The following is a 72,089-nucleotide window of genomic DNA, read 5'->3' as shown; positions in this document are numbered from 1 at the left end:
CTGATTTCGCGCACCTCATACGCGCTCATGGAGTTACGCAAGTTCTGGGTTTAGGCATGCGAAACCCGGAACTTGCAATCTGTCAAAAATTCTCATGACAGATCACACACCTTTAAAACTAAAGGGCAACTCCTGACCAGTGAATGTCCTTCAAATTCTTACGACTGATAAAAGCTGATTATTTTAAAAAATAATTTAAACAGTTCAATTCTATTAGATAAAGTAAGTTTATTTTTAGACCCTTTAAAATATGTAAATTTATTTTTCAAAAAATAAAATGTTTGTTTTAAATAATTAATTAAATTCCATTTTGAAAATGTTTTAATATGTGACGTTTTTTTTAATTTTCATTAAGTGCTTGTGTGTTTTGGGGGGTATTCCCATTCATACTTATGGTGATACTTAAAGGGTTGACGGTGGATAGTCAATGGCAGACATTTACTGATCACATGGATGAACTTCAACAATTGTACATCCCTGTCTGGCGTAAAAATAAAACGGGGAAGGTGGCTCAACCGTGGATAACAAGGGAAATTAGGGATAGTGTTAAATCCAAGGGAGAGGCATATAAATTGCTCAAAAAAAGCAGCAAACCTGAGGACTGCGAGAAATTTAGAATTCAGCAGAGGAGGACAAAGGGTTTAATTAGGAGGGGGAAAATAGAATATAAGAGTAAGCTTGCAGGGAACATAAAAACTTACTGCAAAAGCTTCTACAGATACGTGAAGAGAAAAAGATTAGTGAAGACAAATGTAGATCCCTTACAGTCAGAATCAGGTGAATTTATAATGGGGAACATAGAAATGGCAAACCAATTGAACAAATACTTTGGTTCTGTCTTCACTAAGGAAGACACAAATAACCTTCCAGAAACATTAGGGGACCGAGGGTCTAGCGAGAAGGAGGAACTAAAGAAAATCCTTATTAGTCAGCAAATTGTGTTAGGGAAATTGATGGGATTGAAGGCCGATAAATCCCCACGGCCTGATAGTCTGCATCCCAGAGTACTTAAGGAAGTGGTCCTAGAAATAGTGGATGCATTGGTGGTCATTTCCCAACATTCTATAAACTCTGGATCAGTTCCTGTGGCTAATGTAACCCCACTTTTTCAAAAAGGAGGGAGAGAGAAAACAGGGAATTATAGACCAGTCACCCTGACATCGGTGGTGGGGAAAATGTTGGAATCAATTATTAAAGATGTAATGGCAACGCATTTGGAAAGCAGTGACAGGATCAGTCCAAGTCAGCATGAATTTATGAAAGGGAAATCATGCTTGACAAATTTTCTAGAATTTTTTGAGGCTGTAACTATTAGAGTGGACAAGGGGGAGTTAGTGGATGTGGTGTATTTGGACTTTCAAAAGGCTTTTGACAAGGTCCCACACAAGAGATTCGTGTGCAAGATTAAAGCACATGGTATTGGGGGTAATGTACTGACGTGGATAGAGAACTAATTAGCAGACAGGAAGCAAAGAGTAGGAATAAACAGGTCCTTTTCAGAATGGCAGGCAGTGACTAGTGGGGTACCGCAAGGTTCAGTGCTGGGACCCCAGCTATTTACAATATACATCAATGATTTAGATGAAGGAGTTGAATGTAATATCTCCAAGTTTGCAGATGACACTAAGCTTGATGGCAGTGTGAGCTGTGAGGAGGATGCTAAGAGGCTGCAGGGTGACTTGGACAGGTTAGGTGAGTGGGCAAATACATGGTAGATGCAGTATAATGTAGATAAATGTGAGGTTATCCACTTCGGTGGTAAAAAGAGGAAGACAGATTATTATCTGAATGGTGACAGATTAGTAAAAGGGGAGGTGCAACGAGACCTGGGTGTCATGATACACCAGTCATTGAAAGTTGGCATGCAGGTACAGCAGGCGGTGAAGGCGGCAAATGGTATGTTGGCCTTCATAGCTAAGGGATTTGAGTATAAGAGCAGGGAGGTCTTACTGCAGTTGTACAGAGCCTTGGTGAGGCCATACCTTGAATATTATATACAGTTTTGGTCTCCTAATCTGAGGAAGGACATTTTTGCTATTGAGGGAGTGCAGCGAAGGTTCACCAGACTGATTCCCGGGATGACACAACTGACATATGAAGAAAGACTGGATCAACTAGGCTTATATTCAATGGAATTTAGAAGAATGAGAGGGGATCTCAAAGAAACATATAAAATTCTGACGGGATTGGACAGGTTAGATGCAGGAAGAATGTTCCCAATGTCGGGGAAGTCCAGAACCAGGGGTCACAGTCTAAGGATAAGAGGTAAGCCATTTAGGACTGAGATGAGGAGAAACTTCTTCACTCAGAGAGCTGTGAGCATGTGGAATTCTCTACCACAGAAAGTTGTTGAGGCCAGTTCATTAGATATATTCAAAAGGGAGTTAGATGTGGCCCTTATGGCTAAAGGGATCAAGGAGTATGGAGAGAAAGCAGGAATGGGGTACTGAAGTGCATGATCAGCCATGATCATGTTGAATGGTGGTTCAGGCTCGAAGGGCCGAATGGCCTACTCCTGCACCTATTTTCTATGTTTCTATGAATGGGAATACCCCTATTCTTATAGGTTGGGCCGGCCTACGTGATCCCAGTGATGCGTATGAAGTGCTTACGCTGTTTGGGCCTACGTGGGCCTCTACGTAGGCCTTCGCATAGAGGACCAGAAGTCTCTGAAACCCCAGGAACAACAGGTGCTTTTGTAGAAGTTTTTGCGGCCAGAGGCATCCACCCACGGGAAGTCTCCAACCTCAAATTCTGGGTCACATGTTGTTTCCGTGGTGGATGTTGGCTGAAGATCTTCAACTGGTAACTGGCATATCTCCCAATAGCCTCCAGGAAGAGCTCAGACATCTGAGGTGGTGACCAACAGAGTAAGGTCTATCAGCAGTTAGGGAACTGACATTTTCTATGGTCCCTCACTTTAGGAAGCTTCCAAAGTAGCCCATTCCATCTATTCATCCTCCTCCTCTTGATAACATAGGAATAGTGGGATTCTCATTAAGACATCTATGTTCCCAATGCAAAACTGTACTTTATGCAGGGCTGACGAAACAGGGCCATAAAAGTCCTGGCAAACCCGCCAGTGCATCAAACATCAAAAATCAATATACAGGCAAAGTGGAAGTGAACAATAGGGTCTACACAATGAAGTTTCTACCTCAGGCATACTACTCTGTGGCTCATACCATAATTTATATAGTAGTGGTAATAATTTGGGTTGGGTTGGGTTTGGAGTGGTAGTTGGGGGAAATGGAGTGGCAGAAGTTAGCCACACCTATTTGACCACATTTAAATGTGGTGGGCACAGTAGGGGAATGGCATAATTTCTGAAGTTTTTAACCAACATAATTGAGACAAGGAGAGGCAGGAATACAAATATGTGAATGTGATTGAGGAGATGTAGCAGCAAGGAAGTGTCAGGTGGTTAGTGGAGGCAAGGCATTTCCCCACACGATGAGAGGAAAAATAGATCATCAGATGAGATAAGCTGAGCCATTTTCACACACTTCCTAAGATGTGATTATAAAATGGCTTTGGTAGAGAACTGGGACCTTTCTGGGTTGGTACCACATGATGTGATGCATTTCCAAATACCAGCAAACGTGGCTAACTTGAGTTTCTGGTGATACCCATTAATTGGGCTATGCTGAGTCTTAAACATGGGCACTGGAAATCCCTGACATGGCTGTCATATATGAAAGATTTTTCATACAGTAAAAAAAAACAAGTGCGGCTTTGAATTACATATATTCAGTACTCAGACACTCTAGTGATTTAATAAGTCTTTTCTTGGTTAAACACCAATATGTAATGAGGGACGTTCACTGGGAATATCCTGCAGACATTTTCTAATTAGGGCTCAGTCCTCTACAGGGCAGTAACACATTCCAAGTTGTCGCTACAGTGCTTTGTTTTCCCTACGCAGCAGTAACTGTAGTTTCGGTAGTTAAAAAGTAATTAGCTGAGGATTCTGCAAATATCAGTCACAGATTGGAAATTGTATTAACTCTCTGAGGACTGCAGTAACATTCTTGCACAGTCAGAGGAAACATTCTAATGATTCTGAACTCGAGCGATGTTTTAAGTTAACTCACTCGATGGTTGAATGCATCGTGTTGTATGGTGCTGATCCTCACAGAGAAGAAAGGTCCCAAGTTCGATCCATAGTGGATTAGTCATGGCTCAGTGGTAGCACTCTCACCTCCTGATTTTGAAGGTCATGAGTTCAAGTTCCACACCAGAGATCACAAAATCTAAGATGACACTTCGGCACAGTACTGAGGGAGTGTTGCGCTGTTGGAGGTGCCACCTTTTGGATGAGACGTTAAACCTAGGTACCACCTGCCCTCTCAGGTGGACACGAAAGATCCCATGGCACTATTTTGTAGAAAAGCAGGGAAGTTTTCCTCGGTGTCCTAGTCAATATTTATCCCTCAGCCAACATCATTATGACAGATTATCTGGACATTGTCACAATGCTGTTTGTGATACCTCATTGTGTGTAAATTGGTTGACGCGCTTCCTATATTACAACACATCAAAAGTACTTCATTGGCTGTAAAGCACTTTGGGTTGTCTCCTGAGGTCAATATATAAATGCAAGTTATTTTTATTTCTATTAGCTGATCTCTTCTGGTAAGATCATAACAATTCCCATATATGGTATTAAGTGCGGGTAGGGCTTTGCTGTGGTGCCACATAGCAATATAGCCCATCAATATTCCCTGTCAAGGATAGCACTTGGGTGAAGCAGTGCGCTTTTCAAGAACCTGTGGCACAGTCCCCCACCAAGAATATGACAGGGACAGGGTACCCCTTTGTACACTCTCCCACCCCTCCTCCCTCCCCATCCTCAGTGGCATGGTAACTTTGTGATAGGAAAGACTTTGAGTGTATGAGACAGAATGATTTGAGGAGGACAGTTCGGGTGGTTCCCCACAGGATTAGAAGAAAAATGTTTGTCAGGTGAGATAAGCTGAGCCATTTTGCATATTTCCTCTTACTTGGAAATAAAATGATACTCGTAGAGATCTTGAACAAGTCATTAGCCCATCTGGGACTGTTGATGCTCAGGGTGAGGTCCGACAGCAAGTACTTTGGCGGGTAAGATCATACAGGAATATACGTTAGGGATGAGGGACTATCAATGGTTAGGGTCAGGTGTGACTAAGCATCGGAGGTCAGGGACGATTGAAGTGGAAATAGGGAAGTTTATAGGGATTAGGGACTGTCCATGATGGGGTGTAGATAGGAAGTGTACAGAGGGACTGCCCATAGTATTACATTTCCCTTACGTTGCTCTGACAATTAACTGCCTAAACAAGCATTGAAACACGATCCTGTCAAGGCAATCCAAACTGAGCAAAAAATGGAAAGCTAAATGTGGACCATTTGGGACTGATATTTATTAAAGGCTGTCATACCAAGCATATGTTTTTCCATATTGTGTATTTTTTTATCCCATAGTGGGAGATGCACACTGGGAAGAATCACAAGTACAAATGTCTTTGCAGTTGCTATTATGGAGCATTACAGTTTCCCCAAGGTTTAATACATATTCGAAATATACTGCATTTAACAAGTGATGGTTAATTTAGAAATTAAAGTTCTCCACACAAGAGAAAGATTCTGGGACAGTATCCTGAGAGGGAAGCTTCGAGCCAATGTTGGTGAGAAGGCTGAAACAGCAGTCTAGATCAAAGCTTAAATAATCCATTGGTGGATGGCTGGACTGCTAATCCAAGACATTGGAAAGTCCATTGGCTGAAGCCTGAAAGATCTCATCAGTAGGGGCATTGTTAACTCACACCAAGTCCTTCTCACCCATCACCCCTGTGCTCGCTGACCTACATTGGCTTCCGGTTAAGCAACGCCTTGATTTCAAAATTCTCATCCTTATTTTCAAATCATTCCAAGGCCTCGCCCCTCCCTATCTCTGTAATCTCCTTCAGCCCCACAAGCCCTCGAGATCTCTGCGCTCCTTTAATTCTGTCCTCTTGAGCATCCATGATTGTAATCACTCAGTCATTAGTGGCTGTGTCTTCGGTTGCCTAGGCTCCAAGTTCAGGAACTCCCTGCCTAAATAAACCTCTCCGCCTAGCTACCTCTCTTTCTTCCTTCAAGAAACTCCTTAAAACCTAAATCTTTGACCAAGCTTTTGGTCACCAACGCTAATTTCTACTTAAGCAGCACGGAGTCAAATTTTTAATCTCATAATACTCCTGTGAAGTGCCTTGGGATGTTTTACTACGTTCGAGGTGCTATATAAATACAAGTTGTTGTTGTTGTATTTTAGATTACGTGTGTGTCGGGGTGGGAACAGAATGCATGAGAAGTCAACGTTAGTCCTGGTTTGATAGTCACTGAACACAATGCACACCACAGAAGAGCCACAGCTTCAGTTGTGCTATCAAATCATAACGGTGCTGAAATTCCAGAACGCGTTCTGTCGATCTCCCACCGTAATTCTGGCAGGAAACTGGCCGAACCCGCCGGAAATGGTTCACTGGGCATTCCCCAATTCTAGGAGTTTCTTAATTGTCTTGCAAGTGGTGGAACTGCTGTCTGCCTCTTACAAGGCAAATGACAAGCAGAATGTGTTTCCACTCCTGCCCCACAGATGGGACCTACTGTTTGTGTGGTAGCCATTACGCTGAGCAAGTGAAGGCATGCCATTATTCACAAGGTTTTTGTGCCCTCCATCAGTCGGGTAAAGACCAGGCAAACAGAAAAAGGGAATTTTTTTTAATGAAAATTTCTGCTCAGAGGGCCAAGGAGACAATTAGGTTTGTAGGAGTGAGGGGGGAGGGAAAATAATGGGTGACCGGGACAAACTTCCCCCAAATGTCCTGCTACGCTCAAGACAAATGCATTTCAGGAATGGGTCTTATTGCTGTTATGTATTTAACCTTTTGTAACTTGCATGACATCTGACCACCAGAGGGCCCACCTGTTGGAGTCCCAAAGAGTCCCAGCATCCCTTGGGAACACAGTATATAAGCATGCCACCCACGAGGGAGCTGCACTCTGGAATCTTATTAAAGGAGCTAAGATCACACTTGCTCATTACACACAGTACTCAGTCTCACCCTTTATTATGAATGTAATAATTGGCGATGAGGTAACGAACAACCGCGTAAAAATGCAAAGAAAAGTCGGCATCCTGGAGAAGTTCTCAGAAGGGGATGATTGGAAGGCCTTCGTGGAGAGACTCGACCAATACGAGTTGGAAGGAGACAAGAACACTACCAAACGAAGGACGATCCTCCTAACTGTCTGTGGGGCAACAACTTATGGCCACATGAAGAATCTCCTGGCCCCATAAAAACCAACAGAGAAATCCAAAAAGAATTGTGTACGCTGGTCTAGGAGCACCTAAATCCTAAGGAAAGCGTTTTGATGGCGAGATATCGGTTCTACACATGTCAACGATCGGAGGGCCAGGAAGTGGTGAGCTATGTCGCCGAACTAAGGCGCCTCGCAGGATATTGTGAGTTTGAGGGATTCCTAGAACAAATCCTGAGAGACTTTTTTGTACTGGGCATTGGATATGAGACTATCCTTTGCAAACTGTTGACTGTAGAAACTCCGAATCTAAGTAAAGCCATAACGATAGCCCAGGTATTTATGTCCACCAGCGACAACACCAAGCAGATTTTGCAGAACAAAGAAGTTTCGGCCAGTACTGTGCATAACGATTCATCAGTTTTGAGCAGAAATGTACATGGCAGAATGTACACGCCGGCTGCTGTGGCCCGACCTCAATTGACCCAGAGTCCGCCATCAACTGTTAAAGCGAGGCAGTTAACACCCTGGTTGGCACTGTGGAGGTGATCATCGGCCCCATCAATGCCGCTTTAAGCACTATGCGTGCAATGGTGGCAGAACAATGGGACACCTACAACGAATGTGCAGGCGAGCTGCAAACCCTGCAAACCCTGCAAACCACCACGTTGCAGAGGAAGATCGATCTACAGTGGATCAGGTTGAATTGGAGACTCGTACTGAGGAGGCAGAAGTGTACAGGGTACACATGTTCACTATGAAATGTCCACCAATAATGTTGAAAGTTGAACTGAACGGCATTCCAGTATCTATGGAGAGAGACACGGGTACGAGTCAGTCCATAATGAATAAAAAGGCCTTTGACAGGCTGTGATAAATGAGGCACTCAGGCCCAAGCTCAGCCCCATTCACACCAAACTAAGGACTTATACCAAGGAACTAATCCCTGTAATTGGCAGTGCAGAAGTCAAAGTCTCCTACGATGGAGCAGTACACGAACTCCCGCTGTGGATTGTACCAGGGGATGGCCCCACATTGTTTGGCAGAAGCTGGCTGGAACAAATCCGCTGGAACTGGGACGACATCCGAGCACTTTCGTCCGTCGACGACGCCTCATGTATCCAGGTTCTGAGCAGTTCCCATCTTTGCTCGAGCCAGGCATTGGAAGCTTCTCGGGGGTGAAAGTGCAGATCCATTTGGTTCCTAGTACGCGACCCATCCACCACAACGCTCGGGCGGTACCGTACATGATACGTGAAAAAGTGGAAATTGAGCTGGACAGGCTGCAACATGAAGACATCATTGCGTCGTGGAATTCAACAACTGCGCCAATCCGATTGTCCCGGTACTCAAGGAGGACAGCATGGTTAGAATTTGTGTATAAAGTAACGATTAACTGTTTTTCGCTGCAGGACCAGTACCCGCTACCAAAGGCAGATAACCTATTTGCGACCCTGGCTGGAGGGAAGACGTTCACCAACTTGGACCTGACCTCGGCCTGCATGACACAGGAGCTGGAGGAGTCTTCGAAAGGCCTCACCTGCATCAACACGCACAAAGGTCTGTTTATCTACAACCGGTGTCCGTTCGGGATTCGGTCGGCCGTGGCGATCTTCCAGCGGAACATGGAGAGCCTGCTAAAGTTGGTTCCTTGTACAATGGACTTCCAGGATGAAATATTGGTTACAGGTCGGGACACCATGGAGCACTTGAAGAATCTGGAGGAGGTTCTTAGTTGGTTGGATCGCGTGGGGCTCGGGTTGAAACGCTCGAAGTGTGTTTTCCTGGCACAGGACATCAAGTTCTTGGGAAGGAGATTTGCAGCAGATGGCATCAGACCCACCGACGCCAAGACGGAGGTCATCAAGAATGCACCGCGACCACAGAACGTGACGGAACTGTGGTCATTCCTGGGACTCCTGAACTATTTCGGTAATTCCCTACCTGGGTTAAGCACCCTGCTAGAACCTCTACATACGCTACTGCACAAGGGAGATGACTGGGTATGGGGGAATTCACAAGAGGCTGCCTTTAAGAAAGCCAGAAATCTGTTGTGTTCTAACAAACTGCTTGTCCTGTATAACCCTTGTAAACGATTAGTGCTAGCTTGCGATGCGTCGTCATATGGGGTCGGGTGTATGTTACAACAGACTAATGAATCGGGGATTTTGCAACCGGTCGCCTATGCATCCAGGAGTTTGTCCAAGGCCGAAAGGGCCTACAGCATGGTTGAAAAAGAGGCTCTGGCGGTGTTTACAGGGTAAAAAAAATGCACCAGTACTTATTTAGCCTTAAGTTTGAGCTTGAAACTGAGTACAAGCCACTCATATCGCCATTCTCAGAGAGCAAAGGGATTAATACCAATGCCTCTGCCCGCATCCAAAGATGGGCGGTCACACTGTCGGCATACAACTATGTAATCCGCCACAGACCGGGCACAGAGAACTGCGCAGATGCTCTCAGTCGGCTGCAATTGCCCACCACGGGGGTGGAAATGGCACAGCCAGCGGACTTGCTCATGGTCATGGAGGCATTTGAGAACGAGAAGTCCCCCATTATGGCCCACCAGATCAGGACCTGGACCAACCAGGGTCCTTTACTGTCGTGGGTAAAAAACCGTGTCCTCCATGGGAGCTGGTCCATTGTCCCAGTGGAGATGCAGGAGGCGATTAAGCCGTTCCACAGATACAAAGACGAGTTGTCCCTGCAAGCAGACTGTCTATTGTGGGGCAATCACATGGGCTTGCCCAAGAAAGGCAGAGACACATTCAATGTGAACTACACAGCACCCACCCAAGCATCGTAATGATGAAAGCCATAACTAGATCCCATGTGTGGTGGCCTGGCATTGACTCAGATTTAGAGTCATGCAAGCACCAGTGCAACACATGCTCTCAGCTGAGCAATGCACACAGAGAGGCATCGCTTAATTTGTGGTCGTGGCCCTCCAAACCGTGGTCGAGGATCCATGTAGACTATGTGGGCCCATTTCTAGGCAAAATGTTTTTGGTTGTCGTGGACGCTTATTCAAAATGGATTGAATGTGCAATAATGTCTGCCATTGAAAGCCTACGAGCCATGTGTGCCACACCAGCTTGCCTGATGCCCTAGTCAGCGACAATGGGCCGTGCTTCACGAGTGCTGAATTCAAGGAATTCATGACCCACAACAGGATCAAACACGTCACATCTGCCCCGTTCAAGCCCGCATCCAACGGCCTGGCAGAATGGGCAGTTCAGACCATCAAGCAAAGCTTGAAACATGTGTCAGAAGGCTCCCTGCAGACCCTATTGTCCCAAGTGCTGTTCAGCTACCACACTAGACCCCACTCACTTACCGGGGTTCCTCCAATCGAGTTGCTCATGAAAAGGGCGCTTAAAACAAGGCTCTCTCTTGTCCACCCTGATCTCCATGATCACGTGGAGGGCAAGCAGCATCAACAAAGTGTGTACCATGACCGTGCAAATTAGTCACGTGATATTGAGATCAATAATCCTGTGTTTGTGCTCAATTATGGACATGGTCCCAAATGACTTGCTGGCATGGTCACATGTTTCAGGTCAAATTGGCCAATGGACAAACGCACAGAAAACATTTGGACCCAATCAAATTGTGGTTCACCAACAGCTACGAACAACCCGAAGAGGACACCACCAACTTTGACCCTCCAACACACACACAAGTAGCAACTGATGTCATGGTTGACCACGAAACCGAACTCATCACCCCCAGCAGCCCGGCAAGGCCGGCGTACCCAACAGCCCATGAAGAACGAACCAACTCACCCACACCTGCATTTGTGCCGAGACGATCGACAAGGGAGCGTAAAGCCCCAGAATGTCTCACCCTGTAAATAAGTGTACTGTTAACTTCACGGGGGAGTGATGTTATGTATTTAACCCCTTGTAACCTGCATGACACCTGACCACCAGAGGGCCCATCTGTTGGAGCCCCAAGGGATCCCAGCATCCCTTGGGAGCACAATATATAAGCAGGCCACCCTCGAGGTACCTGCACTCTGGAATCTTATTAAAGGAGCTAAGGTCACACTTGCTCATTACACACAGTACTCAGTCTCACCCTTTATTATGAGTGTAATAATTGCCATATTCAAAGGACCTAATGCCTGGTTTAGGCTGATGCCAGAGACTTGTTTCCGATGCTCTTCGATATATGGGAGGTTCACCCTCTAAATTTGACCTCTGTTTCCCCGTTTTCTGCTCAGCTCCTGCCTGCTGTCATATTTTCCTACCAAAACAAGAGTGAATGCACTGTCAAAGCACTTCATTAGCTGCAAAGCACTTTCAGATTTCTTGAGGATCTAAAAAGTGCTATATAAATGCAAGTGCCTTCTTTCTTGTTTACATAATATTGCATAGAATCTGCTCACAGACACACCTATTCCTGAAATTTGTTTGTCTTGAGCGTAGCAGGATATTTGGGGGAAGGTTGTCCAGTGAAGATCGGCCCAACAGATCCATGCTGTTGCTTATACACCACACAAGCCTCCTACAATTCTAATTACCTCTTACCAACTTCCCCTCCCCACCTGTATCCCTCTATTCCCTTCTACCTTGTCTATGCATCAATGCTATCTGATACCTGTGCCATCAAATTTTATTTTAGAATTTTGATAGCTTGCATCATTCTTGTTATTGGCTTCTATGCTCCCTTGAATGCAAGAGGAAGGTTCCGATCACAGGGGGATGCAGATGATGGTCAGGGGGCTTCCAGTCACGGGGTGGGGGTGGAAGTCAGCAGGAGCGGATGGTGATTGGTGGATCAGATGTTGCTTGGTGGAGCAGGTGATTGTTGGGGGTGGGTCTGATGATGGTCTTGGGGATTTCGATGGTCGGGGGGAATAGCAGAGAGATCGGTGTGTGGGGGTATTAACTGGATAGCTTGTTGGGCCTGGAGAAAACACTTCTGCTCCTTCAGGCCCACAAACAGTGCTGTAAAGACAGTTAGCACATGAATTCAACCCTTCAAGTCTCCTTTCACATGCCAGATTTCCCGAGGCCTAGGAAACCCAGCCGCTTGTAGTTAAAAATAGAATTACTGCCAAAATGAAGGCATGCAGCCACATTAAAATATTTAAATGACCAACCCACTTCCTGCAAGCGAATTAGTTGCCAACCCCTGGTCCCATCTCTGTTAAATCAGTAGTGGATGAGTTAGAGGAGGGTTGGCTTCCTGATCCAGATTTTTTGAATTTTAACCTCTGACCTGACCCTAACCTATCCATTTTTGTGAGTTAAGATTCAGTCCTATGATCCTATAATAAGGTCCCCAGGGATGTTCCTTCTTTCCACCTATATTACTGCCACTTCCTGAGGTCACCCAGGGAAAGGTGATGGCCGGCCCTGAAAAATGGCAGTAACAACAGTGAGTTTGCCAATGGAGGGAGAGGGTCTTACAGTGGCCTGCTCTCCCTTCATTCCCTCCCTAATGGCTTACTTGTTGAAGTCCCCGGCCTTTGCTGAGGCCTTCAGTGAGTCTTTGTTATTGATCTTTGGTACATTTTTTCCCTTTTAAGGATCCATCACCTGACCTTCTGGTGTTGCTATGGAAACTGAGCCCCAAGCCAGGAAAATGGGTGGGGGCTGGGGCAAATATGGAGAGCCAGCAAAAATACCATACCACCGGAACTCTTGCCCAAAATACCAATCTCCTCTAATATCTCCGCTCTGCTGGCCTCCCAACTTTCCACATGCCCCACACTAAGTCCCGCTTGTCTATCACTCCTGTCGGCACTGAACGACAATGGCTCCTTGTCCTACAAAATATTATATTAAAATCCTCATCCAATCTTTAAATCGCTACATATCCTCACCAATGTTCCCCCTAACTTTTTTTGTGAGTGCACCAACCCTTTAACAGTCTGCGCGGGCCGTTCACAGTAAACTTAACAATGGAAAAGCTGCCTCCGGCCTGCGTGGGACTGGCACAGAGCACAGCTTAGAGGGAATGTTGGTCTTCACTTCATCCTATTAGTGCCTTACATCCCATCTCATTTCATTCACCCCTCTAATTCTGGCCTTTTGTAGACGAATCTTTCCCATGATTGGTAGCAAAGCCTCCAGAAGCCTTGACCCGACTCTTTAAATCCTTCAGCCTCTCCATGCCTATCTCCACATAGTGAGAGAAGAAGTATTAAGGGGTTAAGCAGCTTTGAAAGTGGATGAATTCCCAGGCCTGGATGAAATGTATCCCAGGTTGTTAAGTGAAGCAAAAGAGAAAATAGCAGAGGCCCTGAACATCATTTTCCAGTCCTCTCTGGCTACAGGTGTGATGAAGGAGGACTGGATGACTGCTAATGTGGTATCTCTGTTTAAAAAGGGAGAAAGGGATAGACCGAGTAATTATAGGCCAGTCAGCCTAACCTCAGCGTTGGGAAAATTATTGGAGAAAATTAGGAGGGACAGGATAAATCTTCATTTAGAAAGAAGTGGATTAATCAAGGACAGTCAGCATGGATTTAGAAAGGGAAGGTCGTGTATGACTAACTTGATTGAATTTTTTGAGGAGGTAACAAAAAGGGTAGTGCCTTTGATGTGGTGTATATGGATTTTAGCAAGGCTTTTGATAAGGTCCCACATGGCAGACTGGTTATGAAAGTAAAAACCCATGCGATCCAGGACAAGTGACAAGTTGGATCCAAAATTGGCTCAGAGGCAGGAAACAAAGGGTAATGGTTGATGGGTGTTTTTGTGACTGGAAGGCTGCTTCCAGTGGGATTTCGCAGGGCTCAGTACTCAGTCCCTTGCTTTTTGTGGTATATATCAATGATTTAGACTTGAATGTAGAGGGTATGATTAAGAAGTTTGCAGATAATACTAAAATTGTCTGTGTGGTGGATAATGAAGAAGAAAGTGTAAATTGCAGGAAGATAATCAATGAACTGATCAGGTGGGCAGAACAGTGGCAAGTGGAATTCAATCTGGAGAAGTGTGAGGTAATGTAATTGGGGAGGGCTAACAAGGCAAGGGAATACACATTAAATGGTAGGACACTGAAAAGTGTAGAGGAATAAAGCGACCTTGGAGTGCATGTCCACAGATCCCTGAAGGTAGCAGCCCAGGTAGATAAATTGGTAAGAAGACATACAGAATACTTGCCTTTATTAGCCGAGGCATAGAATACAAGAGCAGGGAGATTAAGCTTGAACTGGATAAAACACTTGTTAGGCCACAGCTAGAGTACTGCGTGCAGTTCTGGTCACCACTTTACAGGAAAGATGTGATTGCACTAGAGAGGCTACAGAGGAGATTTATGAGGATGTTGCCTGGACTGGATAATTTTAGCTATGAGGAAAGATTGGATAGGCTGGATTTGTTTTCTTTGGAACAGAGGGGACTGAGAGGAGACCTTATTGAGGTGTTTAAAGTAAGAGCGGCTTAGCTAGAGTGGATAGGACAGACCTGTTCCCTTAGCAGAAGGGTCAACAACCAAGGGGCACAGATTTAAAGTAATTGGCAGAAGGAATTTTAGGGGAAATTTCTTCATCCAGAGGGTGGTGGGAATCTGGAACTCACTGCCTGAAAGAGTGGTAGAGACAGAAAGCCTCACCACATTTAAAAAGTTCTTGGATGTGCACTTGAAGTGGGTAACCTGCAGGGCTACAGACCTAGAGCTGGAAAGTGGAATTAGGCTGGATAGCTTTTTGTTGGCCAGCGCAGACATAATGGATCGAAATGGCTTCCTTCCATGCTGTAAATTTCTATGATTCTATGATTGCACCTTTAAAAACCTTTTCAAAAAACCTTATTGTTTGACCAAGCTTTCAGTCACCTCTCTTAACTCTTGTACCGTGGCTCAGTACCTTCTCCTTTATGCCCTTTATCTTCTTTTTTCTTCTCCCTCTCTGTAAAGCACCTTGGCTATTTTCTATGTTGAAGGCACTATATAGATGTTGTTATTGACATCCGTACTGGAGAATACAAAGCCGGCTGGACTGGAACAGATTGGTCAATTTAAATCTGTCGCTAATTAAAAACATTTCTTAAATGCTTCTTCCCTGATGCAAAGTCAAAGCAATAATCTAACCGCACAGAGAGGGAAAAGAAAGAGATCACAACAGTAATATTGACAGTCATTATCTTTAGTTTCGTAAAAGCATTAAAGCAGGTGCATTATTTTACCATTAAAATATTCCATCATACATTCAGAAGGGGAAAAAAAGCTCTTAGGCATTTTTTGTCTCTCCCAGGAGTTCTGCACAGATTGAGCACTAATGAATTTTTAACATTTCTAATAGCTGGTTGGAGCAGGAAGCGTCTGCCTTGGGACCCTGCTTCATGTCTTCCTGCAGCTGAATATCAAATGGATCAAACGGTGGGTTGCTTCACTAACAGCTAGTCTGGGAATATAACCCAGAAATCAGTACTGTAACAAATTAGAGGGGCTTCCTCTTTCAGTTGGTTTACACTGGCTGTTTTCATAAACACAGATTTTTTTTCTTCCATTTTGCTTTCTCCCTCCCACTGGGCTACAGTTCCACAGGCTTGACAATGATTATCTTCAGGCTATCCCTCACCGGATGTCCATGTACATGGGTTTCCAATGGAAATCATAGTACAGCGATCGGAAACAGGAATCCTGGCTGGCTTTTCCCTATCCCAGTTGGACTGAGAGAAACTACTGCACCCTCATTTCATTGACTAAGATCAACTAACTCAGCACTAACCATATGAGCCATATAAGAACAGCAACATGCATTTAGATAGCACCTATAACATAGGAACGTAATCAGACAAAATTGACACCGAGCCAAAGAAGGAAATGTTACGATAGATTGGCCAAAGAAGTAAGTATTAAGGAGGGTCTTAAAGGGGGAGAGAGAGGTGGAAAGGCAGGGAGCTATATGTAGGGCATTCCAGAGCTTAGGGCCTAAATGGTAGAAGATACAGTAGCCAATGGTGGGGTAAAGGAAGTGGGGGGTGCACCAGAGTCCAGAGTTGGAGGAACACAGAGTTCCTGGAGGGTTGCAGGGCTGGAAGAGATAAGGAGAAGCGAGGCCAAGGAAGGATTTGAAAACGAGGATGAGAATTGTAAAATGAGGCGTTGATGGACTGGGTGCCAATATAGGTCAGCGAGCACAGGGGTGATGTGCAATGCCTCCCGAAGCTGCACTGCCTCCTACGCGTCCTGCCTCCCTCAATGCGCGGCCCATTCAAATTTTCGCGCCTGCGCAGTATCTACAATGTAAACGCCGGTGAGCAGCCTGTGGGGACCTTGCAGATGACTGGGCAAGCGTGCAGCTTAATGGGAACATTGGTGAGGGGTGAACAGGATTTGCTGCGGGTTATGATACAGGCGCCAGAGTTTTGGATAATCTCAAGCTTATGGATGGTGAAGATGGATAGATGAACATTGGAATGGTCGATTTTGGAGGTAAACAAAGCATGGATGAGGGTTTCAGCAGCAGATGGGCTGAGGCAGGGCCGAAGACAGATGGATGAAGGTGGTCTTTCTGATGAAGAGGGTATGGGTCGGACTATCAGGTTACAGTGAAATAGGAGCTGAAGTGGGAATAGTATGGTTCAGATTGAGACAGTGGCCAGGGAAGGAATTGGAATCGGAGGGAAGGGGACCAAATTTGTGCTAAGGACCGAAGACAATGGTTCTTCCCAACATTTAAATGGAGGAAATTACAGCTCATCCAGGACTAGAAGTCAGAAAACACAGAGGCAGTGAAGGGGTCAAGAGAGGTAATGGTGAGGTATGGCAGGGTGTCGTCAGCATACATGTGGTACTTGACATCACATCCTTAGATGATGTCACTGAGGCAGTGCATGTTGATGAGAAATAGGTGGGGGCCAAGGTTATATCCTTGAGGGATTCCAGAGGTAACAATGTGGGCGTGAGAAGACAAGCCATTGCAGGAGATTTTCTCGCAATGATTGGATAGGTAAGAGTGGAGCCACCACTCCCACTCAGCTGGGCAATGGGATAGAGGATTGGCTAACGAACAGAAAACAAAGAGTGGGGATCAATGGGTCATTCTCGGGTTGGCAATCAGTAACTAGTGGGGTGCCGCAGGGATCAGTGCTGGGACCCCAACTATTTGTAACCCTAGTGTAACGTAGCCAAGTTTGCTGACGATACAAAGATGGGAGGAAAAGCAATGTGTGAGGAAGACACAAAAAAATCTACAAAAGGACATAGACAGGCTAAGTGAGTGGGCAAAAATTTAGCAGATGGAGTATAATGTTGGAAAGTGTGAGGTCATGCACTTTGGCAGAAAAAAAATCAAAGGCAAGTTATTATTTAAATGGAGAAAAATTGCAAAGTGCCGCAGTACAGCGGGACCTGGGGGTACTTGTGCATGAAACACAAAACGATAGTGTTGTGTATGGAGAAAGAGTCAGATTGAACACTGTGAACTCAAAGTAAAGTGTGACCGTAGTCTTTTATTCCAGGTCTCCAGAGTGCCTCTCCAAACTTTGAAGCCTCCTTAAATATCTGTGCTCCCAAGGAATTATGGAATCCCTTGGGACTCCAGGGGATGAGCACTCTAGTGGCTGTACAGAGTTAATACAAGTCCACATATATAACAACACTCCCCTCCACCCCGCCCCAAAGTCAATAGTGTAACTATTTACAATGTGAGTTGATCTGGGACCCTTCTTGCCCTGGTTGATCGTCTCGGTGTGAAAGCTGGTGTTGTTGAATCATTTGTTGGGCCCTCGCTGGGCTGCTGTGCAGCTGGCCTCTCTAGGCTGCCTGGTGTGTTGGGCCCTGCAGGGCTGCTGTGGATGATGTGTTCTGCTTCGTGGTCAACCGTGGTGTCGGTTGCCACTGGTGTGTATGTTGGGAGATCAAAAAAGGTAGGGTCCAAGGTGGGTTGCTCAGGATAGTCCGTGAACCTGAGTTTGATTTGGTCCAAGTGTTTCCGGTGAATGAGTCCATTTGAAAGTTTGACCCGAAACACCCTGCTCCCCTCTTTGGCCACTACAGTACCAGGAAGCCACTTGAGACCTTGTCCATAATTTAATACAAATACAGGATCATTGACTTCAATCTCACGTGACACATTTGCTTCATCATGGTATGCATTTTGTTGAAGCCGCCTGCTCTCTACCTGTTCATGTAGAGCAGGGTGAACTAACGAGAGCCTTGTCTTAAGTGCTCTTTTCATGAGCAGTTCAGCAGGTGGAATCCCAATGAGTGAGTGGGGTCTCATGCGGTAGCTAAGCAGGACTCGGGATAGGCGAGTCTGCAGTGAGCCTTCAGTTTCCCTCTTCAAGCATTGCTTGATGGTTTGCACTGCTCTCTCTGCCTGCCCATTGGACGCTGGTTTAAACAGGAAGATGTGACATGTTTGATCCCGTTACGGGTCATGAATTCTTTGAACTCAGCACTGGTAAAACATGGCCCGTTGTCGCTCACCAGGACATCGGGTAAGCCGTGAGTGGCAAACATGGCCCGCAGGCTTTCAGTAGTGGCAGCAGACGTGCTAGCTGACATTATCTCACATTCAATCCACTTGGAGTACGTGTCTACAACCACAAGGAACATTTTACGCAAGAATGGGCCTGCATTCTCGACGTGGACACTAGACCACGGTTTGGAGGGCCAAGACTATAAACTTTGCGGCACCTCCCTGGGTACATTGCTTAAATGCGAGCATGTATTTCATCTGTGCGCGCAGGACTCTTAGTCCGCATCAATACCGGGCCACCACACGTGGGATCTGGCTATCGCTGTCATCATTACGATGCCTGGGTCGGTACTCTGGAGGTCATTGATGAAGGTGTCTCTGCCCTTCTTGGGGATCACTACTCGATTGCCCCACAGAAAGCAGTTTGCCTGTAAAGACATTTCATCTTAGCGCCGCTGGAACGGCTTTATCTCTTCCTGCATTTCCACTGGGACACTGGAAGCACACATGAAGCACACAGCTTTTGACTAGAGATAATAAGGGGCCCTGCCTTGTCCAGCTTTTGATCTGCCGGGCAGTGACGAGTGATTGCTTCCATAACCATGGCTAGATCTGCGGGCTGCACCATTTCAACCCCCGTGGTGGGCAATAAGAACATAAGAACATAAGAATTAGGAACAGGAGTAGGCCATCTACTCCTCGAGCCTGCTCCGCCATTCAAAAAGATCATGGCTGATCTGGCCCGCTCCCCATACCCCTTAATTCCCTTATTGGTTAAAAATCTATCTATCTGTGACTTGAATACATTCAATGAGCTAGCCTCAACTGCTTCCCTGGGCAGAGAATTCCACAGATTCACAACCCTCTGGGAGAAGAAATTCCTTCTCAACTCGGTTTTAAATTGGCTCCCCCGTATTTTGAGGCTGTGCCCCCTAGTGGAAACAACCTCTCTGCCTCTATCTTGTCTATCCCTTTCATTATTTTAAATGTTTCCATAAGATCACCCCTCATCCTTCTGAACTCCAACGAGTAAAGACCCAGTCTACTCCATATATCATCATAAGGTAAATCCCACATCTCCGAATACCAAGGCTAGTATATCCTTCCTTAAGTAAGGTGACCAAAACTGCACACAGTACTCCAGGTGCGGCCTCACTAATACCCTGTACAGATGCAGCAGGACCTCCCTGCTTTTGTGCTCCATCCCTCTCGCAATGAAGGCCAACATTCCATTCGCCTTCCTGATTACCTGCTGCACCTGCAAACTAACTTTTGGTGATTCATGCACAAGGATCCAAAAAGAGTTTCATGCACAAGGACCCCCAGGTCCCTCTGCACCGCAGCATGTTGTAATTTCTCCCAATTCAAATAATATTCCTTTTTACTGTATTTTTTTCCAAGGTGGATGACCTCACATTTTACGGCATCTGCCAAACCTTAGCCCATTCGCTTAACCTATCTAAATCTCTTTGTAGCCTCTCTGTGTCCTCTACACAACCCGCTTTCCCACTAGTCTTTGTGTCATCTGCAAATTTTGTTACACTACACTCTGTCCCCTCTTCCAGGTCATCTATGTATATTGTAAACAGTTGTGGTCCCGATCCCTTTGGCACACCACGAACCACCAATTTCCAATCCGAAAAGAACCCATTTATCCCGATGTTAGCCAGTCAATTCTCTATCCATGCTAATACATTTCCTCTGACTCCGCATACCTTGATCTTCTGCAGTAACCTTTTGTGTGGCACCTTATCGAATGTCTTTTGGAATTCTAAATACACCACATCCATCGGTACATCTCTATCCACCATGCTCGTTATATCCTCAAAGAATTCCAGTAAATCAGTTAAACATGATTTCCCCTTCATGAATCCATGTTGCGTCTGCTTGATTGCACTATTCCTATCTAGATGTCCCGCTATTTCTTCCTTAATGATAGCTTCAAGCATTTTCCCCACTACAGATGTTAAACTAACCGGCCTATAGTTACCTGCCTTTTGTCTGCCCCCTTTTTTAAACAGAGGCGTTACATTAGCTGCTTTCCAATCCGCTGGTACCTCCCCAGAGTCCACAGAATTTTGGTAGATTATAACGAATACATCTGCTATACCTTCCGCCATCTCTTTTAATACCCTGGGATGCATTTCATCAGGATCAGGGGACTTGTCTACCTTGAGTCCCATTAGCCTGTCCAGCACTACCTCCCTAGTGATAGTGATTGTCTCAAGGTCCTCCCTTCCCACATTCCCGTGACCAGCAATTTCTGGCATGGTTTTTGTGTCTGCCACTGTGAAGACCGAAGCAAAATAATTGTTCAAGGTCTCAGCCATTTCCACATTTCCCATTATTAAATCCCCCTTCTCATCTTCTAAGGGACCAACATTTACTTTAGTCACTCTTTTCCGTTTTATATATCTGTAAAAGCTTTTACTATCTTTTTTTATGTTTTGTGCAAGTTTACTTTCGTAATCGATCTTTCCTTTCTTTATTGCTTTCTTAGTCATTCTTTGCTGGCGTTTAAAATTTTCCCAATCTTCTATTTTCCCACTAACCTTGGCCAGCTTATACACATTGGTTTTTAATTTGATACTCTCTTTTATTTCCTTGGTTATCCACGGCTGGTTATCCCTTCTCTTACCGCCCTTCTTTTTCACTGGAATATATTTTGATTGAGCACTATGAAAGAGCTCTTTAAAAGTCCTCCACTGTTACTCAATTGTGCCACCGTTTAGTCTGTGTTTCCAGTCTACTTTAGCTAACTCTGCCCTCATCCCACTTTAGTCCCCTTTGTTTAAGCATAGTACGCTCGTTTGAGACACTACTTCCGCACCCTCAATCTGTATGACAAATTCAACCATACTGTGATCACTCATTCCGAGAGGATCTTTTACGAGGAGATCGTTTATTATTACTGTCTCATTACACAGGACCAGATCTAAGATAGCTTTCTCCCTTGTAGGTTCTGTAACATACTGTTCTAAGAAACAATCCCGTATGCATTCTATGAATTCCTCCTCCAGGCTACCCTGTGCGATTTGATTTGATCAATCGATATGTAGGTTAAAATCCCCCATGATTACTGCCGTTCCTTTTTCACATGCCTACATTATTCCCTTGATTATTGTCCGCCCCACCGTGAAGTTATTATTTGGGGGCCTATAAACTACGCCCACCAGTGACTTTTTCCCCTTACTGTCTCTAATCTCCACCCACAATGATTCAACATTTTGTTCGTTAGAGCCAATATCATCTCTCACAACTGCCCTGATATCATCCTTTATTAACAGAGCTACCCCACCTCCTTTCCCTTCTTGTCTATCCTTCCGAATTGTCAGATACCCCTGTATGTTTAATTCCCAGTCTTGGCCACCCTGCAACCACGTTTCTGTAATGGCCACCAAATCATACCCATTTGTGATGATTTGTGCCGTCAACTCATTTACTTTATTTCGAATGCTGCGTGCATTTAGGTAGAGTGTTTTAATACTAGTTTTTAAACCATGATTTTTAGTTTTGACCCCTCCTGCAGCCCCTTTATATTCACACATATTGTCCCTTCTAGCACCTTGTGGTTTACATTTACCCCAGTGTTACTCTGCTCTGTTGCCTCCTGCCTTTTGCATTCTTTCTTGGGGTCCTGTTCATCTGAGCTCTCACCCACTCTAACTAGCTCAGAGCTCTCTCCTGGGTTCCAAAAACTCCTCGCATTGAGGTACCGAGCTTTCAGGCTTGCCTTTTTATTACACTTTGACCCTTTAGAATTTTGCTATACAGTGGCCTTTTTTGTTTTTTGCCTTGGGTTTCTCTGCCCTCCACTTTTACTCATCTCCTTTCTGTCTTTTGCTTCTGTCTCCATTTTGTTTCCCTCTGTCTCCCTGCATTGGTTCCCATCCCCCTGCCATATTAGTTTAACTCCTCCCCAACAGCATTAGCAAACACTCCCCCTCGGACATTGGTTCTGGTCCTGCCTAGGTGCAAACCATCCGGTTTGTACTGGTCCCACCTCCCCCAGAACCAGTTCCAATGCCCCAGGAATTTGAATCCCTCCCTGCTGCACCACTGCTCAAGCCACGTATTCATCTGCGCGTTCCTGCGATTCCTACTCTGACTAGCACATGGCACTGGTAGCAATCCCGAGATTACTACTTTTGAGGTCCTACTTTTTAGTTTAGCTCCTAGCTCCTTAAATTCGTCTCGTAGGACCTCTTCCCTTTTTTTTACCGTTGGTACCAATGTGCACCACGACAACTGGCTGTTCTCCCTCCCTTTTCAAAATGTCCTGCACCCGCTCCGAGACATCCTTGACCCTTGCACCAAGGGGGCAACATACCATCCTGGAGTCTCGGTTGCGGCCGCAGAAATGCCTATCTATTCCCCTTACAATCCAATCCCCTATCACTATCGCGCTCCCACTCTTTTTCTTGCCCTCCTGTGCAGCAGAGCCAGCCACGGTGCCATGAACTTGGCTGCTGCTGCCCTCCGCTGATGAGTCATCCCCCTCAACAGTACTCAAAGCAGTGTATCTGGTTTGCAGGGGGATGACCACAGGGGACCCCTGCACTATTTTTTTTGCACTGCTCTTCCTGCTGGTCTTCCATTCCCTAGCAGGCTGTGGACCCTTCACCTGCGGTAAGACCAACTCGCTACACGTGCTACTCACGTCATTCTTAGCATCATGGATGCTCCAGAGTGAATCCACCCTCAGCTCCAATTCCGCAACGCGGACCGTCAGGAGCTGGAGGCGGATACACTTCCCGCACATGTAGTCATCAGGGACACCGGAAGTGTCCCTAAGTTCCCACATGGTACAGGAGGAGCATATCACGTGACCGAGCTCTGCTGCCATGACTTAACCCTTAGATACACTTAATTTGGCGACAACAATGTTGACAGGTTATTACTGATATAAAAAAGAAAAAGAAAAACTACTCACCAATCACCAGCCAATCACTTACCCCTTTGTCTGTGACGTCACCTTTTGACTTCTTTCTACGTCTTTTTGCTTTTTCTCCCGGCTGGAGCTGTACAAGCACGCCTCTCCAACTCATGCTGCTCCCGACTCTCACCGACTGCCGCCGCCTCAGGAACATCCGCTGGGTCTTTATAGGCCTCTCCGACTCACGCTGCTCCCGCCTCTCGCCGAGCAGCCTAATGAGAGCATCAGCGCAGTTTTCTGTGCCTGGTCAGTGGCGAATGGCGTAATTGTATGCGGACAACGTCAGCGCCCATCTCTTTATGTGTGCCGATGCGTTGGTATTTATCCCTTTACTCTCGGATAACAAGGATATAAGTGGCTTATGGTCAGTTTCCAATTCGAATTTGAGCCCAAACAGGTATTGATGCATTTTCTTTACCCCATAGACACATGCTAACACTTCTTTTTCAATCATGCTGTAGGTTCGCTCAGCCTTAGATAGACTCCTGGATGCATAAATGCAACCGGTTGCAGTTTCCCTAAATCATTAGCTTGTTGCAATTCACACCTGATGCCATATGACAATGCATCACATGCTAGTACCAAATGCTTACATGGATCATACAACACAAGCAATTTGTTTGAGCATAACAATTTTCTCACTTTTATAAAGGCATTTTCTTGGCTTTTGCCCCAAACCCATGTGGCCCCTTTTCGTAGTAAGACATATAGTGGTTCTAGCAGTGTGCTGAGACCCGGTAAGAAGTTAACAAAGTAGTTTAAGAGTCCCAGAAACAACTGCAGCTCCTTCACATTCTGTGGCCTCGGTGCGTTCTCAATTGCCTCTGTCTTCGCGTTGGTGGGCCTGATGCCGTCCGCCTCAATCCTCTTTCCCAGGAAATCCACTTCGGGTGCCAGGAAAATGCACTTCGAGCATTTTAATCTGAGCCCCACGCGGTTGAGTCAACTAAGAACCTCCTCCAGCTTCTGCAGGTGCTCGACTGTGTTCCGACCTGTGACCAAGATGTTGTCCTGGAAGACCACGGTGTGCGGGACCGACTTCAGTAAACTTTCCATGTTTCTCTGGAATATCGCCGCTGCTGATCGGATTCCAAACGGACATCTGTTATAAACAAAAATACCTTTGTGCATGTTGATGAAGGTGAGGGCCTTCGATGATTCCTCCAGTTCCTGCGTCATGTAGGCTGAAGTCAGATCCAGCTTCCTGAATGTCTTTCCTCCCACCAGGTCGCGGCTTTTGGTAGTGGGTATTGGTCCTGCAGGGAGAAATGATTGATAGTTACTTTGTAATCGCTACAGATTCTGATGCTGCCGTCTCCCTTGAGGACTGGGACAATAGGACTGGCCCACTCACTGAACTCGATCGGTGAAATGTTGCCCTCTCTTTGCAGCCAGTCTAGCTCGATCTCTACCCTTTCTCTTATTATGTACGGTACTACTCTCGCCTTGTGATGGATGGGTCGCGTCCCCGGAATTAGGTGGATCTGCACTTTTGCTCCTTGGAATTTCCCGATGCCTGGTTCGAACAGCGAAGGAAATTTGTTTAAGACCTGGGCACACAAAGTGTCGTCAGTGGGCGATAGCGCTCGGACGTCGTCCCAGTTCCAGCGTATCTTTCCCAGCCAGCTCCTGCCGAGCAGCGTGGGGCCATCGCCCGGTACCACCCAGAGTGGTAGCTTGTGCACTGCTCCATTGTAGGAGACATTTACGGTAGCACTGCCGATTACAGGAATCAGTTCCTTTGTATAAGTTCTTAGTTTTGTGCGAACTGGAGTTAAGACTGGCCTTGAGGTCTTGTTGCACCACAACCTTTCGAAAGTCTTTTGCCCATGATGGACTGGCTCGCGCCCATGTCCAGCTCCATTGACACTGGGAGTCCATTTAGTTCAACATTCAGCATTATCGGGGGATAATTCGAGGTGAATGTGTGCACCCCATGTACCTCTGCCTCCTCGATCTGAGGCTCTGGTTCGGCGTGATCCTCCGTGAATCTGTCCTCCTCTGCAATGTGGTGGTTTGCAGGTTTAACAGGCTTTGCAGCTCACCTGCAGACTCGTTGGAGGTGTCCCATTGTTCCACAGACCTTGCAAACACAATCTTGGAATCGGCAAGAATGGAAACGATGATCACTCCCGCAGCGCCAACAAGGTGTTAATGGCCTTGCATTCATCACTCTTGATGGTGGACTCAGTCATCTGCGGACGTGTAGCTGCAGGTATGTGTGACCTGCCCTGTACGTTACGATTCGAAAACAACATCACTTTGTTCACAGTACTTGTAGCAGCACCTTGTGCTGAGAGATTTGCTTCGTATTGTCACTGGTGGCAATAAACGCCTGGGCTATCGCTATGGTCTTACTCAAGGTTGGGGTCTCTACAGTCAAAGTACGGTTTCATGGCCAATGCCAAGCACGAAAAAGTCTCTGAGCGTGTGCTCCAAATGTCCTTCAAATTCGCAATGTCCTGCAAGGCATCTTAGCTCGGCGACATAACTCGCCACATCCTGGCCTTCAGACCTTTTGTAGGTATCGAACCGGTACCTCGCCAACAGAATGCTTTCCTTCGGGTTCAAATGCTCTCGGACCAGTGTGCACAAATCGTCATACGATTTCTCCGTGGGTTTCGCTGGAGTGAGCAGATTCTTCATGAGGCCATACGTTGGTGGCCCACAGACGGTGAGGAGGATCGCCCTACGTTTGGCAGCGCTCTCTTCCCCATCTAGCTCGTTGGCCACGAAGTATTGGTCGAGTCGCTCCACAAAAGTTTCACAATCATCTCCCTCCGAAAATTTTTCCAGGATGCCCACTGCATCTTTGGGTTCGCTATCTGTATCTCGTCGCCAGTTATTGTGTATAGAGAATGAGTCAGATTGAACACTATGAACTCAAAGTAAAGTGTGACCTTAGTCTTTTATTGCAGGTCTCCAGAGTGCCTCTCCAACCTGTGAAGCCTCCTTAAATATCTGTGCTCCCAAGGGATTATGGTATCCCTTGGGACTCCAGGGGATGAGCCCTCTGGTGGCTGTACAGAGTAAATACAAGTCCACATATATAACAGATCGCATGCAGGTACAGCAAATGGTCAGGTTGGCCAATGGAATCTTGGCCTTTATTGCAAAGGGGATGGAGTATAAAAACAGAGAAGTCTTGGTACAGTTATACAGGGTATTGGTGAGGCCACACCTGGAATACTGTGTACAGTTTTGGTTTCCATATTTACGAAAGGATATACTTGCTTTGGAGGCAGTTCAAAGAAGGTTCACTAGGTTGATTCCAGAGATGAGGGGGTTGACTTATGAGGAAAGGTTGAGTAGGTTGGGCCTCTACTCATTGGAATTCAGAAGAATGAGAGGTGATCTTATTGAAACGTATAAGATTATGAGGGGGCTTGACAAGGTGGATGCAGAGAGGATGTTTCCACTGATGGGGGAGACTAGAACTAGGGGGCATAATCTTAGAATAAGGGGCCGCCCATTTAAAACTGAGATGAGGAGAAATTTCTTCTCTCAGAGGCTTGTAAATCTGTTGAATTTGCTGCCTCGGAGAGCTGTGGAAGCTGGGACATTGGATAAATTTAAGAAAGAAATCGACAGTTTCTTAACCGATAAGGGATTACGGGGTTATGGGAAGCAGGCAGGATCGTGGACCTGAGTCCATGATCGGATCAGCCATGATTGTATGAAATAGCGGAGCAGACTCGAGGGACCATATGGCCTACTCCTGTTCCTATTTTTTATGTTCTTCTGTTCTTCTGTTCTTCTGTTCAATGGAGAAGAGATGTTGGAGGATGATGTGGCCAACCATCTCAAAGGCTGCAGAGGTCGAGAAGGATGAGGAGAGATAGTGCACCCTGGTCTGGATTACTAATCTTATCCTGATTATGATTCAATATAAATTAATGGTTTTTTTTCAAATAGCTTACTTTACAATATATGGTTGGCAATAAGTCAGACTGAGACAGTGAGACAGAGGTGAAAGGGTATTAAAACTCACAATGACACACTACTATCTCATGATTAGCACAGTATCATTGTGGTATTTACTTACCATAAGCCATTGGGTTATAACTGAACATAATTTGTTGTAAAAAGGTAATGGAGAGTGTAAATGTGAAGACATTTCTTACTTTACTTTTGCCAATCCGTCAGAGGTTCCATCACTGAAGACATTTATTCACTCAGTTGTAATGGACAATTAATATTCATCTTAAACGCCACTAAAACTTTAATAGACTATCAGTGGTTTAAGCTTCTACGAAAAAAAGCATAATTAAAGAGGGAATTCACCATCAAGTTCCCTTTGAAAAAGTAATTTTCAATACCCAAACTCTTGTAAAGGAGGTAGTCACTTCGACATAGCAAAAGTGAAAAGTAATTCATTATGTGTTCTGAGATATTTCTATGTGATTAGCTGCATTGAAAAAGGAATGGAATATGGTTATGTAATAGGGCATTTAAAGGAATTGATGTGACGAAGAGTCTGTACCGATACAATTGGTCGAATTACCTCCTTCTGGCCGCTGAAATCCCACTGATTCATTAACATAGTTCCGCCCTATGCAAAAGTTATGGCAGTTCTGAACACATATAAATTTATGTCCCAAATTCTAGGCGCAGAAGGATTCAAAATTATAACTTCTGGTTTTTATTGCAATATATTTTTTTAAGTATTTCCCCTTACTGAAACCAGCAGGGTATTTTCTATTATCTTTGAGTGCTTTTATAGTGTCAGAATCTGTAACATTAAAAAGAAAAAAGCTTCCACAATTGCATATTCCTGGTTTCTGCTAGGTGCCACATAAAATGTTGCTGCACAAGATAAGAGCTCACGGGGTTGGGCGTAATATATTAGAATGGATAGAGGTTAGCTAACTAACAGAAAACAGAGACTCGTGATAAATGGGTCATTTTCTGGTTGGCAAACTGTAACTAGTGGAGTGCCACAGGGATCAGTGTTGGGGCCCCAACTATTTACAATCTATATAAATGACTTAGATGAAGGGACCGAGTATAATGTAGCCAAATTTGCTGATGACACAAAGATAGGTGGGAAAGCAAATTGTGAGGAGGACGCAAATAATCTGCAAAAGGATATAGATCGGCTCAGTGAGTGAGCAAAAATTTGGCAGATGGAGTAGAATGTGGGAAAATCTGAGGTTATCCATTTTGGTAGGAAAAATAAAAAAGCAAATTATTATTTAAATGGGGAGAGATTACAAAATGCTGCAGTACAGAGGGAACTGGGGGTCCTTGTCCATGAAGCACAAAGAGTTAGTATGCAGGTACAGCAAGTATATCGGAAGGCAAATGGAATGTTGGCCTTTATTGCAAGGGGGATGGAGTATAAAAGTAGGGAAGTCCTGCTAAAACTGTACAAGGCATTGGTGAGACCACACCTGGGAGCCAAAATTGGTCGACATACCGCCGACATACTGCCCAAAATTACAAAATGCATCACTTATCACTGACAGACCATCCTGGAAAAGGTGGTTTTAAGTTGATCTTCAGTGGGTGGTATGTGGACAGAGCTAACAAGTCATCTTTAACTTTAATAAAATGTTTTGGTCTTCTTATTTAAAGAAGGATACACTTGCATTGGAGGCAGTTCAGGGAAGGTTCACTAGGTTGATTCCTGAGATGAAGTAATTGTCTTATGAAGAAAGATTGAGCAGGTTGGGTCTATACACATTGGAGTTTAGAAGAATGAGAGGTGATCCTATTGAAATACATAAGATTCTGAGGGGTTGACAGGGTAGATGCAGAGAAGCTGTTTATCTTCGTGGTGGAATCTAGAATTAGGGGACATAGTCTCAGAATAAGGGGTCACCCATTTAAGATGGAAATGGGGAGGAATTTATTTTCTCAGAGGGTCATGAATCTTTGCAATTCTCTACCCCAGAGAGCTGTGGAGGCTGGGTCATTGAATATATTTATGGTGGAGATAGACAGATTTTTGAATGATAAGGGAGTCAAAGGTTATGGGGAGCAGGCAGGGAAGTGGAGTTGAGGCCAGGATCAGATTAGCCATGAACTTATTGAATGGTGGAGTAGGCTCGAGGGGCCAAATGGCCTCCTCCTGCTCCTATTTTTTATGTTCTTATGTTCTTATGCTGTGTTGCAGCACAATTCACCTGAAATTAGCCAAACTAGCGCAAAAGATCGCGGAATTTCAAATACAAATTACGTCGAGCAGAAATCAAGTTTCCACTTTTGTGCTAGTTTAAAAAAATATCACGTGAGAAACTGGTCCCGCCAAATCAAAATTAGCAATGCTCCCCAGAAATATTCACCATTGCGAATTTCTGCTAATTGTGTCCTTTTGCAGGCCTTCGAGGAAGCTCTTAAAATTAAGCTAATTCTTTTGGCTGCGAGGACACTAATAAGCATGTTTCAAAAGCTTTAAATAATAGATATTTTTTTTAATTTACTAAGATGCTGACTACTGCACACCAATATACCTAGCAAATGATTCTGTATAGTTTTTTAAAGTCATTTTCAGTTATTTAAAATCGGGTTACTCACACTAACAATATTCCAACAGTGGATAGTCAAGGGGCTATAGGGCAGGAGGAACTTAACACAATCACTAAGGAGGTGGTACTCAGTAAGATAATGGGACTAAAGGAGGATAAATCCCCTGGACCTGATGGCTTGCATCCTAGGGTCTTAAGAGAAGTAGCGGCAGGGATTGTGGATACGTTGGTTGTAATTTACCAAAATTCCCTGGATTCTGGGGAGGTCCTAGCAGATTGGAAAACTACAAATGTAATGCTCTTATTTAAAAAAGGAGGCAGACAAAAAGCAGGAAACTATAGACCAGTTAGCCTAACATCTGTGGTTGGGAAAAGGTTGGAGTCCATTATTAAACAAGCAGTAGCAGGACATTTGGAAAATTAAAATTCGGTCAGGCAGAGTCAGCATGGATTTATGAAGGGGAAGTCATGTTTGACAAATTTGCTGGAGTTCTTTGAGGATGTAGCGAGCAGGGTGGATAAAGGGGAACCAGTGGGTGTGGTGTATTTGGATTTCCAGAAGGCATTTGACAAGATGCCACATAAAAGGTTACTGCAAAAGATAAAAGTTCACGGAGTTGGGGGTAATATATTAGCGTGGATAGAGGATTGGCTAACTAACAGAAAACAGAGAGTAGGGATAAATGGTTCATTCTCTGGTTGGCAACCAGTAACTAGTGGGGTGCTGCAGGGATCAGTGCTGGGACCCCAACTATTTACAATCTATATTAATGATTTGGAAGAAGGGACTGAGTGTAACGTAGCCAAGTTTGCTGACGATACAAAGATGGGAGGAAAAGCAATGAGTGAGGAAGACACAAAAAATCTGCAAAAGGACATAGACAGGCAAAGTGAGTGGGCAAAAATTTGGCAGATGGAGTATAATGTTGGAAAGTGTGAGGTCATGCACTTTGGCAGAAAAAAATCAAAGAGCAAGTTATTATTTAAATGGAGAAAGATTGCAAAGTGCCACAGTACAGTGGAACCTAGGGATACTTGTGCATGAAATACAAAAGGATAGTATGCAGGTACAGCAAGTAATCAGGAAGGCCAATGGTATCTTGGTCTTTATTGCAAAGGGGATGGAGTATAAAAGCAGGGAAGTCTTGCTACAGCTATATAAGGTATTGGTGAGGCCACACCTGGAATACTGCGTGCAGTTTTGGTTTCCATAGTTATGAAAGGATATACTTGCTTTGGAGACAGTTGAGAGAAGGTTCACTAAGTTGATTCCGGGGATGAGGGGGTTGACTTATGAGGAAAGATTGAGTAGGTTGGGCCTCTACTCATTGGAATTCAGAAGAATGAGAGTTGATCTTATCGAAATATATAAGATTATGAGGGGGCTTGACAATTTTTTTTAAAATTACGTTCTAAAATGCTATCCAACTGCGCTGATTCATGGCAGATTTTACATTCGGTGATATGCAAGTGAGTTTGAGTGGAAACTCAAGAGAAAAAAACACTGCTCAAAGCTAGCGCAAATTTGGCAACAATTTGCATCCGGATCACCGATTGTCGTCAACCCGTAAACTCTACCCTGCTGGGCTTAATGTGCATAACTGATGGCTTGATGACTTCAAACTTTAATGTTCATAACATTAATAAGATAAAGAGGTAAAGAGGGACTTATAGTAGGAAGATGGTATCTGACAAGATGGATGCAGAGAGGATGTTTCCACTGATGGGGGAGACTAGAACTAGAGGGCACGATCTTAGAATAAACGGCCGCCCATTTAAAACAGAGATGAGGAGAAATTTCTTCTCTCAGAGGGTTGTAAATCTGTGGAATTCACTGCCTCAGTGAGCTGTGGAAGCTGGGACATTGAATAAACTTAAGACAGAAATAGACAGTTTCTTAAACAATACGGGGATAAGGAGTTATGGGGAGCGGGCAGGGAAGTGGAGCTGAGTCCATGATCAGATCAGCCATGATCTTATTGAATGGCGGAGCAGGCTCGAGGGGCCGTATGGCCGACTCCTGTTCCTGTTTCTTATGTTAGGTGATGGATTGACAGTGTGATTAAAAATGCTTATTTTTTGTGATAAACCATTTTCAGCTGAATTAATCAAACTGCACCAAGTTACCATTCTTAAATATATCAAGGAATATATTTGAAGCAAATTTTTTTTAAATTACATTCTAAAATGCTATCCAATTGCACTGATTCATGGCAGATTTTACATTTGGTGATATGCAAATAAGTTTGAGTGGAAACGCGAGAGAAAAAAACACTGCTCAAAGCTAGCGCAAATTTGGTCACAATTTACATCTGTATCACCGATTGTAGCCAACCCGTAAACTCTACCCTGCTGGGCTTAATGTGCATAACTGATGGCTTGATGACTTCAAACTTTAATGTTCACAACATTAATAAGATAAACAGGTAAAGAGGGACTTACAGTAGGAAGATGGTATTTGTTTCACACTTTCCTTGGGCCATGCTTCCTTATGCTGATGTTTGCTTGTTTTGCACTGATTTTTATGCTTTTTATTAGTGTAAGCTAATACAATTCTCAGGAAATTTGTGCAGAAGTTTCCATCAGCATGATCGGCATAAATCTCAGTGTAATATCTATGTCAGCACGATCCAAGAAATTCTGAGCCATTGTTTGATAGAACCACAAACTGGGAATATTGATTTAAGCTCAGAATAGAGGAGGTGAACAAACAGCTCAGATTAAAATGGCCTCAAATTTCCTGGACAAGGAGAGGATGGTGAGCCTGCCTTATGCCCGTGGGCCTGAAAGTTGGGGCGCAAACCAGCGACAACAGTTTCTGTCCTGTTTGCGATGGCTCTTTTAATTCCAGTGGGGTAGAGCTTAAAGCGGATCTTCCGTCTACTCCTCCCACCCCATTGGGGGCATGTTGGCGTGGCCAGGAAATCTCTGCCTATTGCACATTTTTAAAGGCCGCATTTGAACCCACACCAGCTGGTGTGAGTTCCTTTGATGCCTTCTCAGAGTCTCTAAAGCTTCACTGGAATGAGGAAATTGATCCCGGAGGGAGGGTATTTGGAGGCAGACTGGCTCCTTTTGAAGCCAAAGAGAGAAAGAAATTAATTTTTTTCTTTATTCCCATTGAGCCTCAGGGGATCTCAGGTCGAGTGCACCTGCCTTACAAGGTCGGATTGGGTGAGCATCAAGGTTCCTTTTAATTTTTGGAGGGTGCGCGGCCCCTTTAAGGGGCTGTTCAGTCCATTCAAACTATCGCGCATGCACAATCTTTCCTAATTTAAAGCCGGTGAGCCAGCTAAAGGGAACATTGGTGGGCACCGCTAATGCAATCTTGCAGGTGCTGGCGGGCCATCCAGCACTGGGATTTGGGATGGAGTAAATGGCCTGAAGCTGGGATTTGGGATGGAGACACCGGCATGGAAATTGAGAAGGCAGGGGTTCCGCTGCAAAGCACTTGTGCTGATGGAGCGGAACTCCAGAAATCTTGGGACCAACCACTTTCGGAGAGGGTTGTGAACGATGTCCCTGTAGGCTGTGCTTTGTTCCGCGCAGCCTGTTTCTTCTAGTGTGTGGTCTCTTTAAATGTCCACACTTGCGCGGTATTTACAATGGAGAAGCCAGTGAGCGGCCTGTGTGCGACCTTCCCCATTAAATAAGAACATAAGAACATAAGAAATAGGAACAGGGGTAGGCCCTTCGAGCCTGCTCCGCCATTCAATAAGATCATGGCTGATCTGATCATGGACTCAGCTCCACTTCCCTGCCTGCTCTCCATAACTCCTTATTCCCTTATCGTTTAAGAAACTGTCTATTTCTGTCTTAAATTTATTCAATGTCCCAGCTTCCACAGCTCTGAGGCAGCGAATTCCACAGATTTACAACCCTCTGAGAGAAGAAATTCCTCCTCGTCTCCGTTTTAAATGGGCGGCTCCTTATTCTAAGATCATGCCCTCTGGTTCTAGTCGCCCCCATCAGTGGAAACATCCTCTCTGCATCCATTTTGACAAGCCCCCTCATAATCTTATACGTTTCGATAAGATCACCTCTCATTCTTCTGAATTCCAATGAGTAGAGGCCCAACCTACTCAACCTTTCCTCATAAGTCAACACCCTCATCCGCAGAATCAACCTAGTGAACCCTCTCTGAACTGCCTCCAAAGCAAATATATCCTTTCGTAAATATGGAAACCAAAACTGCACGCAGTATTCCAGGTGTGACCTCACCGGTACGTTATCAAGCTGTAGCAAGACTTCCCTGCTTTTATACTCCATCCCCTTTACAAAAAAGGCCAAAATACCATTGGCCTTCCTGATCACTTGCTGTACCTGCATACTATCCTTTTGTGTTTCATGCTATACTGCGGCACTTTGCAATCTTTCTCCATTTAAACAATAACTTGCTCTTTGATTTTTTTGCATGGCCTCACACTTTCCAACATTATACTCCAACTGCCAAATTTTTGCCCACTCACTTAGCCTGTCTATGTCCTTTTGCAGATTTTTTGTGTTTTCCTCACACATTGCTTTTCCTCCCATCTTTGTATCGTCAGCAAACTTGGCTACGTTACACTCAGTCCCTTCTTCCAAGTCGTTTAATATAGATTGTAAATAGTCGGAGTCCCAGCACTGATCCCTGCGGCACCCCACTAGTTACTGGTTGCCAACCAGAGAATGAACCATTTATCCCGACTCTCTATTCTCTGTTTGTTAGTCAATCCTCTATCCATGCTTATATATTACCCCCAACCCCGTGAACTTTTATCTTGTGCAGTAACCTTTTATGTGGCACCTTGTCAAATGCCTTCTGGAAGTCCAAATACTGCGAGGCCACGTGGCTTCGAGGGAACATTGATGGTGAATGTGTGCAACCGATTGACCAGGGACAAGGTCAACATGTTCAAGGGGAACAATAATAGTTTTTTGGTGAAAGAAGCATTTGAAGAATGTATTTAGGGGAAAATTCCGGTTGGAGGCTTCCTTCGGATGAACGCCTCCGACCTGAAATTTTTTAACGAAAATACCTGGTGGTCATCTTCATTCCGATCGGTGGCCTTCATTCGATGTGCAGCGTACGGGCAACTGACTTACCTGTACGTGCGGAAATGCTGGAGTCACGTGGACCTGGACCACCAAGGTAGTATTCTCATTGATAAAAATGGGATCTCTGTTTGTGCGTGTTCCCATTACTATCAATGAGAATAACCTCCTAAAACAAGAAACACAGCATAATAAATAAAAAAAGCACCTCACATATTTAAAATTAACTGAAATTAAATGTAATTAAATGTTTTAGAAAAAAATACATATTTTTTGGAAATGTTTTTATGTGTTTTAATAGGGTTAAAAATAAACTTACCTTAATGGGCAGGGTTTTTAACATAAAACTGAATGATTAAATTACATTTTTATATGTTTTAAAACTCTTACGCTGGCAAAAGTAAACTATACGCCTGGTTTTATCAGGCATAAAAGTTTCAAGGACATTCATTGGGCATGAGTTGGGCAAATAGCCCAATCTCGCCTGTGTGAATGTCCTTCTCCCGGGGATGCGGCGGATCTGTCAAGAGAAATCTTGACAGTTCGGAAAAGCCGGTTTTCGGTGCATGTGCATCTCACCCCGCCGGGTCAGTGTGCACTTCGTACGGACCCAGCGAGGCCGGAATCGTCGGCCCATTATCTGAATTTAGCCTTGGCTCATTGGTAGTCCTTTTGCCTTTGAGTTAGAAGATTGTGGGTTCAATTCCCACTCTGGAGATTTCAGCATATAATCTAGACTGGCACTTCAGTGCAGTTCTGAAGGAGTGTTGCCCTGTCAGAAGTGTTGCATTTTAGATTAGATTTTAAACTGAGGCTTTATCTGTCTGCTTAAGGTGGACATAAACGATCCCATAGCACTATCTGAAGAAGAGTAAGGAAGTTATCCTGATGACCTGGCCAACATTCATCCTTCAACCAACACCACCAAATAGAATATTTTGATTATTTTATTGCATTGCTGTTTGTTGTGCACAAATTGGCTGCTCAGTTGGCCTGCATAATAAGAATTTTTAAACCTCAAACATTTGTTATCTGTGTAGGGCTTTGGGATTTTCTAAGGACATGAAAGGTGCCATATAAGTGCAAGCTCTTTCTTTCTTTTAGTCAGGTCTGCCGTAGCTATCACCTCAGGTTCAGTGGCATCAGTCACTACCGTAAGTGGCGTGAGCATCTTACTTTGACTCCCACTGCCCGCTACTTAAGGTGCAACAATTAACCCCCAGCCACCCTGCCCTCTCTCCATGAAATTCAGCCTCCCGATAAGGCCTCTGGCCGGCAGAAAGCGGCAGCCATGAGGCGGTGTCGAATGGCCGCCGATTTGTGGCGGACTGGCCGACTCTCGCAAAATTCTCCTCGGGGGTTTTTCCGGCGGTGACTATATCCGTCCCACCCCCGCGCCCCCCCTTCCACCCCACTGCTGCCGAAGCCTCCTAAGTGTGTCATCAGAGCACACACCGCCGATTTCCCGCCCTGGAAGTGTAATTCAGCTGGAACAGTCTACTGGCCGCTGGCCGGTGCCCCCAACAACTTTTTCTGTCGGTGCACGGTGTGTAAAATGGCAGTGCGGCCACCATTAAAGGGGAGGGCGCACTGAAGCAGCCGCCATCCTGTTTTTCTTTGTCGGCCGACTGCCAGTTAGACTTGACAATTATGCCCCTGGGTTTGGCCGGGCCACCAACAGGCAGCCCCCGTCTTGGCTGTTGTTAAGGCCGAAACACTCCCTGGTGGCCCAGTGGACCTAACTAAACTAATTGCAGAGTTCACAACAGCCCTCCCCTTTAACTGAAGGGGAGAGACGAGGTGACGCGCCAATGCGATGACGTCACCAGCCCGGTGCTGATGACTGACAGCGGTGGAGACACCGTTCCCGCCCCCACTTCCGCCCCGCTAGTGACGGTCACTCCGTATCGCCCCCACTTCCGCCCCCATTATGACCGACTTCCGCCCGGCTCGAAACAAAATAGCAAAGAGCCGAATTTTACAGGATGGGGCACCGCATCCATTGCGGCCAAAACACTACAGAAACAGCAGGTGCAACCCATTTCCGACAGGGGTGAATTGGGCCCCAGGAGAAATTATGAAGACCAATAAAGAAATAGCAATGACATTAAACAAATACTTTGCATCTTCCTTCACAGTAGAAGACACAAAAACCATTCCGGAAATAATGGGGACCAAGGGTCTACAAAGAATGAGGAACTTAAAGAAATCAGTATAAGACATAGGGCTGGATTTTCGGTTGTCTATAGCCTCAGTTAGCACCCAAAGGTGGCGGTAATGCGAGCGTTAGAGCTTAGCGACTGGGCGCGCAATTTTTAGCGCCCCGCCAGAAAATTTGTTACAGATTTAGTGGGTGCACAAACCGCTAGTGCCTGGCTGCTAATGATCAGTCCAATCATGCTGTCAGTCCTGGTGCAATGCTCACACTTGCATCCAGCTCGCTAAATTAGGTGCGCCCGCCAATAACAACGTCTGGAAAAACAGTCTGTACAGGCTTGCAGTCATTAACTGATGGCTGCTTAAAGGGATGAGGAAGCGCTTCCCTCGGAGGTCACAGTCAGTGTAACGTTTACACACAGCACAGTACATGAGCCTCTGAATTTGCAGCAGCAGACAGACATAACAGTACATCGTGAAAAAAAGTGATTTTGAAAACTTTAATGGGTGCATTACTATGTCGCGCCTTTAAGACATGGCTTTTTCCGGGATCTGAATCAGAGATCGGCACATGCCCAATGGGTTGGTTAAATTTAGCGCCGGCATTTTTGTTAGGACCCCCACCCCCCCCAGGTCAAGTGTGTAACGGCTGATTTCACACCACCTTCAGTTATTCGTCTAATTCCGACAAATTTTTCAGCAGAAGGCACAAACTTTTTCAAGGCTCTAAAATTACCGCTCCACCTGGGTTACCACCCCAACTAAGGAGCGACTGAATTTCTTCCCCATAGTACTGGAGAAATGAATGGAGCTAAGTGGCAACAAATCCCCTGGACCTGACAACCTGCATCCTAGGGTTTTAAAAGAGATAGCTGCAGAAATAGTGGATGCACTGGTATTAATCTTCCAGAATTCCCTAAATTCTAGAATAGTCCCCAAGGATTGGAAGGTAGCAAACATAACCCCGCTATTTAAGAAAGGAGGAAGAGAGAAAGCGGGGAACTATTGGCCAGTTAGCCTGACATCAGTATTAGGCAAAATACTAGAATCGATGATTAGGGACTTGGTAACAGGACCCTTAGAAAATCGTAATATCATTAGGCAGAGTCAACATGGTTTTATGAAAGGGAAATCGTGTTTGACAAATCTCACAGAGTTTTTTGAAGATATAATGGGGAACAAGTGGAGTGTGGTGTATTTGGATTTTCAAAAAGCATTCAATAAAGTAGCACACAAGAGGTTATTGCACAAAATTAGGATTCCTGGGATTGGGGGTAATATATTGGCATGGATTGAGGATTGGTTAATGAACAGAAAACAGAGAGTAGGAATAAACAGGACTGTTTCGAGTTGGCAGGCTGTAACTAGCACGGTACTGCAAGTATCAGTGCTTGGGCCTCAGCTATTCACAATCTATATTACTGATTTAGATGAAGGGACTGAGTGTAACATATCCAAATTTGCTGATGATACAAAGTTAGGTTGGAAAGTAAGCTGTAAGGAGCTTGCAATGAGGCTGAAGAGAGATAGAGACAGGTTGACTGAGCAAGAACATCACAACTGGAATACAATATGAGGTAGTGTGAAGTTATCCACTTTGATAGGAAAAACAAAAAAGCAGAATTTTTTTTGAATGGTGTGACTGGGAAATGTTTGCACTCAGAGGGGTCTGGGTGTCCTTATATATATATCACAGAAAGTTAACATGCAGGTACAGCAAGCAATTAGGAAAGCAAAAGGTATGCTAGCTTTTATTACAACGGGATTAGAGTATTGAGTAAAGAAGTCTTACTGCAATTATACAGGGCATAGGTAAGGCCACACCTGGAGTACTGTGTACATTTCTGGTCTCCTTAGTGGGAGTGCAACAAAGGTCCACCGGACTGGTTCCTGGGATGAGGGGTGTTGGGGTAAAAAGAATACTTCTCTTCTTCGAGGTGGATCCCCTGAAATAAGGAAATGACACCTGCCAGTATAGTAACCACGGAATCACTCAGATGAAACCTCAATTCAACCGATCTTTATTCAAGCATATGCAGGGGAAGAGTTCCGATGAACCTTTCAAAGAACAATGGTTTCACCCAGTTATACAGTTTCCGAGGTGTGTTACCCTCCTGCAAAACCTTCTATGACCACCGGTTGGTTATAGCTGATTTACAAAGCTATATTGATTTGTTAACCCTTATCAGACTGGCTGATGAGTGGTTTCGTAACCTCTCCATCTCAGCCTTTTGGAATGTGTTGTTCCATAGTCTTTACCTTGCTTCAGCATTTCCAGCTTGGTCTGCAGTTTTTAAAGATACACGCACAAGCAAAGCTATTCCCTTTAACTTGATTCTATGCCATTTTCTATCATTCTGTACCAAAATTCAACACATCAAGCTTTGCTTCTTAGCCTTTCTCCACTCTAAAACCCATAAAATCTGTCAATAGACGACATACCACACTCCCCACCCAGAGGTAGAGGAACTCCCGACTCCTCACACCCTCCAAATACTGATAATCCCTTAATCTGGACCACTCTAAGTGTCAGATCAATTCACTAACCTTCAGCATCCACTCTGGTGACCATCTGTCCATACATTTTACGCTCTACAAGGGGATTGCCCTATGAGGAGAGATTGAGTAGAGTTTAGAAGAATGAGAGGTGATCTAATTGAAACATATAGGCCAAGAAATTGCGATTGGAGGATTTCCGCGGATGCCTCCGACCTGAAATATTTCTACGAATTTACTTGATAGTCCCAGAGGTACAGAGACTTGTGGTCCTGGGCCTCTATGCGAAGACCTGCATAGAGGTCCAGATTTTCCATGGACTTAAGCACTTCGTACCCAGCCCTGGGATCATATGGGCCGGCCCAACCAATCAAGATAGGGGGATCCCTATTCATACTTATGGTGAATTCCATATATATGGAACTCACCATAAGTATGAATGGGAATACCCCAAAAACACTTAAGCACTTAAAACAAATTTTAAAAACATCACATATTTAAAATTAATCAAAATGGAATTTAATGAATTATTTAAAAATAAAAATAATTTTTTGAAAAATAAATTTTCATATTTTAAAAAGTCTAAAAATAAATATCTTATTTATTAATAGGATTTTAACTGTTTAAATTATTGAAAAAAAAATATTTTTCTGTCCTTTAAAAGTCTTATACTTTTATCAGTCATAAGAATTTCAAGGGCATTCGCTGGGCAGCTGTTGGGTAAACAGCCCAACTCTCCGCCCGTAGAGGCCCTTTACCTTCGGATGCATGCAATCTGTCAAGAGGATTCTTGACAGATCGTAAGTTCCAGGTTTAGGTGCATGTGCTTCACATGCCTAAACCCGGGAACTTCTGGAGCCCCTAGTGGCCGCGAATTCAGGGCTATTAAATTCTTAAGGGACTTGTAGGGTTAATGCTGAGAAGGTGTTTTGTCTGGCTGGGGAATCTAGAACACGGGATAACAGTCTCAAAATAAGGACTGAGATGAGGAGAAATGTCTTCACTCAAAGGGTTGTGAACCTTTGGCATTCTCTAACCCAGAGAGCTGTGGATGCTCAGTTATGAGTATATTCAAGACAGAGGTAGATACATTTTTGGGAACAAAGGGAATTAAGGGGTATGGAGATAGTGCAGGAAGGTGGAGCTAAGGTAGAAGATCACTCATGATCTTGTTAAATGGCGGAGCAGGCTCGAAGGCCAAATGGTCTACTCCAGCTCCTATTTCTTATGTTGTTATGTTCTTAAAAATTGAAGGAGATAAAATAAGTTTCTCTGTTGTTGAGCTGATGAATTTGCACAACTCCACCAATTGTTTAACCAGGATGTGAACTCATCGCTGGCCATAAGCACCACACACAAAAGTAAACAATCATGAAATCCCTTAAGTGATATTAGAAACACCCTTGAGACACATTCAAACCTTACATCTCCGGCTATGTTAGTGGGAGGAATACAGTACCTTCATCTGATGTACTCACTTAAAGCTGTAAGCCCCTGTTAAGAGTTAGAGGAGGGGGGCATCTGAGGCAATTCTAGGATTTGAAGCAAGGAGGAGATGGGAACATAATACATGCAAAAAAAATGGAAAAGTCACCTCATTTTCCCCAAGTAAACAATAGTGATTAGATGACACCAAAATTGGGTTTCAAAAACCTGTAGATACTAGGAGGAAGGGGCGGGGGTGGCTGAGGGAGAAAGGAGTTACAATTTTGAGTTTCCTGAGAAAGAATGAGTGACAGATGAAAGTGCAGTCATGAATTTAACAATGAGAATGATAGGAGGAGGAAGAGTGTGTGCGATGACAAGTGGGGCTTAAGAAAGAAGAAAAACGGAAGAACTTGCATTTATATTATGTATTTTTGGTTCTAAGGACATCCTAACAAGCTTCACAGCCAAAGAAGTACTTTTGAACTGTATTCATTTGTGTAATGGGTGTCAGCCTTGCTCAAGTCAGAAGGTTGTGGCTTCAAGCCCCACTCCAGGATTTGAGAAAGTAATCTCAGCTGATACTCCAGCGCAGTACTGAGGGAGTGTTGCACTGTAGGAGATGTCAGGCCCAAAATTCAGTACCGCTGGTAAGCTGTTGCTCCCCCCACATTTTTGGGGTCATTGGCGCCAAAATCTTTTTGTGGCTGGGCCACCCCATATTCAGCTCCAGAAGTGAACTATTTGGTTCCAGCGCAAATGAAACCTTCCAAAGTGGATTTTTCAGCGGTGTGACGGTCTTAATTTGAGCGTTATCACCACTGAGAAATTTAGCATGCAGGTATGGGTTTCTAACGAGCCAGCTGCTTTCGAAAGGCCAGAGTTTGCAGCAAGGCCCTCCACCGGTACGCTCGCGGCCTTCCGCGAGAGGTGGGCACCGGAGGGACTGGAGTGCATCGTCACGCCCGGCAACCAAATTTTAATTTGATTTTATGTTTTAAAGTTTAACTTGTTTTAATTGCCGGTGCTTTTAGTGTCCCCCTCCCCTTTTATAGGGGGCACTGAAAAAAATGTGATTTTAGTGCCCAAAAAAAAACCACAAAAAAAAACACAAAAAAAAACCACAAAATAGAAAAAAAAGGGCCTTGTAAATGTCTGGTGTGTCATCCAGGGCGGGTGGCACGGTTTAATGTTTATGTTTTTTCAGGTAAACTCCAAAGGAGTTGCAGCAAGGCCCAAAAAAAAGGGCATGTGAAAAGTGTTTAGAGTGTCCCCCAGATCGGGGGGCACACGATTTAATGTTTATTTTGTGTCCCCAAAAAGAGTTGCAACAAGGCCCTGAGGGGGAAAGGAGTTTGGAAGGAGTTTAGAAGGATGGCTGATGTAAGAGGTACAAGGAGAGCCAACAGGTTCACTGATATGTAGCTGGAGACACTGATGGAAGGTGTGGAGGACAGAAGAAGAATACTGTTTCCTGATGTGGGAAGACCTGGCAGACAGGCAGTACATAATGCATGGAGGGTGATTGCAGGGGGGGTGTCAGGCACCTCCATATATGTGAGGACGCTCCCTCCCAGGAGAGTGCTGGCCAGTCTGCACCCAACCCTTCCAGGGTGGTGATTGTTCGACGCCTCCTAGCTCTGGGGCAACAGGGATCCTCCTCCTACACCTCCTCCCCCTCCTCCTCAGGTGGTGCTGCTGGCTCGACCTCCAGCGGCTGTCCCCTCAGGTCGTTCAGCATGCAGCAGACTATGACAATTATGGAGACCCATTGAGGAGAGTACTGCAAGATGCCACCAGAGCGGACCAGGCACCGGAACCTCTGCTTAAGGATACGTATGCATTGCTCGATAATGCACCTGGTAGCACAATGAGCGTCATTGTATGCATGCTCTGGCATTGTCCTGGGTTCTGTATTGGAGTGAGCAGCCAAGTGGACAGGGGATAGAAACATAGAAACTTAGAAAATAGGTACAGGAGTAGGCCATTCGGCCCCTCGAGCCTGCACCGCCATTCAATGAGTTCATGGCTGAACATGCAACTTCAGTACCCCATTCCTGCTTTCTCGCCGTACCCCTTGATCACCCTAGTAGTAAGGACTATATCTAACTCCTTTTTGAATATATTTAGTGAATTGGCCTCAACAACTTTCTGTGGTAGAGAATTCCACAGGTTCACCACTCTCTGGGTGAAGAGGTTTGTCCTCATCTCGGTCCTAAATGGCTTACCCCTTATCCTTAGACAGTGACCCCTGGTTCTGGACTTCCCCAACATTGGGAAAATTTTTCCTGCATCTAACCTGTCTAAACCCATCAGAATTTTAAACATTTCTATAAGATCCTCTCTCATTCTTCTGAACTCCAGTGAATACAAGCCCAGTTGATCCAATCTTTCTTGATATGTCAGTCCCGCCATCCTGGGAATCAGTCTGGTGAACCTTCGTTGCACTCCCTCAATAGCAAGAATGTCCTTCCTCAAGTTAGGAGACCAAAACTGTACACAATACGCCAGGTGTGGTCTCACCAAGGCCCTGTACAACTGTAGCAACACCTCCCTGCCCATGTACTCAAATCCCCTCGCTATGAAGGCCAACATGCCATTTCCTTTCTTAACCGCCTGCTGTACCTGCATGCCAACCTTCAATGACTGATGTACCATGACACCCAGGTCTCGTTGCACCTCCCCTTTTCCTAATCTGTCACCATTCAGATAATAAACTGTCTCTCTGTTTTTACCACCAAAGTGGATAACCTCACATTGATCCACATTATACTTCATCTGCCATGCATTTGCCCACTCACCTAACCTATCCAAGTCACTCTGTAGCCTCATAGCATCCTCCTCGCAGCTCACACTGCCACCCAACTTAGTGTCATCCGCAAATTTGGAGATACTACACTTAATCCTCTCGTCTAAATCATTAATGTACAATGTAAACAGCTGGGGCCCCAGCACAGAACCTTGCGGTACCCCATTAGTCACTGTCTGCCATTCTGAAAAGTACCCATTTACTCCTACTCTTTGCTTCCTGTCTGACAACCAGTTCTCAATCCATGTCAGCACACTACCCCCAATCCCATGTGCTTTAACTTTGCACATTAATCTCTTGTGTGGGACCTTGTAAAAGCCTTCTGAAAGTCCAAATATACCACATCAACTGGTTCTCCCTTGTCCACTCTACTGGAAACATCCTCAAAAAATTCCAGAAGATTTGTCAAGCATGATTTCCCTTTCACAAATCCATGCTGACTTGAACCTATCATGTCACCTCTTTCCAAATGCGCTGCTATGACATCCTTAATAATTGATTCCATCATTTTGCCCACTACTGATGTCAGGCTGACCGGTCTATAATTCCCTGTTTTCTCTCTCCCTCCTTTTTTAAAAAGTGGGGTTACATTGGCTACCCTCCACTCGATAGGAACTGATCCAGAGTCTATGGAATGTTGGAAAATGACTGTCAATACATCCACTATTTCCAAGGCCACCTCCTTAAGTACTCTGGGATGCAGTCCATCAGGCCCTGGGGATTTATCGGCCTTCAATCCCATCAATTTCCCCAACACAATTTCCCAACTAATAAGGATATCCATCTCCAAGCAGCCAACCGCAATCCTGATTGGGGCCGGTCAAGATGGCAGGAACACTGGTCTGGCGCAGAATTAACGAATCATGGTTGCTTCCTCCCTTGCCCGCTGCCTGTCTGCACGGTGCTGACAGCAATACCTTCTCCTGTGTGGCATCCTGCTTCTGAGCAGGTGTACCAGGTGTCACCCTCCCAACACTCCTCCCATCCTCAGGGTGAACCCTGCCAAGCAGGTCTCAGCAGCCCCCAGGCCTCCACTAAAAAGACAGAGCTGAAAGTTGTACAAAAGTATGTGCAAACCTCTGAGCAGCGCTCAGCAGGTTTAATGGAGCCAAAACAATTCATAAAACTATATGAAAACCTAAACGCTGCGGATGATGCAATCTGACATTAAAAACACGAATAATTAATAAAACTATTTCCCTACCAAAGGGCCCCCCCGATCGCGGCAACATTCCAGCGATGTCGAGTTCGAGCACCGACTCGAATACCTCACGGGAGCACTGCCTGAAGAACTCCTACCTTTTTGGAGCTGAAAATCTGTGTCATGGCCACCTTCCAGCAGCCCGCACGCTGCAGACCTCAATGCTGGAAACGTACCCGCCGTATCCAGTGGAAATAAGCACCACTCAAAACCTCACCCCCCCCTCCCCCGCCGCCACTGCACCCCCGAGCTGGATATGGCTCAGGGAGGGAAAATCACCCGACCACGGCAGCCGATCGATTTTTTCGATCAGCCGCCCAAACCCTGTGGTAGCCGTCCCTTTGGGGATGGCGAATTTTGGCCCTGTCATCTTTTGATGGTCATCTTTTAAAGCGAATCTTGCCATCAAGACCCCTTTTAAAGAAGTTGTTGATGTAACAAAGACAATTAATTCCACCATCCAGCTGTTACATGAAAATATATGGAATGTGTCATGTGGATAACAAGGTTAGTACAATTGTGAGTATTTATAGCTTGGTATTGCCGTAAATGAAGTGGGTAATAATCAAATTTTGTCTACCACATCAATAGAATCATAGAATAGTTACAGCACAGAAGGAGGCCATTCGGCCCATCGAGTCCTTACCGGCCCTCTGCAAGTGCACTTGAGTGAGTCCAACTCCCCTACCCTTTCCCCATTGCCCTGCAATTTATTTTTTCCTTCAGGTACTCAGTCAATTCCCTTTTGAAAGCCACGATTGAGTCTGCCTCCACCATCCTTTCAGGCAGTGTATTCCAAGTCCTAACCATTTGCTGCATAAAAATGTTTTTCCCCGTGTTGCCTTTGGTTCTTTTGCCAATCACCTTGAATCCGTGCCCTCTGGTTCTTAACCCTTAGAATAAATAGGGCTAGACTTTTGGCACATCGTCGCCCAGTTATCGGCCATTTAGCACCAATATAAGCGCTGAGTTTCAGGCTATCACCCATATTTGCCGAAAAGTGGAAACTATCGCCCGATTATAGCCCATTTATCGCCGGCGCAACTTTCAGCGTCCATGAATGTGCTGCATCTCCTGGCCTATTTAAAAAATATATATGACATCATCCTCGTGCAAGGCCGAGAATACTGTTCATAATGGAAACTAGTGCCTGATTATGGCCCAGATTATTGCTGAGCGATACTTTTGGCATTTCGCCCATAATTCGCCCAAATGATCGTTGGCCCAAAAAGATGTGGAAGAAAAGCTGCAATCACCTGAACTTAACTCAGCACTACAGATGTCAATTTGTAACTCGGAGGATCTTTAATAAAAGGCTGCTTGAACTTGTCAGAAGCAATCTGTGAGTGATTTTAAGGGCGTTTTTGACTCTTGCCAATCATCCAATCACATTTGTATTTGTTGAGGACAAATTAAGGGCATTTATAGTGATCAGGACTGTAACCTCTCAACCAGTATTGATGACTAATCACATGCTGCAGAATAGAGATGGGAGAAGGTTTATTGAAGAGCATTATGTGCCCAATCAAAGAGGTGGCAGACTGCTCACGAAGAGGAGACATTACACCTAACACATTTATAGGGATAAGTGATCATACTTGGACTTGTCCGATAACCCGTGCATTAGAAGGCTGTGATTCCGAAAGGAGGTCATCAGTGAGATATGCCAGCTAATTAAGGGAGATCTGCAGCCTACCAGCACCATCAGGACCGCACTGCCCATTGAGGTAAAGGTAACTGCGGCACTTTCCTTCTACGCATCGGGCTCCTTTCAGGTCTCAGCTGGCGATATTTGCGGTATCTCTCAGCACGCCACATATTGCTGCATTCGACAGGTGACTGAAGCCATTTACGCATGCAGGATGGACTTTATAAACTTCCCTATGACCGGGGAGGCACAGACTGAGAAGGCTATTGGTTTCTCGAGAATAGCAAACTTCCCCAAGGTGCAGGGAGCAATAGACTGTACGCACATCACCCTGAGAGCACCTTTACAGGATGCAGAGGTGTTTTGGAACTGAAAAGGATTATACTCCTTGAATGTACAGCTCGTTGTCGACCACAAGCAAATAATCATGGCAGTAAATGCAAATTTTCCAGGGAGCATCCGTGATGCACACATCTTGCGTGGGAGCACTGTCTCTAACCTGTTTAAGAGTCAGCCACAAGATCGCGGTTGAATGCTAGGGGATAAAGGATATCGCCTTGCCAGTTGGTGCATGACCCCCCTGCGTAAACACCAGACGGAAGGCGAGAAGCACTACAACGAAAGCCATAAAGCTACACGCAATATCATCGAAAAGACAATTGGAGTTCTGAAACAGCGCTTCAGATACCTGGACCTGACCACTCAGGAGGCAACCTACAATACCACCCTGAGCAGGTCGCTGACTTCACTGAGGTGTGCTGCATGTTGCATAACGTAGCTATCAGGAAAGGGCAATAATTACCAGATGGGACCGCCGGTCCACCTCAGGAGAGAAAGGGGAGGCAGAAGAGGAGAATGAGGAGGAGGATGAGGATCTCGGGGGGGACAATCAGCCTGGCGATGAACCCCACCCCACAACACTAGAAAAGCCCCGTGGTAGTTACGCAGCTGCAAAACTCTTGCATTAGCAGCTCATAAATGAACACTTTGCGTGAAGTTACATTGGTGACAGTTACAGTTGTGTTAGTTTCATACTTGCCTGACCTGGCCATGGCCATTGTTTCCAACCATTGTATTGATGTTTTACCTTACTTTATTTGAAGACACTTTACAACAATTGTAAACTTAAGTAAAAATGTTTAATAATTGAACACGTAATTTTTTTTTTAAACAAACATATATAACACCCCAACCCCCAACAGGGAACAACATTTTTAACAGAACAATATAACAACAAACTCCCACCATCCCCAATAGTTAACATTCAACAATTTTTTTTAATAACAACAATATACAGCAGCCCCCCCTCCCCCCACCTTCGGCCACGCTTCCCTCTTGTACCTTGAACCCCCCTTGTCGTAACGCCCCATTTCCCACGTACTCCCCAAGTAATGGGACCAAGGCGCCTTGCAGCAGAGCACCTTAAGGCCTGCTGCTGTGGGGGGGTGACGTCGGCAGAATGACCTCAGTGGCTGGAGGAGAAGACGTTTGCGAAGAAATATCTTTTGAGTCAGAAGGAAGTTCTTTCTCACCTCTGTCACGGTGGTACGGCACTTTGGGGTGCAGGACCGTTTTCCGAAACTATCGCATGCCACAAGGCATCGACAGTCGGTCATTCGCCCCATTATCCGCTCCATGCCCTCCGTTATTTGTGCAAACAGTGTGACAATGTTGCCAGTCAACCCACCAAGCGCCTGGAGGAACTCTCGACCTATGTCGACGCTTACATACGGTTTTTATCCACAATGGATGCATGGTTATAACATCTACATTCAGAGAAAATATTTAGTAAGATCGTGTTTATGAACTAAAGCTTGACACCAAAAATGTCGTGTACAATCCCCAGGAAAGGCCCCATCCACGGGCCGTGCCATTCGGCGCCTGAGGGGAGGTAGGCGGTTTATTTGAATCGATGGAGGTCCCCCGGGGGGGAATCAGGACCGCTGGTGAGTTCGGCAATGAGAGGAGTGTAATGGGAGTGGACACCGTGTCCATGGGCTGTGCTCAGAGACTTCCGTGTGGCCAGAGCTAATGTGCCAAAGTGTCCCAGGGCAGACAGTGAGCCAGGGCAGCTCTCCCCCACTCCAGGATCGGTCACTGTGTGAGTGACAGCAGTGGGAGAGACTCACATAGTGTGGGTAAAGGTGACCGGACCCCTCAGTGCTCAGTCGTGCCCCATCCACCAACATAACTAACTATATTAACAATCTATATTAACGACTTGGAAGAAAGGACCGAGTGTAACATAGCCAAGTTTGCCGACGATACAAAGATGGGAGGAAAAGCAGTGTGTGAGGAGAACACAAAAAATCTGCAAAAGGACATAGACAGGCTAAGTGAGTGGGCAAAAATTTGGCAGATGGAGTATAATGTTGGAAAGTGTGAAGTCATGCACGTTGGCAGAAAAAAATCAAAGAGCAAGTTATTATTTAAATGGAGAAAGATTGCAAAGTGCCACAGCACAGCGGGATCTAGGGGTACTTGTGCATGAAACACAAAAGGATAGTATGCAGGTACAGCAAGTGATCAGGAAGGTCAATTAAATCTTGGCCTTTATTGAAAAGGGGATGGAGTATAAAAGCAGGGAAGTCTTGCTATAGTTGTACAGGGTATTGGTGAGGCCACACTGGAATACTGAGTGCAGTTTTGGTTTCCATATTTACGAAAGGATATACTTGCTTTGGAACCATTTCAGAGAAGGTTCACTCGGTTGATACCAGAGATGAGGGGGTTGACTTATGAGGAAAGGTTGAGTAGATTGGGCTCTACTCATTGGAATTCAGAAGAATGAGAGGCGATCTTATTGAAACGTATAAGATTATGAGGGGGCTTGACAAGGTGGATGCAGAAAGGATGTTTACACTGATAGGGGAGACTAGAACTAGAGGGCATAATCTTAGAATAAGGGGCTGCCCATTTAACACTAAGATGAGGAGAAATTTCTTCTCTCAGAAGGTTGTGGATCTGTGGAATTCGCTGCCTCAGAGAGCTGTGGAAGCAGGGACATTGAATAAATTTAAGAAAGAAATAGACAGTTTCTTAAACGATAAGGGACTAAGAGATTATAGAGAGTGAGCAGGGAAGTGGATCTGAGTCCAGGATCAGCCATGATCGTATTAAATGGCGGAGCAGGCTCGAGGGGCCGTATGGCCTACTCCTGCTCATATTTCTTATGTTCTTATGTAACCAAAAAGGAGATGGTGCCCAAGTTAAAGACTTGCTCACAGCACACAAAAATGCTCCTTCTAAACTAAAGTGGTAGAAATGCTGAATGTTTGCAGTTTGTCTGTTTCCATTCATTCTTTTAAATAATAATAATTAATACTGTTGATTAAATGTAAGGCATCTCAGCAAAATTAGACTTCAAGGGCGTAGGTTCTGACCCTGGTCCAAATCTTAGCAGGGAAGCTACCCAAGATTACACAGCTTAATTACAATCAGGCAGATTTACATTAATGAGTCAGTGCATCATTACAATTTAAAATGTAATCATTTAATACTTACTCCTGCCGAAGCAACCAGACTGATCCACCTCTTGCGACACTGGTTTGCCTCACGCCTATCGTGGGCCACCGAAGATGCTATGGCGCCGCTATCACCCCATATATTTTGATATGTCCGTGGGGGGGAGGTTTCCCATGCCCACACTGGGTTAATTAGCCCCCCCCTATTCTCCACCTCATTAACGAGGGCCTCATTGGCCTCATCGGAGAAGGCCTTCGCCCTCCTTCTCCCTGACAGCTCCTCTTGCTGCATGCTGCTATTGCTGGACATTTTTTACCTCCACAGACAGCTTCCTTCTCTCTCCTTCTCTCCATCCCTCTCTTTCAGTCTTCTGAGAATGCGCAGATGACCCCTGAACTCCCGAATTGCGGGAAAAGTTCTTTGCTAAAAAAAACACACACATGCGCAGAACGGCCATTGCTGTGGCCGCCAGCTTTGCATGACTGAATACTTTGGCTCAGACCCATTTCACATCACTAAGGCTATCGCCCAAATTGAAAAGGCGAAACTAGCAGTTTTTAAAATGGGCGATATTCCAGCGATCCTTAAAAATAAAAAAGCACTAAGGCTGGAAATCAGCGATCATAGTGGAAAGTCTAGCCCATAGAATCATAGAAATTTACAACACAGAAGGAGGCTATTTCGGCCCATAGTGTCCACGCTGGCTGACCAAGACCTATCCAGCCTAATGCCACTTTCCAACACTGGGTCAGTAGCCCTGATGGTTAAGGCACTTTAAGTGCACATCCAAGTATTTTTGAAATGTAGTGAGTCTTTCTTCCTCTACCTTTTAGGCAGTGAGTTGCAGACCCCCACTACCCTCTGGGTGAAGAGATTTCCCCTCATATCTCCTCTAAACTGCCACTCAATTACATTAAATCTATGTGCCTTGGTTGTTGACCCCTCTGCCAAGGGAAACAGGTCCTTCCTATCCACTATATCCAAGACCCTCATAATTTTACACACCACAATCAGGTCTCCCCTCAGCATCCTCCGTTCCAAAGAAATCCAACCCAGCATCTCCAATTTTTCCTCATAGCCAAAATTCTTGTAAATCTCCTCTGCACCCTTTCTAGTAATGTGGTGACCAGTACTGCACAGTACTCCAGCTGCGGCCTAACCAGTATTTTATACAGTTCAAGCATAACCTCCTTGCTCTTATATTCCATGTCTCGACTAATAAAGGCAAGTATTCCATATACCTTCTTAATCACCTTATCTACCTGACCTGCTACCTTCAGGGATCTGTGGACCTGCACACCAGGGTCCCTTTGCTCCTCTACACTTTTCAGTATAGTGCCATTTGATGTTCATTCCCTTGCCTTGTTCGACCTCCCCAAATGCATTACCTCACATTTATCCCGATTGAATTCCATTTGCCACTGTTCTGCCCACCTGACCAGTACATTGATACCTTCCTGCAATCCGCAGCTTTCTTCTTCATTATCAACCACATAGCCTATTTTAGTGTCATCTGCAAACTTCTTAATTATACCCCCAACATTGAAGTCCAAGCCATTGATATATACCACAAAAAGCAAAGGACCCAGTACTGAGCCCTGTGGAACTGCACTGGATACAGCTTTCCAGTAACAAAAACACCTATCAACCCTTTGCTTCCTGCCTCTGAGCCAATTTTAGATCTAACTTGCCACTTTGCCCTGGATCCCATGCATTTTAACTTTCTTGACCAGTCTGCCATGTGGGACCATCTCAAAAGCTTTGCTAAAATCCATATACACTATACCATACGCACTGCCCTCATCGACCCTCCTGGTTACCTCCTCGAAAAATTCAATCAAGTTAGTCAGACACAACCTTCCCTTAACAAATCCATGCTGACTGCCCTTGATTAATCCATGTCTTTCCAAATGAAGATTTATCCTGTCCCTCAGGATTTTTTCCAATAATCTTCCCACCACCAAGGTTCAGCTGACTGGCCTGTAATTACTTGGTCTCTCCCTTTCTCTCTTTTTAAACAAAGGTACAACATTAGCAGTCCTCCAGTCCTCTGGCACCACACTTGTAGCCAGAGAGGTTTGGAAAATGATGGTCAGAGCCTCTGCTATTCCCTCTTTTGCTTCTCCTAACAACTTCCAATGGAAATAGTTTCTCTCTTACCACTCCGTCTAGACCCATAATGATTTTGAACATCTCTATCAAATCTCTTCTCAGCCATCTCTGTTCTAAGGAGAACTGTCATCTATTCAACCAGCATTGTAACCCATGTATAATCTGACCTAAATTGTACACTGTGAGAACAATGACCACTAGGTGGTGAACTTGTGGGAGACACTCCTAACCTGGACCTTCAAATATAAAAGGGGAAACTCCACCCACTTCCATCACTTGAGTGCTATGGAATAAAGGATAGGTCACAGACTGACCTTCTCTCAAGCATGGGCCTTGTGTGCATTTATACTGTATAGTGAGGACATATCAATGGCGACGAGAAACTGGGATTTAAACCACGTGAGCATGGCCACGAGCAGAACAGACGAGAGGTACTGTGTTAAGGAATGGTTGGGACACAGATTCAAAATTGTTAAAGCTGCACACAGTTCTCCAGGCAGACAAGGGCAGTCGGGCATGCCCCAACATGTAGTCGGACCCAGAGGAGGAGTTCGACAGAGACAATGACAAGCTGAATGGCGATTCATGCCATTGCAAGGGACAATGCGGCCAGTAATGGGGCCATCAACACCTGTTAATGGCGCACTCAAAGACAATAACAGGGGCAGTCAGGGACGATCGACTGGCAAGGGACCTTTTGTTTCAAACAGCAGCTCATGTTGGAGGCGTGGAGGCACAAACTCAGCCGGAGTTTGCAGAGATGAGCAAAATACCTGCAGAAATTGCAGAAATTAACGCTGGGGGAAATCGCTGGAAACTGAAGTTCAGCGAGTTCATGTGGAGCACGTATACAGTTCATACACCAGGACGCCACCGATAATGATGAAAGTGCTCCTCAATGGCATCCCAGTATCAATGGAGCTAGACACGGGGGCCAGCCAGTCCCTGATGGATATCAAACAGTTCAAAATGTTGTGGGCGTCCAAGGCCAGGAGGCCAAAATTATCGCCAATTGACGCACAGCTACGGACATACACAAAGCAGATCATTCCGGTGCTAGGCAGCGCCACGGTAGTCGTGACCCACAAAGATTCGGAGAACAGGTTGCCACTCTGGGTTGTCCCGGGGGACGGTCCCGCACTACTGGGGAGAAGTTGGCTTGCTGTCATGAACTGGAAATGGGGGCGATGTCAATGCAATTTCCTCTGTGGAGCGAGTATCATGCTCACAGATCCTGGACAAATTGATTCATTATTTCAACTCAGCATTGGCACTTTCTTGGGGGCCAAGGTAGTGATTCACATAAACCCGGACGCCAGGCCAATACACCACAAGGCCAGAGCGGTGCCGTACGTGATGCGGGAAAAGATAGAAGGCTAATTGGACCGCCTGCTGAGGGAAGGCATCATCTCGCCAGTCGAATTCAGTGACTGGGCGAGCCTGATTATGCCGGTGCTCAAGGCGGATGGGTCGGTCAGGGTATGTGGTGATTACAAGGCCACCATCAATCGGGTGTCACTCCAAGACCAGTACCCGCTACCGAGAGCGGAGGACCTCTTTGCGACGCTATCCGCTGGCAAACTTTTTTCAAAATTGGACCTGACCTCAGCTTACATGACCCAGGAGCTGGCGAGTGAATCGAAGAAGCTGACCACCATCACAACACACAAGGGGTTGTTTGAGTGCAACAGATGTCCGTTCGGGATTCGCTCGGCCGCCGCGATCTTCGAACGAAATATGGAAAGCCTCCTCAAGTCGATTCCAGGGACGGTGGTTTTTCAGGACGACATCCTCATCACGGGTTACGATACTGAAGAACACCTCCACAACCTGGAGGAGGTGCTACGCAGACTGGACCGGGTAGGGCAACGACTGAAAAAGGCGAAGTGTGTCTTCCTAGCTCCAGAGGTAGAATTCCTGGGAATGAGGGTAGCAGCAGACGGGATCTGCCCTACTGCGTTCAAGATGGAAGCGATCCAGAGAGCACCCAGACCCCGTAACACGACAGAGCTGCATTCATTCCTGGGGCTCCTGAACTATTTTGGTAACTTTCTTCCCAAATTGAGCACGCTGCTAGAGCCGCTACACGTGATCCGACACAAAGGTCGCGAATGGATCTGGGGGGACAGCCAGGAAAGGGCTTTTAATAGAGCACGCAATTTGTTATGTGTTCCAACAATCTGTTAACGCTATATGACCCATGTAAGAAACTTGTTTTAACGTGCGATGCGTCGTCCTATGGTGTCGGGTGTGTGTTGCTGCATGTCAATGCCAAGGGTCAGTTACAGCTGGTAGCTTATGCCTCCAGAAGTCTGTCCCAGGCAGAAAGGGGCTACAGGATGGTAGAAAAGGAGGCGCTCGCATGTGTATATGAGGTAAAGAAAATGCACCAGTACCTGTTTGGCAGGAAATTTGAGCTGGAGACAGATCACAAACCCCTAACGTCCCTTTTGGCCGACAACAAAGCCGTAAATGCAAATGCATCGGCCCGCATACAGAGGTGGGCACTGATGTTAGTCGCCTATGACTACACTATTCGGCACAGACTGGGCACCGAAAACTAAGCCGATGCACTCAGCAGGCTCCCATTAGCCATCACTGAGGGGGCTACCGAGCATGCTGCTGAGATGGTCATGGCTGTTGAAGCTTTCGGAAGCGAAGGCTCACCCGTGACAGCCCGTCAGATTAAAGTCTGGACAAATAGAGACACGCTATTGTCTCTAGTCAAGAAATGTGTCCTGAATGGGGACTGGGCAGCCACGTACAGGGCATGCCCTGAGGAATTTAAACCATTTCACAGGCGCAGGGATGAACTCTCGATTCAGGCTGATTGCCTACTGTGGGGAAACCGCGTAGTCATGCCCCAGATGGGCAGAGAGGTGTTCATCAGAGAACTCCACAAGGAGCACCCGGGCATTATCACGATGAAGGCAATTGCCAGGTCACACTTTTGGTGGCCAGGGATAGATGCAGATCTGGAACTTTGTGTTCGCAGGTGCAACACGTGTGCCCAGCTGGGCAATGCGCCCAGGGAAGCTCCCCTTAGCCCCTGGCCATGGCCCGCCAAGCCTTGGTCACGCATCCGTGTGGACTACGCAGGTCCTTTCATGGGAAAAAATTTTTTGGTTGTAGTAGACGCCTACTCCAAATGGATCGAGTGTGACATTTTAAATTCAAGCACATCCTCTGCCACGGTAGAAAGTCTATGGGCAATGTTCGCCGCCCACGGTCTAGCAGACATCTTGGTCAGCGACAATGGCCCGTGCTTCACAAGCACGGAATTCCAGGACTTCATGGCAGGCAATGGAATTAACCATGTCAGAACGGCACCGTTCAAACCGGCCTCAAAAGGCCAGGCAGAATGAGCAGTGCAGATAATCAAACAGGGGATGCTTAGAATCCAAGGGGGTTCCCTACAATGCCGCTTATCACGCCTCCTGTTGGCCTACAGATCCCGACCACACTCGCTCACAGGGGTTCCACCCGCAGAGCTGCTAATGAAAGGGACACTCAAAAACCGGTTATCCCTTATACACCCCACCATGAAAGAAATTGTCGAGAGCAGGCACCAGTCACAATATGACGACCATGACAGGAATGTGAGGGCGCGATGTATTGATGTAAATTACCCTGTTTTTGTCCTCAACTACGCTGCAGGGCCCAAATGGCTCACAGGCACTGTGGTTGCCAAAGAGGGAAATAGGATTCTGGTAGTTAAACTTACCAATGGACAAATCTGCCGCAAACATGTGGATCAAACAAAAAGGAGGTTCAGCAACCCCATAGAAGAAGCAGAGGAAGAATACGATATAGAGTTCACTCCTCCACAGGTGACCGAACACAGGAACCAAAGGGAGGAGAGCCCAGTCACTGTGGGCAGTCCGGACAGGCCTGAGGCACCGCAAACAGCAGACACTCAAGCCAGCGCCCAACAACTGGAGCCCCAACTCAGGCGCTCTACAAGAGAGCGTAAACCACCAGAGAGACTCAACCTGTGATCCCAATAAGACTTTGGGGGGGGGGGGGGTGATGTCATGTATTCAAGTAGCATTGTAACCCATGTATAATCTGACCTAAATTGTACACTGTGAGAACAATGACCACTAGGTGGTGAACTTGTGGGAGACACTCCTAACCTGGACCTTCAAATATAAAAGGGGAAGCTCCATCCACTTCCTGCACTTGAGTGCTATGGAATAAAGGACAGGTCACAGACTGACCTTCTCTCAAGCATGGGCCTCGTGTGCATTTATACAGTATAGTAAGGACGTATCAAGAACAACCCCAGTTTCTCTACTCTATCCACATAACTGAAGTCCCTCATCCCTAGAACCATTTTTGTAAATCTTTTCTGCACCCTCTCTAAGGCCTTCACTCAGTCAATCTGTGGTGCCCAGAATTGGATACAATACTGCAGTTGAGGCCAAACCAGTGTTTTATAAAGGTTCATCATAACTTGCTTGCTTTTGTATTCTCTGACTCTATTTATGAAGCCCAGGATCCCATATACTTTTTTAACCTCTCTCTCAACCTGCCCTGCCACTTTCAACAATATGTGCACATATACCCCCAGGTTTCTCTGTTCATGCACCCCCTTTAGAATTGTACCCTTTAGTTTATATTGCCTCTCTTTATCGATTTTTATCCCATTCAGTATCTCCACTACCTCCTCTTTCACTTTGACTTTGGCAGCATCTTCTTGCTTGGTGAAGACAGATGGAAAGTACTCATTTAGTAGTTCAGCCATGCCCTCTGCCTCCATGCGTAGATCTCCTTTTTGTTACATAATCGCCCCCCCCCCCCGCTTCCTCTTACTACCCGTTTACTATTTATATGGCTATAGAAGACTTTTGAATTCCCTAATATGTTTGCAGAACAAATCCAATTATCGGCCTATTAACCTACTCTCAATCATAAGCAAAGTGATGGAAGAAGTGGTAACATTCGTAATAACAAGCCGACACAGACAGAATGGGCAGAATGGCCTCCATCTGTATTGGAAAATTCTATGGCACCCTTTCCACCATCCTGTAATCTCATTCAAGACGTATCTTGTGAGGAGTGCTGTATAAATGTAAATAGCAGTTGCTGCAGTCAAGATTTGAGCGGGGAGAAGACACCTCTCAATTCATAAGCATCATTGTAAGACTATGTATTAAGATGTGGACCATGTAGCCTAGGAAACATCACGATCCATAAAACATACAGTTATCTGATTCTCTACATCCTTACAACAGTAAATCCTGTTCCCAACTAGATACTTATCCAGCTGTTGTATCGAACAATCAGCTTCGGCTTGAAATCTACACCACACATCCATATCTTCTATGTGGGGAAAGTCAACATCCAAGGGTAGACATTATGATAAGTGCAGTTCTGGTACAGATACTTAAAGTAAACAGGCTAATGCTGGCATTAAAAAAAAATCACAGAGCAGAATCTGAGGCCTGTTCATTTTTTCAGCTTCTTGTTTTCAGTTTTCATTAGTGTAAGATATTCCCAGGAATTTTCGGTGTAGGAGTGGGGTGATGTGGATGGGGGGGGGTGGGGGGGTGGGGAGGGGAATCAGATCTTTTAAAAACAGAAACAGTAGGAGAGAGAATTAAAAATGAAAATCAAAGAAAAACTGGTGTGGGAGTGTATGTATGTGTGTAAAGAAAAAAGAAAGTCTTGCTTTTATATTGCAACTTTCATGACCTCAGGATATCCCAAAATGATTTACAGCCGATGAAGTACTTTTTTGAAGTGTAGTCACTTTTGTTGTATAGGAAATGTAGCAGCTAATGTTCACACAGCAAGGGCCCACAAACAGCAATGTGATAATGACCAGATAATCTGTTTTAGGAGTTGGTTGAGGGATAAATATTGGCCAGGACACCGGAAGAACTCCCCTGCTCTTTTTCAAATAATGCCTGGGATCTTTTACACCCACCTGAGAAGGCAAACTGGGCCTTGATTTAACATCTCATCCGAAAGACAGCACATTCAAAAGTGCAGCACTCTATCAGTACTACACTGAAGTGTCACTAGTATGTGTTTTTTGTGTGTGTGTGTGTGTGTGTGTGTGTGTCAGTTTTTACTCAGCTCATCCTCTAATTGTGGACGTATCAAAGTATTCCATTTGGACTACTTAACAATTGGAATACTTGGCATGGAGAGAGAACATGGGTTCTGGGAAGCGAAAAGCAGTATTTACAGTTCAAATCCATCAAAAATAATAGCAAGATGTGTTTTTTTTTAAATGAATGAATAATGGAATGGCAGAAAAGGGAATGATTTGAGGGGGAAAGCAGAAACCTTTTGATAAAAAATGCAGACCCATTAATCATTTGACACTTGTGCCCTCCAATTCCAGTTTAATAACCTGCTTACAACCACGTTATCCAAGCCTCTCAGCACTTTAAAGATTTGGACCGTTTCTCCAGGGAGTAGAGGGGGATGGGCTAGGCTAGGGGAGTTAGAGAGAGGGAAATTGAGGAATTCAAAAATGACAATTTCAGGTCTTGAGCCGAAAGGATAGAACAATCAGGATGACACATTTACCTATTACTAGATTCTTATTGCATCGATGGGTCCATCCATTAAAATAAAATGGGGGAGGGGCAGAACAAGGCAAAATCTGGCAAATTAATCAAAACAATTTCCGGACATGAGACTGTCGGATGTGATCATTTAATGTGAGAGCCATTATTTCACGGGATTTTTAAAAATCCGCTATTGGCAATTTAGTTTGGAGCTTTAGTATTGGGAGAAAAAAAATAATCTGAAATATAGATGAGCTGCTTTAGCTAACTAAAGGAAGCACATCAGATTGACAGCTTAAAACCTACTTTTCTGAGTCTCTGCATTTTTCTTTCACAAATGTTGTCCCACTTATTGAGACTTGGGGAAAAAATCTTCTATTCTCTTGATTTAAGTTAAATAAACAAATTCATGCTTAAAAATCTTGCTAGAAATAGCAGAGTAAATAGAGAAAATTCTAATATGTTGGACAAGGGAGCTTCCCGGATGGGTTAGTGGATAAATACACTATGTGGTGTGACACTAAGTTATATGGAGCATAAGATCCCAAGATTGATCTTGGGTCTGTGCTGAGTTAACTGGTCTCAGGTCAGATAGCATTCGGGTCACTGAAATTAGCCTCAGTACCCTTGGGCTCAAGAGGGGAACAATCAACCAGAGTTCCTGCTCCATATCACTATCCAGTGACCTCTGCTAGATAGTCTATCCTTGTGGTCATTAGAATGGGATGTCCGACAGGGTCACATAGTCGGCTGATACTTGCAGCCTCGGCTCACTTGACTACTTGCGTGAGACACCAAAATCTTGTCAGTACCAATGGAAAGATGATTCCTTCAGAGTCAGTGCCGACAGGAGAGGAGAGAAGCTGAGAGGGAAAAATGGACCAAAAAAAGAACTAAAAAGGAAACAAAGGTCGCTCCAACCTGGCACTGTGGTCTATATGTAGATGCGTGTTGTCTGCTGTGTCACCAGCGCCGTAGAAGAGAAGCTAGGCTAATGTTTTGGGAGCAGGCCAGGCCGGGTTGGTGATGGACAGGAATTAAAAATGTGTGGCGTTAATGTGAGTAAGCAGCAGAAGAAAAATGGAGCTTTCTTGTAGTTTTGCAGGCACACTCCAGCTTCCATTGTTGTGAACTGACATTTCAATCAATAATCTATTACTCCAGCCACTGGGATAGCACAAAATGCTTTGTTTAAATAGTAGGAAACCGTCATCTAAAAGGTGCACATTTCCTGTCGAAATGATAGGCCCTGTCATATAATGTGAGTGGGATGTATTTACGGAAATCAGCTGAAGCAGCTGCTTTTTTGCAGTGTGTACTCTTGGGCAGGATATAAAATAAAGCTAGTTATCTGATACATTTAAATCTTTATAAATCAAGAGAACTTTTTTAGTCAGTATGTAACAAGCCCAACACGAGAGGGGGCGGTTTTGGATTTAGTTTTGGGGAATGAAGCTGGGCAGGTGGAAGGGGTATTAGTGGGAGAGCACTTCAGTGCCAGTGACCATAATCCAGTCAGATTCAAGGTAGTTATGAATAAGGACAAGGATAGACCAGGAATAAAAGTCCCAAATTGGGGAAAAGCTAACTTTCCTAAGTGGAGAAGTGATTTGGCCATAGTGGACTGGAAATAGCTACCTGTTGGAACAGTGGGAGGCATTCAAGGAGGAGATCCGGAGGGCTCAGGCCAAACATGTGCCCTTAAAGAAAAAGGGTGGGATTAACAATTCTAGAGCCCCCTGGTTGTCTACGGACTTACTGGGGAGGATATAGAAAAAAAGGGAAGCTTATGTCATGTACCAATGGCTAAATACTGTAGAATCTTTGGAGGAATATAGAAAGTTCAGAGGTAAAATTAAAAAGGATATTAGGAATGATAAGAGAGAGCATGAAAAATTCTTGGCAAGTAAAATTAAGGAAAACCCAAAGATGTTCTATAAATATATTAAGAGCAAGAGGATAGCTAAAGAAAGGATAAGGCCTATTAGGGCCTGTGTGGAGGCAGAAGATGTTGATATGGTTCTTAAATAATACTTTGCGTCTGTTTTCACAAAGGAAAGGGGCAATGCAGATACTGCTATTGAGAAGGAATGTGAAATTCTGGATGAAATAAATATATTGAGAGAGAAGGTATTAAGGGATTTAGCAAATTTGAAAGTAAATAAGTCCCCAGGCCCGGATGAAATGCATCCATGGCTGTTCAGCGAAGTAAAAGAGGAAATAGCAGAGGCCTTGACCATCATTTTCCAGTCCACTTTGGATTTGAGCATGGTGCCGGAGGACTGGAGCACTGCTAATGTGGTACCTTTGTTTAAGAATGGAGAAAGGGAGAGGCCGAGTAATTACAGGCCTGTCAGCCTAACCTCAGTGGTGGGAAAATTATTGGAAAAAATCCTGAAAGACAGGATAAATCTACATTTAGAAAGGCAAGGATTAATTAGGGTCAGTCAGCATGGATTTGTTAAGGGAAGATCATGTTTGACTAACCTGATTGAATTTTTTGGGGAGGTTACTAGGAGGGTCGATGAGAGTAGTGCATGCAATGTAGTGTTTTTGGATTTTAGTAAAGCTTTTGATAAGATCCCACATGGCAGACTGGTCACGAAGGTAAAAGCCCATGGGATCCAGGGCAAAGTGGCAAGTTTGATCCAAAATTGGCTTAGAGGTAGGAAGCAAAGAATAATGGTAGATGGATGTTTTTGTGACTGGAAGGATGTTTCCAGTGGGGTTCCGCAGGGCTCAGTACTGGGTCTCTTGTTTTTTGTGGTATAGATCAATGATCTAGCTACCTAAGAACTCATGCTAAGAGTGGAAGCAAGTCTTCCTCAATTCCGAGGGACTGCCTATGATGATGAGATTTGAATATAGGGAGTATGAGTAAAAAGTTTGCAGATGACACTAAAATTGGCTGAGTGGTTGATAATGAAGAGGAAAGTTATGGACTGCAGGAGGATATCAATCTACTGATCAGGTGGGCAGAACAATGGCAAATGGAATTTAATTCGGAGAAGTGTGAGGTAATGCACTTGGGGAGGGCTAATAAGGAAAGGGTATACACATTAAACAGTAGGCCCCATTAGAAGTGTAGATGAACAAAGTGGCCTTGGAGTGCTTGTCCACGGATGCCTGAAAGCCGCAGGCCAGGTGGATAAGGTGGCTAAGAAGGCATATAGAATACTTGCCTTTATTGGCCGAGGCATAGAATACAAGAGCAGGGAGGTTATGCTTAAATTGTATACTACTCTGGTTAGGCCAAGCTGGAGTACTGCGTGCAGTTCTGGTCACTATTATAGGAAGGACGTGATTGCACTAGAGAGGTGCAGAGGAGATTTATCAGAATGCTGCCGGGAATGAAGAATCTTAGCTATGAGGGTGGATTGGATAGGCTGGGTTTGTTCTCATTGGAACAAAGGAAGCTGAGAGGAGACCTCATTGAGGTGTATAAAATTATCAGGAGCTTAGATATAGTGGATAGAAAGGGCCTATTTCCCTTGGTGGAGGGGTCAATTACGAGGGGGCATAGTTTTAAGGTGGTTGGTGGAAGGTTCAGAAGGGATTTGAGGAGTGGCTTCTTCACACAGAGGGTTGTGGGGGTCTGGAACTCACTGCCTGGAAGGGTGGTGGATGCAGAAAACCTCACCACATTTAAAAGGTGCTTGGATGGGCACGTGAAGTGCCGTAACCTGCAGGGTTACGGACCGAGAGCTGGTAAACATAGAAACATAGAAACATAGAAAATAGGTGCAGGAGTAGGCCATTTAGCCCTTCGAGCCTGCACCACCATTCAATATGATCATGCTTGATCATGCAACTTCAGTACCCCATTCCTACTTTCTCTCCATAACCCTTGATCCCTTTAGCCGTAAGGACCACATCTAACTCCCTTTTGAACATATCTAACGAACTGGCCTCAACAACTTTCTGTGGTAGAGAATTCCACAGGTTCACAATTCTCTGAGTGAGGAAGTTTCTCCTCATCTCGGTCCTAAATGGCTTACCCTTTATCCTTAGACTGTGAGCCCTGGTTCTGGACTTCCCCAACATCGGGAACATTCTTCCTGCATCTAACCAGCCAATCCCGTCAGAAATTTATATGTTTCTATGAGATCCCCTCTCATTCTTCTAAATTCCAGTGATTACAAGGCTAGTCGATCCATTCTTTCTTCATATGTCAGTCCAGCCATCCCGGGAATCAGTCTGGTGAACCTTCGCTGCAATCCCTCAGTAGCAAGAATGTCCTTCCTCAGATTAGGAGACCAAAACTGTACACAATATTCAAGGTGTGGCCTCACCAAGGCCCTGTACAACTGCAGTAAGACCTCCCTGCTCCTATACTCAAATCCTCTCGCTATGAAGGCCAACATGCCATTTGCCTTCTTCACCGCCTGCTGTACCTGCATGCCAACTTTCAATGACTGATGTACCATGACACCCAGGTCTCGTTGCACCTCCCTTTTTCCTAATCTGTCGCCATTCAGATAATATTCTGCCTCCCTGTTTTTGCCACCAAAGTGGATAATCTCACATTTATCTACATTATACTGCACCTGCGATGCATTTGCCCACTCACCTAACTTGTTCAAGTCACCCTGCATCCTCTTAGCATCCTCCTCACAGCTCACACTGCCACCCAACTTAGTGTCATCTGCAAACTTGGAGATATTACATTCAATTCCTTCATCCAAATCATTAATGTATATTGTAAATAACTGGGGTCCCAGCACTGAACCTTGCGGTACCCACTAGTCACTGCCTGCCATACTGAAAAGGACCGTTTATTCCTACTCTTTCATTCCTGTCTGCCAACCAGTTCTCTATCCACATCAATACATTACCCCCAATACCATGTGCTTTAATTTTGAACACAATCTCTTGTGTGAGACCTTGTCAAAAGCCTTTTGAAAGTCCAAATACACCACGTCCACTGGTACTCCCTTGTCCACTCAACTAGTTACATCCTCAAAAAATTCTAGAAGATTTCTCAAACATGATTTCCCTTTCATAAATCCATGTTGACTTGGACCGATCCTGTCACTGCTTTCTAAATGCGCTGCTATTACATCTTTAATAATTGATTCCAACATTTTCCCCAACACCGATGTCAGGCTAACCAGTCTATAATTACCTATATTCTCTCTCCCTCCATTTTTAAAAAGCGGGGTTACATTTGCTACCCTCCAGTCCATAGGAACTGATCCAGAGTCCATAGAATGTTGGAAAATGACCACCAATGCATCCACTATTTCTAGGGCCAATTCCTTAATACTCTGGGATGCAGACTATCAGGCCCTGGGGATTTATCGGCTTTCACTCCCATCAATTTCTCTAACGCAATTTCCTGACTAATAAGGATTTCCTTCAGTTCCTCCTTCTCGCTAGACCCTCGGTCCCCTAGTATTTCCAGAAGATTATTTGTGCCTTTCTTCGTGAAGACAGAACTAAATTATTTGTTCAATTGGTCTGCCATTTCTTTGTTCCCCATTATAAATTCACCTGATTCTGACTGCAGGGGACCTACATTTGTCTTCACTAATCGTTTTCTCTTCACATATCTATAGAAGCTTTTGCAGTCAGTTTTTATGTTTCCTGCAAACTTACTCTCACATTCTATTTTCCCCCTCATAATTAAACCCTTTGTCCTCTGCTAATTCTAAATTTCTCCCAATCCTCAGGTTTGCTGCTTTTTCTGGGCAAGTTATATGCCTCTTCCTTGGATTTAACACTATCCCTAATTTTCCTTGTTAGCACCGGTTGAGCCACCTTCCCCGTTTTATTTTTACGCCAGACAGGGATGTACAATTGTTGAAGTTCATCCATGTGATCTTTAAATGTTTTCCATTGCCTATCCACCGTCAACCCTTTAAGTACCATTTGCCAGACTATCCTAGCCAATTCATGTCACATACCATCAAAATTACCTTTCATAGAAACATAGAAACATAGAAAATAGGTGCAGGAGTAGGCCATTCGGCCCTGCTAACCTGCACCACCATTCAATGAGTTCATGGCTGAACATGCAACTTCAGTACCCCATTCCTGCTTTCTCACCATACCCCTTGATCCCCTTTCTTTAAGTTCAGAACCCTAGTCTCGGAATTAACTGTGTCACTCTTCATCTTAATGAAGAATTCTATCATATTATGGTCACTCTTCCCCAAGGGGCCTTGCACAACAAGATTGCCAATTAATCCTCTCTCATTACACAAGACCCAGTCTAGGATGGCCTGCTCTCTAGTTGGTTCCTCGACATATTTGTCTGGAAAACCATCCCTTTTACACTCCAGGAAATCCTCCTCCACCATATTGCTAGCAGTTTGGTTAGCTAAATCTATATGTAGATTAAAGTCACCCATGATCACATGGTACCTTTATTGCAGCATGCCTAATTACCTGTTTGATGCCATCCCCAACCTCACTACCACTGTTTGGTGGTCTGTACACAACTCCCACTCGCGTTTTCTGCCCTTTGGTGTTCCGGAGCTCTACCCATACAGATTCCACATCATCCGAGCTAATGTTTTTCCTTACTATTGCATTAATCTCCTCTTTAACCAGCAATGCCTCCCCACCTTCTTTTCCTGTCTGTCTATCCTTCCTGAACATTGAATACTCCTGGATGTTGAGTTCCCAGCCTTGATCACTCTGGAGCCATGTCTCCGTAATCCAAATTACATCATATCCATTAACAGCTATCTGCACAGTTAATGTTTCTCACATTGAGACACAGAGCCTTCAGGCTTGTTTTTTTAACACTCTTTGTCCTTTTAGAATTATGTTGTAATGTGGCCCTTTTTGATTTTTGCCTTTGATTTCTCTGCCATCCACCTTTCCTTATCTCCTTTCTACCTTTTGCTTCTGCCCCCATTTTACTTCCATCTGTCTCCCTGCATAGATTCCCATCCCCCTGCCATATTAGTTTAAACCGTCCCCAACAGCACTAGCAAACACCCCCCCCCCCCACCAGGACATTGGTTCCAGTCTTGCCCAGGTGCAGACCATCCAGTTTGCACTGGCCCCACCTGCCCCAGAACTGGTTCCAGTGTCCCAGGAATTTGAATCCCTCCCTCTTGCACCATTCCTCAAGCCATGTGCGATTATACTGGATAACCTCTTGTTGGTTGGCATAGATATGATGGTAAGTACTGCAGGGAATTGAATAAGACCAGGGTGATCTGAACTAGTTTCGATTGCCTGGGTGGATCGGAGAGGAATTTTCCCAGATTTTTTCCCCCAATTGGCATCGGTTTTTATCTGTTTTTTGCCTCTCCCAGGATATCGCATGGCTCCAGTTGGGTGGAGTGTAGAATGTTGCGGTGTAAGGGGTGTCGCAGTTGTGTGGGGCGGATTGGTTGGGCCGGATGCTCTTTACATTTCCCCCATTGTTCATTGTTCATAGGTTTATATGTAACCTTCAGGGCTGACCTTTTCCCCCGCTAAGGTAGGTGCTGTTTATATTTTTACTACCGAAGTGCATCACCTCACATTTATCTACGTTAAAGTTCATTTGCCACTTAACTGTCCAGTCTGCCAGTTTTCTAATGTCTTCTTGTATTATGCTGCATTCTTCCTCAGTGTTAGCTACATTTACAAGTATGTTGCCAGGACTGGAGAATTTTACCTATGAGGAAAGATTAGATAGACTAGATTGTTTTCTTTGGCACATAGGATCCTGAGGGGAGACTTGATTGAGGTGTATAAAGTTCTGAAGGGCCTATATAGCATGGTAGATAGGGCCTATTTCCCTTCACAGCGAGATCAATAACCAGGGAACATAGATTTAAAGTAATTGGTAGAAGGATTAGATGGCACCGCACTTTAGGAAGGCCTTAGAGAGAGTGCAGAATAGTTGTACAAGAATGGTTCCAGGAATGAGGGTTATGTGGAAAGACTGGAGCAGCTTGGGTTGTTCTCTTCAGAGCAGAGAAGATTGAGAGGAGATTTGATCGAGGCGTTCAAAATCAAGAAGGATCTAGACAATGTAGGCAGAGAGAAACTTTTCCTATTGGTGGAAGGTTTGAGAACCAGAGGACACAGATTTAAGGTGATTGGCAGAAGAACCAAAGGCGACATGAGGAAATACTTTTTTACGTAAGTGGTTATGATCTGGAATGCACTACCTGAATTGGATAAGTAACTGAAGGAAAAAAAATTGCAGGGCTACGGGGAAAGGGGGATCATCTGAAATGCTCTTGCAAAGCGCCGGCATGGACTTGACTGGCTGAATGGCCTCTTTCTGTGCTGTAACCATTCTATGATTCTATGATTCTAGGGGAGTTGAGAATGTTTTCACCTAGAGGGTGGTGGGGGTCTGGAACTCACTGCCTAAAAGGGTGGTAGATGCAGCGACCCTCATCACATTTAAAATATACTTGGATATGCACTTGAATTGACGTAACCTACAAGGCTACGGACCAAGAGCCACGATTTCGGCGGGGGCAATTTCAGCCACTTAGTCTCTTCACCATCCTCAAAGGAGTAACTCCCAAATGAGTAAATAATTCCTGGCACTGACTGCCAAGAACATGGGCATTCTTTGCCTCACCCCCACCCCACAGCCCCTCATTTAAAGCAGGCACAATTACCATCCACAACCACAGCCCTACCATTAACTGGGCATGCATTGTCCGATTGAACAGAATTTGTCAATCATTGCCACAAGATCAGAGGGACCATTTTGACCAGGACTGATGATTGGCTTCAGCCAATGGGAAAAAAAATCATTGAAGACCATTTGTGTCTCACGGAAAGTGATGGTTCAAGCCCCACAGCAGGACTTGTAGTACATAACCTAGATTGACACTCCATTGCAGTACTGAGGGAGTACTGCATTGTCTAAGGTGCTGTTTTGCAGATGAGATGTTGAATCAAGACTCCATCTGCCTGTTCAGGTGGACATAAAGGATCTCATAGTACTATTAGAAGAAGAACGGGGGAAGTCTCCTGGTGTCCTGGCCAACATTTATCCCTCAACCAAAAACTACCAAAACAGGTTAACTGGTCATCATTTAGCTCATTGCTGTTTGTGAGGTTTTGCTGTGAGTAAATTGGCTGCTGCATTTGAATACACAACAACAGTGACTACAAGAGTTTCAGAAATAATTCATTGGCGGTGAAGCACTCTGTGACATCCTAAGGCCATATGAATTGAATATATTTAAGGTGGAGATAGGCAGATTTTTGAATGATAAGGGAATGAAGGGTTATGGGAAGTGGGCAGGGAAGTGGAGCTGAGCCCAAGATCAGATCAGCCATGATCTTATGAAATGGCGGAGCAGGCTCGAGGGGCCAAATGGCCTACTACTCCTCCTATTTCTTATGTTCTTATGTTAATATGTTCTTTCTGATTGGCTGCCCATGCATTCAACAGGATCCAGTAATTCGGCATCATTTCCCTAATGGCCCTCCTGTCCTCTCTGTGGACAGCGTCATAATCTTGATTGTTGCAGCGAGGTTTCAGTACTACTTTAAAAGCCCTCTTTTTCCTAACAGCTCTCCTTTCCTTTACAGTTACCTTAACTGGTCACATCTAATTGGTGAGTGGCTCTGGCTTCAGTCCTGTAGCCTAACACAATGGTGCTCCCAGTCCCCAGGTTTAGGCCACTTCAGAATTTGGAAGTGCAACTAGAATCATAGAAGGGAACAGCACAGAGGTTGGCCATCATGGTAAGTTGAAAGTTTAAGTAAGTTTCCCATAATGCTACATAAGAACATAAGAAATAGGAACAGGAGTATGCCATACAGACCCTTGAGCCTGCTCCGCCATTCAATAAGATCATGGCTGATCTGATCATAGACTCAGCTCCACTTTCCCACCCGCTCCCCATAACCCCTTATCCCCTTATCGTTTAGGAAACTGTCTATTTCTGTTTTAAATTTATTCAATGTCCAAGCTCTCTGAGGCAGCGAATTCTATAGATTTACAACCCTCTGCTGACTGGTATCTCAATGGCTGACACTGTTCGGGCTGTTTTGTGTAAATCACTCAGGGGGAGCTAGTGATGTGATTTTCAGCAGACAACACAGATCAATACGGAGATATGCCTCTGTTCGTTAAGAAACATTAGGGTAAATTCTGTGAGGTCCCGGAGAGCTGGCAAGGCCTCATACATTGCAGTTGCAGCACATAAAATCGGGAATGCATCCAATTTTCTGAGATGCAATTTGGGACCAAATAATGAGACCGCAAAACCAGCAGGCAAAGCCTTATTTAAATATTAAAATCCAATGTAAACATTTCGATAACTGGATTTTACAAGTACTGAGCACAAGGGGAGTCCCAGACACAAGGAGAGTCTTGCAAAAGAGCCTTAGAGGGAGAAGGTAGGTTTTCCAATAAAAATGTTTCAGTGATTTTCGTTTATAGTTTCGTATAGCTTGACTCCTTGACCTTGCTGCCAAATTGTCCCTTTTTGCGTTTTTTTTAAACAATATTTTCTTCATTATTCTTGGTTTCTCTTGGCTTTGATGTTCTACCTCACAAAGAGCAACATAGGGATTGATCATTTTTGGGTGCACAGTCCCTCTAACAGGCTGTGTGATCCATTCAAAGTCTGTATTGTTAAATTTCATATTTAAAAAGCTGTTCCTGGGCTGAGCGGGACTGGCAGACAGCTGCGCGGCCGTGTTGGTCATCACCCCTCTCCATCTCTCTACCAGTCAACTGTCTGAGCTTCAACGAGACTATTTACAACCTTGGTGTCATATTTGACCCCGAGATGAGCTTCCAAAAACATATCTGCACCATCACTAAGACCTCCTACTTCCACCTCCAGAACATCACCCGACTCTGTCCCTCCCTCAGCTTACGTGCTGTTGAAACCCTCATCCATGCCTTTGTTACCTCCAAACTTCTAACGCAATCCTGACCAGCCTCCCACCTTCCACCCTCCCTTAAACGTAAGTTGATCCAAAATTCTGCTTGCCGAATCCTAACTCACACCAAGTCCCGGTCACCCATCACCCCTGTGCTCGCTGCCCTGCTTTGGCTCCCGGTTAAGCAATGCCTTGATTTTAAAATTCTCATCCTTGTTTTCAAACCCATCCATGTCCTCGCTCCTCCGCATCTCTGTGACCTCCTCCTACAAGATCTCTGCGCTCCTCTAAATCTGGAAGCTTGCACATCCTCGATTTTAATCGCTCCACCATTGGCGGCCATGCCTTCAGCTGCCTGCGTCCTAAACTCTGGAATTCCCTCCCTTAACTTTTCCGCCACTGTACCGCTCCTTAAAACCTACCTCTTTGACCAATCTTTAGGCCATCTGTCCTAATATCTCCTTATGTGGCTCAGTGTTCAATTTTATTTGATAACGCTCCTGTGATGGGACTTAAGACATTTTACTATGTTAAAGGTGCGATATAAAAACAAAGTAATTATCTGCACGAATATTTTTGTGTCTTTCTGCGCATGTATGCGGTGGACTCCGCCCCTTTTTGCACATGCGTACTCGATCCTGTTGCGCATGCATTGTACGATATATGAGGAATCCGGAGCTGGGCCTGCCAAACCACATTGCCGAGCCTGGAGCGACTGCCATTGCTGCTTGAGACTGAGCCTGCTACTGGGGCTTTTGGGTTATCTTCCGAAAATCAATGACTATACTGAAGGAGCCCCCATGGACTTTTGCCTGGAATAGCGCTGTGATTATCTACACAAACATTTTTGTGGCCTTCTGGGAGAGTGAGAGACTAGACAGGGAAATAAACTGGGACAGAGACAGAGACTGCGGCAGAGAGAAAGAGAGACTGCAGGGGAGAGAGAGAGACTGGGGCAGAGAGAGAAAACAAGAGAGACTGGGGGAGAGAGAGAGGGACTGGAGGAAACAGAGAGAGAGAGAGACTGGGAGAGTGAGAGAGAGAGACTGGAGGGTGGAGAGAGAGAGAGGAGGGGAGAGAGAGACTGTGGGAGAGAGAGACTGTGGGAGAGAGAGAATGGAGAGAGAAAGTGGGGAGAGAAAGAGACTAGGGCAGAGAGAAAGAGAGACTGCAGGGGGTAGAGAGGGAGAGACTGGGGTAGAGAGAGAGACTGGAGGGGAGAGAGAGAGCGACAGGAGGAGAGAGAGAGAGACTACAGGAGAGAGAGAGAGACTGGAGGAGAGAGAGAGACTGGAGGAAACAGAGAGAGAGAGACTGTGGGGGAGAGAGACTGTGGGGGAGAGAGAGAGTGGGGTGGGGAGAGGGAGAGAGAGTGGGGGAGGGAGAGAGAGAGAGAGAGTGGGGGAAAGAGAGAGAGCGGGGGAAAGATAGAGGGAGTAGGGGAGAGAGAGAGAGAGTGGGGCAGAGAGAGGGAGTGGGGGGAGAGAGAGAGGGAGTGGGGGGAGAGAGAGAGTTATGGAGCGAGAAAGTGGGGGAAAGATAGAGAGTGGGAGAGAGTTAGAGAGAATGGGGGTGACAGAAAGAGAGCCAGAGGGGAGCACAGAGAGGGAGAAGAAGGGGGTAGAGACCGAGAGATAGAGAGTGTGGGGGAGCCAGATAGAGAGAGGGTATGGGGGAGAAAAGGCAGAAAAGAAGAAGAAGGAAATTGGAAGGTGATGTTTCAGCCAAGGGGTTAAGTGATTGGCTGGTGATTGGTAAGTAGTTTTTCCTTTTCTTTTTTTATCAGTAAGTAACCTTTTAGCATTGTTGTTGCCCAATTAGGTTAATCTAAGGGTTAAGTCATGACAGGAGAGCTCGGACACGTGTTATGCTCCTCCTGTACTATGTGGGAAGTCAGGGATACTTCCGGTGTCCCTGACGACTACGCGTGCGGGAAATGTAACCGCCTCCAGCTCCTGACGGGCCACATTGCGGCATTGGAGCTGCGGGTGGATGAACTCTGGAGTATCCACGATGCTGGGAATGACGTGAATAGCACATTTAGCGAGCTGGTCTTACCGCAGGTAAAGGGTACACAGCCAGATAGTGAATGGAAGACCAACAGGAAGAACAGGAAGGTAGTGCAGGGGTCCCATGCAGTCATCCCCCTGCAAAAAAGATACACCGCTTTGGGTACTATTGAGGGGGATGACTCATCAGGGGAGAGCAGCAGCAGCCATGTTCATGGTACCGTGGCGGGCTCTGCTGCACAGGAGGGCAGGAAAAAGAGTGGGAGAGCGATAGTGATAGGGGATTCAATTGTAAGGGGAATAGTTAGGCATTTCTGCGGCCAC

Source organism: Pristiophorus japonicus, chromosome 1, assembly GCF_044704955.1.
Source record: "Pristiophorus japonicus isolate sPriJap1 chromosome 1, sPriJap1.hap1, whole genome shotgun sequence".
Lineage (NCBI taxonomy): Eukaryota > Metazoa > Chordata > Chondrichthyes > Pristiophoridae > Pristiophorus > Pristiophorus japonicus.
The sequence above is the reverse complement of the archived record's forward strand: the minus strand, read 5'-3'. Positions refer to the sequence as shown.